The 68,806-nt window shown below is 50.7% G+C and overlaps 4 protein-coding genes across 6 annotated transcripts; 1 reads left to right on the forward strand and 3 right to left on the reverse strand.

Annotated features, from left to right (window-relative positions):
- Positions 1–4,574: 4,574 nt before the first annotated feature.
- LOC141749811 (LON peptidase N-terminal domain and RING finger protein 1-like) lies at positions 4,575–20,437 on the reverse strand. Its single transcript, XM_074603939.1, has 12 exons — positions 19,874–20,437; positions 16,141–16,259; positions 15,200–15,322; positions 14,333–14,464; positions 13,466–13,601; positions 12,578–12,671; positions 10,819–10,933; positions 10,077–10,198; positions 9,512–9,670; positions 8,440–8,602; positions 8,205–8,351; positions 4,575–6,960 (listed from the first exon to the last, which is right to left on the reverse strand). The coding sequence occupies exons 1-12, from the start codon at positions 20,262–20,264 to the stop codon at positions 6,763–6,765; spliced, it is 1,899 nt and encodes a 632-aa protein (XP_074460040.1). The 5' UTR covers positions 20,265–20,437; the 3' UTR covers positions 4,575–6,762.
- A 9,649-nt stretch (positions 20,438–30,086) lies between these two features.
- Positions 30,087–32,634, reverse strand: LOC141749647 (uncharacterized). 2 transcript variants are annotated; one of them, XM_074603484.1, is made up of 4 exons: positions 31,583–32,634; positions 31,348–31,487; positions 30,433–30,483; positions 30,087–30,251 (listed from the first exon to the last, which is right to left on the reverse strand). In XM_074603484.1, the coding sequence occupies exons 1-4, from the start codon at positions 31,953–31,955 to the stop codon at positions 30,210–30,212; spliced, it is 606 nt and encodes a 201-aa protein (XP_074459585.1). In that variant the 5' UTR covers positions 31,956–32,634; the 3' UTR covers positions 30,087–30,209. The 2 variants fall into 2 exon arrangements, with proteins under 2 accessions (XP_074459585.1, XP_074459584.1); XM_074603483.1 differs by lacking the exon at positions 31,583–32,634 and having other exon boundaries at positions 30,101–30,251; positions 31,348–31,541.
- Positions 32,635–37,552: 4,918 nt separating this feature from the next.
- FAM114A2 (family with sequence similarity 114 member A2) lies at positions 37,553–48,479 on the reverse strand. Its single transcript, XM_074603480.1, has 14 exons — positions 48,210–48,479; positions 46,493–46,704; positions 46,174–46,273; positions 45,610–45,705; positions 45,213–45,325; positions 44,116–44,250; positions 43,813–43,971; positions 43,074–43,197; positions 41,991–42,070; positions 41,153–41,281; positions 40,799–40,938; positions 39,941–40,013; positions 39,312–39,365; positions 37,553–38,591 (listed from the first exon to the last, which is right to left on the reverse strand). The coding sequence occupies exons 1-14, from the start codon at positions 48,217–48,219 to the stop codon at positions 38,490–38,492; spliced, it is 1,527 nt and encodes a 508-aa protein (XP_074459581.1). The 5' UTR covers positions 48,220–48,479; the 3' UTR covers positions 37,553–38,489.
- On the forward strand, positions 48,319–58,645 carry MFAP3 (microfibril associated protein 3). Of its 2 annotated transcripts, none has more exons than XM_074603481.1 (3): positions 48,319–48,416; positions 52,697–53,154; positions 54,551–58,645. In XM_074603481.1, the coding sequence occupies exons 2-3, from the start codon at positions 52,875–52,877 to the stop codon at positions 55,294–55,296; spliced, it is 1,026 nt and encodes a 341-aa protein (XP_074459582.1). In that variant the 5' UTR covers positions 48,319–48,416; positions 52,697–52,874; the 3' UTR covers positions 55,297–58,645. The 2 variants fall into 2 exon arrangements, with proteins under 2 accessions (XP_074459582.1, XP_074459583.1); XM_074603482.1 differs by having other exon boundaries at positions 48,341–48,654.
- Positions 58,646–68,806: the final 10,161 nt, after the last annotated feature.

The following is a 68,806-nucleotide window of genomic DNA, read 5'->3' on the forward strand; positions in this document are numbered from 1 at the left end:
CCTTAATACTTTCAAGGAGTGAAATTCCTGAGGCAGAGGAGATAAAATACCCATTGCTCGCCCAGCCTGTTTACCTTCTAATTGTCGCTGACGCCTGCCTTTTCACGTTCCTGGTGCTTGAGAAGGGAAGAACAGATCTAGGCAATGTAATTTAATACCCCAAACATACTGGCTTAATTGCAATCCCCATAAGCCAGCCACACAAAACTCTAAACAAATTCGATTAATTTATTTCAATTTGCACAAGTTTCCCTCTCAGACTGTAATTAATGGAGGGAAACAATTAAGGTAAACACAGCACAGCTGAGAGAGCTGTCCTTGCTAAAAGTCACATTTTATTTCAATAGGGCTGTATTTAAAGTTCCACGCTTTTAACAGGTTTCCCATTTTCTCCATGTTTAATCAGTCCTGTAAATATTTTGCCTGGGCTGAAACGGTTTTGTGAAATCAGAAATCAACGGGGAGGGCACGGGGCAGGGAGAGACCGAATCACCGCCGGGTGTCTGGGGGGACATGGGCTGTGGGCAGAGACTCAGGGGAGGGGCCAGTATATGTGTATGGATGTGTGTGTATATATATATATATAGAGAGAGAGAGATACATATATGGAGAGATACATATATATATGGCCCTGTATAATCTCCCTCTCTCCACAAGCTGGCATGCTCCAACCAAATATTGGCGATGGATTGCTTTGCTGAGGTTTGCTTTGGTTGGGTGGTGGTGCTCTACGCCGAGGGAGACCTCCTGGAGCGGGCAGTGCCCGTCGCTCCCACCCTCTGCAGAAAACATCTCCCCATTCCCAGCTGCCAGCTCCGGCTCTTACAGTCCTGCGCATCTGGAGTGACTCTAATTGGTGTTCACTAAGGCTTTGATAGCCCCCAAGAGAGCGGTTAGCATCACTGACAGCTCTCTGTGTTACTCTGCCATCCAGGGACATGGTCCTCCCTGGACCGTGGCATGGCAGGGGCTGGACAGAGCGGTGATGGGGCTAATCCTGCCCCCCCCCCGCCCCATGCTCAACCTCAGATGTGTCACTGTCGTGGGACTGGGGACAGTCACACACTGGGGGGCGTTAATTCCTCATCCAGACTCCCCCTGGGGGTCTGAAAGGTGGCCCTGAATCCGGCGGTGTGGGAGGGCTGGGAGGCAGCCCCATGCGGCTGCCCCAAATCCAGGGCTCCCCACCTGCAGGTTGGCAGTATTGCTGGTGTGATGGGCCCAAACGGGGCCTGTAGGAAAAGCCTGTCCCAGTAAATCTGCTTGCTAAAGGTGTGAATGACCCATGGTCACACTGAGACAGCTCCACCTGATGTATCTTCCCAGGTCTCCTGCTCCTGCTCGGATCAGGGCTTGGCTTTGCATGGCTCCTGTGTGCAGCACGGCATGGGGATGTGCCAGCAAGGCACCTCCAAAATGCCACCAAACAGGAGGCAAAGGCATTTGTTCAGCTGCCACTTGATCTCTGCTCCAGGTTGCCCTCAGCACATGCCCACAATCACCCTGCCCTTCTCCGTACAGGACAGACACTGATTTCACGCCAGGCACAGGCTGGATGGAGGAGGCGATGGAGACGTTTCTTCAGGGGGACAAGCAGGTCCCACTCCAACTGCTCCATCACTGGCTTTGAGTCGCTTTTTTCATCACTTGTCATTTTCCATCTTTGAATACATCCCGTGGGTGAGTTTTCTTGAAAGAGATGGCACATCTGTCTTCATTCCTTTCCTTTATGTTTTTTTGAAAAAGCAGGAACAATACGATCCATCTTTCATTGCACCAAATGGTGTTGCTAAAGGATGGGAAAAAATTAGGTGCTGGTTTTCTCCTTTTTCTTCCCACCTTCATTAACCTTAACATGTACCGTGCTCCTCTTCTAGCATGAGCCTGGCCTTGCTAGAGAAGAAGATCTTAGCTCAAACAATCTCGTGTTGATTTTCCGCTATCTCAAGTACCAGCTGGTCTAATTAGTTTGGAAATGCGCCATTTGTTAAAGAAAGACAAGGCGCAGCCTGACACCTGCTGTATTAATTACTTGCCTCTTTAGCTAATTGCTTGCCCACACTATTAGGTGAGGGAAGTTGTCACTAATGTCTTGAGCTGAAGGTGCCGAATGGGAAGGGAGGAAACGGTGCTGTTGGAGAGGTCAGGGACCTGGAGGATGAGTTTTGGGATGGCGGGGCCAATGCTAGTTCTGGTTTACGCCTCCCCAGGGATGTAAAATCCAGGTGCAGGATATGTCCCAGCATCCACAGAGGCGGGGGCTGGATGCGGTAGGAAGAGGGACCCATTTGGAGAGTAGTTCCCCTGACTGGCAGGGACCTTGTTGGGCGACCCTGGGCAACGTGCTGCCTCTTCCCACCCCCGGTTCCTGCCTGTAGAATCCAGAGACGGATTTCGTCTGGAAAGCGCTGATGACGAGTGTTATATAAAGGCCAGAAATCATTACTAGGTATTGTTGGGACGCGCTGGGGAGGAGCACACATGTAGATGGAAAAATACAAGGAGGAAACAAATCCAGGCAGCAGAAAGCAAAGCATGGTGGTGCAGGCGGGATGGAGCTCCTGTGCTGTGCGGTTGGGTGGCTCATCTGCCCTCGGACTCCAAGTGCCTCCGAGAAGCCTACGTCTGCATAGATGGACCCATCTCCCCACCGCTCTGGCTGCTGATTTGGGGGTGAAGCTTCTGCTACCACTGAGCGTGGGGCAGAGATGCTGGAGGTGCCCATAGCTGCCAGCCCCAGCTGTACCAGGCAGGGCCAGATCTGACCTCTCTATGGGCTCATGACAGAGGACAAGGTGAAGCAGGAGCCCTTGGAGCTGGGGAAGGAGCCTCTCCTGGCTCTCTGTGTCCCTGCAGACAGTCAGGCCATAGCAGCCTGGGTCCAAAAGCTGCCCAAAGTGGATCTTGAAGGGAGGAGCATCTCTGGAGGGGATGGTTTGGTGGGAGCCAGTAATAATCCCAACATGCACCCCACAGACCCACCTGATGGTAGGGATGCTGGGATTCCCTTGCCCAGGCAGACATTCGGAGTAGAGTTGGGAGAATGGCTGTGTGGAGGAGGCCAGGTCCCTCCCAGATGCCCCCATCCAGATACCAACTGCTCAGAGAAGAAACCCATCATCCCAGTGGGACTGCGAGGTGCCGGGTCTGCTTTTGCAGAGGGTTGTGGGACACTGTTATGTCCCAGTGGAGTGCTGGGACAAGAAGTTGCCTCATGTCCCACCTTTGAGCTGAGGCCATGACCAGCAGGGTGGTTTGAGGAGGATGGGGAGGAGGATACCCGCAACTGCTCCAGTCCCAAGAGGGCAAACAAGACCTTGCTGGCCAGAGCGGGGAAAGGATCTCCCAGGACAGACACTGCGTACCTGGGAAAGAGGAGGTGGCCTCAAGCGACGCACTCCAGCGGTCCCCAGCTTCACTTCTGTGCTGATGGAGAGCTCGGGGCAGTCCAGGACTAATCGCTGTGCGGGGCCAGGGCTGAGAGCGGGGCTGCTTTTGGGGCTGGGGGTGAGAAAAGCATGGCCAAGGCTCTGGCAGCGGCTTATGCTGCACAGCCCCTCCGCTGTGCCTTCCTCCTCGCCCGCACTCAGCCTCCTCCTGACACCTAGTGGGAGCAGGGCAACACGGCAAAGGGATCCAGTGCCAGCTCCAGGCTCCTGGACACTCAGACACACGCTGGCCACCAAGCTGGCCACAAGGCCTGGGCTGCTGAAGCCACCAAAGGGGCTGGCATCGGCCAAAGCGCACAGTTGGGCTTCACCAGGGCACGGCTGTTTCTGTAGAGAATTGCTGGGGGCGAAATTCAAGGTATAATTCCTCATGGAGCTAGTTATTAATGGCCTGGCAAAGGCCCTGGGGCATTTTTAGGGTTACCCACCATCTCAGACCACTTGAGCCCTCTCTCTCTCTTCCACAGTTGTTCCAGGTCCCAGGCAGGGTGCAAAGCAGGGCTGGGCAGAGCAAGTTCCCTTCTTGCCCTTGGTTTGGGATGGCACTTTTGGGAGGTAGAGGGAAGAGGTGAGGTGGGAAGTGAGTGCTGTCCCGGCAGGACATCCCCATGCTCAAGGTTGAGGACCGTCCCCTCTCCATCCAGGGCCACCCTCTCATTTTAGAGCCTGTGCACGTCTCCCTGGATTGTCACTTATCCCTAATGTCGGCTGCCAAAAGCAAACCTGCTCCCAGCTCACAGCCCTCTGCCCACGGCTGCAGAGGTGGGACAGAGACAGATGCTCACCCCAGCATCCGAGGGACAGACAGCCTCCAGGGTCATCCCACACTGGTCAGCACCTCTATCAGACCTGTCTCCCAGTTCCCATCCTTCCCCAAAGCCTTTTTAGCTGCAATGACTGGCAGGTGCCTGTCCCTCCTGCCTTGTTCCATGTGCTCACTTTCTGTGAGCAAACCCACTTTATTTTTTCCCTTGTTGCCACCTACCTCTGCTGGACTGTGTTCACTGTGTCTAACTTGCTGTCTGAAGGCCAGGGTCTCACCTCTCCATGCATCCCCACATCTCCCCGGTGATGCCCAAGCACTTTCATCAATAAGCAGCTAAAGGTTTAACACCAGCAACAAAACAACAACAAAAAAGCCCCGTCTTTATTTCAATGACCAGGAAGACAATTTAATTCAAACAGCAAACATAGTAATACAAACCCCAAAGGCGCTCCGAGCAAACCGGAGGGATTTGCACGAGTCCCTTCCCAAAGCAGCCAGGCAGATGTGTCTCTGGTCCCTGGCTCTCCCCCAGCGTGGACACGGTGTGGACACACGCTTCTCCCCTGCGTCCCCCCATGCCTCCCCCTTGCTGGAGGGACCCACGGTGGCCCAGGGAGCTCCCACACCCGAGGAACAGGCAGCTCGGGGGGTAGGTGAGGGGCTCGGGGTGGAGGGGTCACTGGGTGAGCTCATATTGACCCTGCAGAAAAGAAAGGCACTTCCCAGACTTCACTGGCATCACTCCACCTGCACGCACCTGCGAGGTGTCCCTCCATCACCTACCCCTGCCCAACCCGATCCGACATTCCGGGGATATAGCCCCCTGGGGGACGACCAGGCTTCCCAGGAGGGAGCTTTGCTCCAAGGAGCAAATCCAGCTTTGAGTTGTCCTCAGCTGCCCTGCGCTCACTCCGGTCCCTGGGGAGCAAGCCCTCCCCTCCGACTGTCGCTCCAGGGAGGCACTTTGCTGGAGAGGAGGGACTGAGATCTCTCACTCCCGGAGAGAGCAGGACAGGGAAAGGTGGTGGCTCTGGGCAGGGACCTCTTGGAAGCTGTGTCCGGAGCCTCCTGCCCCGGGCTCAGCCCAGCAACCTGTGCAGAAAATCAGCCCCAGCCTGATTTTCTCCCCCACACACAGCCCACCGACCCCCCAGATGGGATGCGAAGCCTTTGAGAAAAGCAGGAACAAAACTCTGGAAGCAATGTTAATCCACCGACTAAATGGACGTCACTCCCAAAACTCAACCCTGGGTTGATGTGAGACAAAAATCCCAAACCTTCAGGATTTCCATGGAGGAGAGCCTGGTTTGTCCAAGGGGGACAGTCTTTTCCCCGTGTTTAGAGACCAGCAGCAGCCAGGCACTTGCAGACAGGCACTTGCTCCCCTGACAGGGGGCTCACAGCCTCGGTCACCGGTCCTACCCCCTCCCCGCCTCTCCAGAGGCTCAGCTCCCTCTGACTTTACTCTGTGCTCTTTTGGGGGATCCTGAACTGTTCTGGGTTCCAAGTGCAAGGATCTGGCCTCAGCTTAGATCCTGCTTTTATCCTGAGGAGGCAGAAAGTTCACAAAAAACCACTGAACACAGGAAAATTGCACTAGCCAAGGAGCAGAAAGTCTCACAAAACCACTTTCCTCGTGCCATCGGCTCCTTCCAGCCCCCAGGTCCGACTCTGCAACCTGAACCCAGCCAGGCTCAGGAACAGCAGCCTTTGGGTAGGGGGAAAAACACCAACGATGCCAAATCCCTCCCCACTTCCCACGGCACTTGAGGGCAGTGGATCCGGCAGCTGGGAAGCGTCTGGCAGCCTCCAGCCCGGCTCCAGCCCGGGGAAGTGGCCGATGAGCTCGGCACAGCAAACATGGCAGAGAACTGAGCAGAGCGGTGGGAAGGGGACGGCCAGACCCGGGCACATTGGGAGAGAATCATCTCCTCGTCATGTGGTCACGGAGGTGGTCAGGAGCAGGACCATGAGTTTCAGATTGTTTAATTTAACTTTTCTTCTTGTTTGAATAGAAATTAAGTCAAAGTCGTAAGAGGAGGCAGAGCCATCAGCTCCCAAGTCTGGGATAAGCCATCAGAACCTCTCTGCCTCCTGGTGCCACCTCTCCCAAGCCTCTAAATCTGCTGCACGGAGCAGGACCATGTACCAAAATCCCCTAGTTTGTCCTTCAAAGTGGAAAAGCCAAAACCAAGGCTCTCGGCCCTCTGCCCTAAGGAGAATCCTCCTCAGCACTGAAGCAGCTCAGCAAGTAACTTTGGTTCCTGAGACACAACCCAGTTTTCTATCCCGGTCCCCTCTGTGGTGGCATGGCATGGCACGGCCATGTCACCGAGCAGCTCCCAGAGGTGGCGTGGACGGTGTAGTGTGTGTAGTGTCACTGCTGGTGCGGTACCGGCCCCACCGAGCCAGGCAGAGGGTGCCCAGCTCATCACTGAGGTCACTTTTGGGGGAGAGGGGGGCTCAAACCACACGCAAACCCATGAAGCAACACGTAGAGAAACCCAAGGGGGTGGGGGTCTCCCCCTGCGGAGAGGCCGGGGGGGCTCAGACGCGGCCCCGGGGGCTGCGCTCGGGCAGCGGGTGGCCGGCGGGGGGCTGCTGCAGCAGGGCAGCGAGGATGCGCTGCAGCTGGGTGAGGCGGGCACGCAGGGAGGTGGTGGAGAAGAGGTTCAGCTGGTAGGACGGGTCAAGAGGCAGGATGGAGATGAGCCACCAGCACCACATCGGACCATCTGCTGAAGCCTGGAGGGGAGAGAGGGAGAGACCCCTAAGTCAGGAACTGCAAGGTGAACACGTGGCCTTTGGGCGGCATCACTGATGGGAAACAGTTGCTTTGGTCAGGACGGCAATGCCAGCTTTGGCTAAAGTATTCCTCTGAATGGCCCTTTTGTCTGTCCAGGCTCAAAATTGCTGGATAAACCAATTTAATTCCCAGACAAGCATCCCCCAGGGAGTCTCCAGACATTGATGTAACCAGGAAAAGGACTATACTAAAGAGACAAAGCAATATCTTGTGCGTTTCCTTGTTTAAGGCAATGCTTTTTGTAAACGTAAGCCAAATCCTGCAAGGCCGGTGTCTTTCGGGGCATTTGCCTCATCATCACTCCAAGAGGCGAGCTGCAGGCCAGGAAGGCACAACCGCTGGGCAGCGCTTTTGTAAACCGGCTTTTTTAAAAGCCGAGCCAAACTAAGAGGGAAATGCACAATTCAGCTGAAGAAGGGTGAATCGCTGTGTAATTCTGAGTGTTGATGCGGCTGCTGGCCAGGACAGCCTTAGCCTGGCAAGAGCGTCTTTGTAACAGTCCAGGCAGGAAACACTTTCTTAAAGGAGTGAAAACTAAATTTGGGGATTTTTGTTTCTATCCAGAATCTGAATTTGTCAGAGCAATTTAATAAGCAAACTGGATCCTGCCCTCTTAGCTCCTCTCCTCTGGCCAGCTATGGCTGTCTCAGAGGAACACCGCGAGTAAGGAGACCACACACTCGCTGAGCTGTGGGGTTCGTTTATTTGCCTATTTGTGTTTCTTTCCCAAGTGTTTTCCAACCCAGGCAGTTCAGTTTCTCAGTTGTCATTTAGCAAAAGACTGCAGGAAAACTTTTAAAACTCAGTGCTTAGTTTCCAAGAACCGTTTAAAACCATAAAGAGATGTTAAAACGGTTCTAAGAAATAAGCTCTACCATCTCTCTGAGTGAGAGATGCCATAACTGGAAACAGGAGTGAAAACAGGGTTTGTTTTGCTCATCCTGGGGCAGGGAGCCGAGCAGGGAAGCAGGATGGTCAAGGCCAGGCTTGATGAGGCTCTGAGCAACCTGATCTAGTTGAAGATGTCCCTGCTCACTGCAGGGGGGTTGGACTAGATGACCTTTAAGGGTCCCTTCCAACCCAACACACTCTATGATTCTATGGTCAGTGCAGGAACGGTGCTGCTTCAGAGGCCCTCTTGGTACCCTGTCTATTTAGAGCATCCCTTCCCACAGGGCATTACCTGGATGTCCTCTTCCTTCTCCGGCAGCGGTCCATGCTGCATCAAAATGTGCCTGGAGGCAAGGTCGCCGTGCTCACAGAAGCGCTGAGCCAAGCGGTAGGTGTTTTCGTGCAGGCACTGCAGCTCCTGCAGCTCCTCCCCGGCCACCTGCGTGGAGGGAAGAGGAATGCAGAAGGTGTCCATGGGGAAGCTTTGTCCCACCACAGTGGGGGCTGATGCCCTGCCCCTGTCTCACCTTCCTGTCCTCCAGGTACTCGATGTCGGCAGTGTTGTAGCCGTCCCTGTGTCCCCGGCTCAGCACCCGGAACCGCCGCCTGCCAATGGTGTCCACCAAGGACCTCCCGTCCGCCAGCAGCTCAATCTGCCGAATCTCCAGCATGCAGCCATAGTCAGCAAAACTGGAGGGAGCCAGGGAGAGAAAAGAAGGGCTGAGCTGGGATACCAGTGCTGGGAGAGCTGCTTCTCCTGAAGACACCACCTCCAAAGGAAGAAAAGGACCAGGAACAAGCTGGCTGGAAGGGAGCAAATTCGGAGGTTCACTCAACTCCGTTGCGTTACTTGCTGCTAAGAGGGCAGGGAACAGCGAGCACGCTTCTTGCACTCCTTTGGATTTGCCATATACCAAAAGGACTTAGGTCCCCACGCTGCCCTGATGTCCAGTGGTCCTGCAGACACCATCCCTTGCAGAGCCATCCTCCCAAAGGCCAGAAAATGTTATTTACCATTTCACTTGAACAAGACTGGAGCACAGGGGGGATATGTCATGTAAATACAGGTATTTAACAGAGTACTTGGGTTAGGAGCCTGGAGACTGAGCCCACCCAAGATCTGGAGGTGCCACCAGGAACATAAGGATGGCCACGCTGTACCAAACAAAAACCCATTTAGCCCAGTGTCCTCTCACAGCTTGTTAAGGACAGAGTATGAGAAATACAGCAGTTTTAAAGTGCTCACTAAGAGGAGCTGGAGGACACGGCCAGGGAACGATGCAGCTCAGAGATGTCCTGAGCCAGAAGCTGTTCCCAGACCATCGTATTTAACAGCCACTGCTGGCTCTGCCCAGCTCCAGCGCTGGCCCCATTCCTTGCCTGGCCGGTGGTGATGCCGGGAGGCAGCAAGATCCCGTTTCACTCTGCTGTGGGGAACACGCCACCTCCCTGCTGGTTTTATCTGCAGGGTGCGGTGGGATAGAAAATTGCATCTGGTTCCTTCTCTCTGAACTACTCTGGATTTTAGCCATTTGGCGCTGGGGCAGAGAGGGGCACATCAGCCGGGACAGAGGGAAGCTGCCTTGCCCAGGAGCTCACCTTTTCCCATTCTCATATATACACATGCCGAACCTCCTCGTGCCCGTCTCCTGGCACCGCCGGATCATGAGGCGGTAGCGAGGCTCAAAGACGTGCAGAGGGCAGGGAATGCCTGGGAAGGACATCGTGCAAACGAAGATGGGGATGTTCTTGGTCAGGCTGAGGGACAGGAAGAAAGACCACAATGAAACGCCTCAGAGCAAATCCCATCCCAAAGGCTCTGCATCAGCTGCTCCCCCAAACCAGATGTGCCCTTTACCCCAAGAAGTGATGCTCCGATGCAGAGCAAGACCAAAGCTTCCACTAGGCCCACCAAGAGCTCAAGGACAGACTCTATCCACAAAGCAGCTTCTTGCAGAGATGCCCCCTCATCCCCAGGTGCCCCATGGGGCACGTCCGCACCCATCCAGCACTGCTGTAACATGGCCCTTGAAGTGGGACAGACATCACTTGAGCAGAACCAAGCCAGGGCAACGGTGTGTGGAGTGGACAGGCCCCTTGGAGACCCGCCCAGCCCCCATGTACACATACACACACACACACACTGGAGCAGGTCCGGGCTTACTTGGAGAGCTCTGCCATCTCAGCCCGGTGCAGCTCCCGGCGCTCGGCCAGCTGTGCGGGGAAGGTGGCCAGCATGATGTCCTGCAGCAGCACGGTGGGGCTGTAGCTTCCAGCCTTCAGGTACTAAAAGAAATTAGACCCAGAAATAGGTTGGAGAAGAGCCGGGGGGGAGCCCTGAGGCCCTGCCGGACTCTGAATCATGCTCACTTTTATTGGAGCTGAGGGTAATTTTAGATCAGAGAAAGTCAGGGATGAAATCTATTGAGTGATGTTGAGCCATCTAGCAGGATGGGATGTCAGCTCCACCGAGACCTCCAGACGCGGCTCAGACCCAGGGCCCGTCCAGCGCTGCGTCCTATCTCTGACAGTGATGCAGTCCTTGTATGACAACCTAATTTCCCTGACGGTCTCATCCGAATCCCTTTTCATTAAAGATTAAATCAAATCTCCAGGCTAGCAGGTTTTCCATCCATTTCCATTTTTAAAAGTAATTAGCATTCGCTTCTTTCTTTCTCTCTCTCTCTCTATCTCTCAGTCCTGTTTACAATCTCACTAAACCACCGTGGCATCTTGTAGAAATGAATCTCTTGGTCTTAATTATCAACTGTCTGGTCATTCCCACGTGAGTGGAGCTGACACTTCCATGCTAGGGAGCTGCTAACGTAAGAGCATCGCACCTTCCCACCCCAGCCCTGGGCACGCTCCATCCCTTGGGCTCCATCCCGCGGGACACATGCCCTCACCTCTCTCAGGCTCTGCTTGCAGAGGGGGCAGTTGGGCCGGTGGTCCAGGCAGCGTTCGAGGCACTCCTTGCAGAAGGTGTGCCCGCACGGCGTCGTCACTGGCTCGAAGAACATCCTGCAAAGGGACCAAAGTTAACAGACTGGGGAGAGTACCATGGGGGAAGAAGCACAGCTAAGCCCAGCGGAGGGACTTCAGAGAGCCTCTGTCACGGGGCTGGATACCCTCAAAGCTGGTGTTCCCCAGGCCTAGCTCAGCACCCTGCTTTGGAAACCGCGGCTGGTCTCAGCCCCACAGTGCTGGGGTCCCAGAAAGCGCTCAGGGACTTGCAGAGGCCCAGGCTGGTGCTGCAAGGGTCGAGCAGGTCAGGGTGGGCAAAGCCACGGGTGCAGCTTCTGGCTATCCCCAGCCTTGTACCTGCACCTTCCTTGAATCCCCTTGCTGAGAACAAGAGCTTTTGCTTCCAGCAGGTACAAGACATTTCCCATGTCCCCTCCTACCATTTCACGGGAAATCTGCTGCCTTCCCCAGCCTTCTGCACTGAAGACAGCGATGCTGCAGGAATGCAATGCCGTGGAAAGCTATCTCACTCTGTGTCTTCCAAGCCCTGGTAGCCCATGGCTATGAATGAAACTCACCTTCACTAAAGCTGCATTGGCTTAGCTTTGCTCGTAACTCCTGTTAATTAAGTATAACTCCTAACTGGACTATTCCTTTAATTAGAAGTCTGGGCTCAGACTGTTGGACTTGCACAATGATGTAAGAAGAGAACTGCCCCGGACCTGAGCACTGCTCCCCGTCCCTGCAGGGTCCTCATGGATACCATCAGTACACACATGGCAACTCTTGGTCCTAGCAGGGCTGCGGTTCCCCAGACACCCACAGTGGTGTGTAGCCCAAAAGGTGTCAATGGGAAAGTGCCGCCTTCTCCTGGGCTCCAAGGGCAGAGCCAGCAGCAAGCACTTGGGTTGCTCACAGGGAGCTCCAGGATCAGAAATGAAATGAAGCTCCCAGGAAAGCCCTGCTCAGCACTAAGCCCTGGCTCCTCCTAAACATTATGTTTCCCTGATCTCAGAAGAGACCTTAATTCACATAATGCAGATCTTGACATCTCTCCCCACTTTGCCATTCTCCTGTGCCATGCCCAGACCTGGACAAAGCCATGACACAAGAGACTTCGACCATCTTGCGGGTCCAGCGGTGCAACACCTCTGCCAGCAGCCAGCTGCACAACTGCTCGAGGTCCTGGGACACACCAGAAACAACAGCCTGGTTTCAGCACGCCCTGTGGCAGCACCCAGCCCTTCCCCAGCAGATAGACACGGGCTCTACCCTGTCCCCCTTTCCGCCTCCAGCAGGCACAGAGCTCGGAAACGCTCCCCTCTGGGTTTGCAACATCCCCATCAGGGATGGTATGTACCTGGGGCAACACCTTTCCATTCCAGCCTGCAGGTACACAGGGCAAACATCGCTTTCAGTCTTTGACCCCGCTGGACATCCCCACCTCCACACCGACGTCCCCATCGATACAGACCTAAGGATGCTGCACCCTGAGACAGGGCAATCTGAGCTCTTACAGCCTGGCAGGGCAAAGCACGCCCCTGTCTTCCCCTCTCATCTCTTATCTCTGCTGAAACCTGCGCGTCAGCAGTATCGGGGACTGAGTTTGCTATTAAGATGTGAGGAAAGATCCACACCAGGAAAGAAAGCCCAGCAGGTGCTAATACTTCATCCTAAAAGCTCTCCCGCTGGAGAACTCACCGTATGCAGAGGGAGCACTCCAAGTCAGACACGCTCAGCAGCTCCTCCACGCATGGCTGGGTGCACTTTGCTGCTGCTGTGTCCTCTTCATTATCTAGCGGCAACAGAGAAGGAAAGAGAAGATGACCCCCCATTTCAATACTCAAAATTAATCTTTGCTTTCTGACCTTGTTCTGAGGTGTAAGTAGTTAATTGCTACACGAAGTGCTTTGAAAGTTAAAAACAAAACTGCTAGGAAATGCGACATAAACCCCTCTATTAACCTGTCCCTCTTCATCCATAGCTTTTACATCAGTGGGACTCATGGTGCTTGGCAGAGGAAGGTGGTATCCCCCTACCTCCTTCTGCAGGCAGGGAAACTGAGGCACTGGGAGATGAAGTGACATAAGAAGCTCCCAGACGGAGGTGTCTGGAGACCAGCCAAAAAGCACCATCACTGCTTTATGCAAATCCACGTACAAAGAAGCCATCTGACCGGACACTGTTGGCAAGTTAATGCCAACGGAGGTGTCACTTCTCCCAACACATGACATGCTGCGTGCATCGCAAGGGAATTTAAATTCTGAGCTAAAACCCATGGGAACCAAAGGAAGCCTCTCCCTGGCTCCACACAGGGAAAAATGGATGTCTGGCTTCAGCAAGAACCTTTCATGAAGTGAGACCCAAAGGTTTGGTGTACGTTCACCAGCTCAGCACAGGAAGACCGGATCCTCCTCACATGCGTGAGGAGCGGCAAATGTGCTGGCCAGAGCTGCCCTGAGGGGTGTCCCTGGGGTGTCTGCTCGCTGAGCTGGCACACAACCCCAGCACTAAGTTTTCAGTGCCAAAGCAGATTTTAAACAGGTATTTTGCATGAGATGAGATGTTAGTACCTCTGAGGACACTCACCTACCAACTGCCAGTCCTGCCTCTCTGACGAAGTCTCCGGTTCCTGCCGTCGCCCCAGCTGGGAAAGGGTGGTTGTTCCCCGGCCATGCTCAGGCCCAGTGTCCCCTCTGCCATCTGCTGGCTCTCCCTCCTGATCCTAGACACAGCAAAGATGAAATCGACCCCAAAACCTCTTCTCCCTTTGAATACGCTGCCCCACGCGCCCCGCCGAGCCCGATGGCACCGGGAGTTTTTCTGGTGTATTGCTGCATATTATCATCTGGCATCAAAGGGACAACGGGGCAGTGTGGCCTTCAGACATCCCACCTCATGGTTAAAACATGGCTTTAGTCTGTCCAGATGTTCCACACGGTATTTGGGTGTATCTGAGAGCATTTTCTCTGATTTCCCCCTCTCTCCAAACCTGCCAAATTCCCCTATAGAAGGCAAGGAGCAAAAGTGAGCTTCCCTGACTAGCTGCTAATGGTCTGAACTGTTCTCAAATGTGGGGTCTGGACGGAAAAAAAAAAACCACATTAAAGCTGACTTTTTTTTTTCTGAATGATATGTCACTTGAGTGTTTTAAAAATAATGAGTCTAAAATCTTACCAGAAGTATTGCAGAATAAAACTGGGACAGGAGGAGACAGGAAGAGCCTCCTCTCCTTCCCCAGTCCCCCCGGCATCAGCTCCAATGGCGTCTTTGCTCTCCCACCCTCCGCTACCTGCAGCTTCTCATCCCAGCACACAACCACACACACATGGCTATGGTCCTGCACAACCTTCCCTTATCACGCCTCCATTCCCATCACTGGAAAAACCCAATTTGGGATGTCCCAGAGGGACATTAAGTCCCATCACAGTCTCAGATGGTTGCAGGCTCTCTTACCTGAGCTCCTGGGGAGGAGGATGGGAGCGCAGGGCTCCCTCCATCCACCTGGGCACCAGTCGAGCCCCGGTGAGCATCGCCCTGGCGTACAGCAGCCGTGCGTGGCCGAGGAGCTTCCTCTCGCATGAGGATCTGCAAGGAGAAAGTGGGGCTCAGGGGGTGCTGGGAGAAGGAGGAAGGGATGTGGGTGGGCTGCCAGGCTCCCTCTTTCCCCAGAGCAGTCTCCTGCTCACCACAGGGCACGTCAGGGTTACTTGTTTCAGCGCTGACTGAGCTCTCTGTCAAACAAATACCTTAGCATTGCATAAGGAAGGAAGCAGCACAAGGCAGTGAAAAAAATGCTGTATTTTAAGGGCTGAGACCCGTGTTCTCCATCACCTACAAAGAGCAGGAAGGAAGTGAGCTGTGCAGGGTACAAGGTCATTGCCTATTCCCCTGCCCTTTCGCTCCTGGGGGGCAAGTGACCGCTCAAGGCATGAAGTCCCCATGCCAGGGACACTGCTGGAGGCCCTACCAGTGATTTTGCTCCACGAGCGGGTGCTGGCTTGAAATCATGTGCAGAAAAGACACTGGCTGTCCAGTGGCAGCTTTCGGCTGGCTACTTTACCTTGGGTGACTACGCCTCCAAGCCCACCTTGCGCCATGTCAGCATCTATACCCTGCAAAACTTGAGACTCAAAGACATATACTGAGGAAGGGGAGTTTTCTGCACGGGTGAACCTGTATCGGAGTAACAGGAAGGCTCTTGGACCAGGACAAGACTTCCCTCAATCCCAGTGCTGGCCAGAGCAGCATGACCATGATGGATGCGAGTCCTTCAGAGGACAAGGCCATCATGTGGATGCTGCCGCGGTACGGCCCACGCACCTTCTCCATCTCTCTCCGAGCAGGATGGAAATGGGGACTGAGCGTCAGGCAGTGCTCCCACGCCAGCAGGGCTTCGGCTCTCTGTCCCAGCTCCAGAAGCACCTTGCCTTTCCTGAAGAAGCCCTGCAGAGCAGAAAAACCTGTCGTGACTCCAGAGACAGTGACCAGCTGAGCACATGCCCCTTCAGCTCCCATGTGAGCCTCCAGCCTCCTGCCTGCTCCCGTCCCAACCCAAAGGACCCGGACACGGTGCTGCTCCCATGCTCAGATGTCTAAAACAGACAGGTCCACCCACAGCCAGGTACCCATAAAACAGGACTCTCCCAAAATACAGCAGTTGCAAAAGCCAAGCAACCAAACCCTATAGAGACCTAGAGAAGGAGTCAAGGGCTTCTGCCTTTGAAGCCATGGAACTATTGCCAATGAGTGTTTTTGAGGGTAACAGAGCACTGGAACAGGCTGCCCAGAGAGGTGGTGGAGTCTCCTTCTCTGGAGATACTCAAAACCCTCCTGGATGCATTCCTGGAACCTGCTCTAGGTGAACCTGCTTTGGCAGGGGGGTTGGACTAGATGATCTCCGAAGGTCCCTTCCAACTCCTACGACTCTGTGAGTGCTTCACAGATCAGCAAGCGAGCTCCCAGGGCTGATTTCTCCAAGGGCAGCTCAGCCCCTGGTCAACCCTTCCCCGAGTCCCCAGGTCCGATCCTGCACACCAGCACGGCTACGTGCCCTCACCACCTGCGCGCGAGCAAGGAGGGATGTGGTGCCAGACCTCTCCGTCAGTGCAACGCAGAGCTTGCAGCCTGGACTTGCAACTTAATGGGTTTGGCAAGTGTATTTCTGAGCAGGATGAATCCAATGGCTAGGAGAATTAAGGAAAGGGGGAAACTCCTCCCGTACAGTGAGATTTGGCTCCGAGCACAGCCTGCCCTCTGCTCACCTCGTGCTCTCCAGGCTCAGCCCTGCACGCAGCGTCCAAGTCCTCCAGCGCCCGCGAGTGCTGCCCCAGCGCCACCAACACCTCTGCCCGGCACAGCCGCAGGGAGCTGGCGTCCGGGGCTGGAAAGAGAAATGTTGTCACCCATGTGATGAGTCCATCCGCAGTGAGGCAGAGGGGCTGGATGAGGCCAGGGAGATGCCACCACGATGCCTCACACTGAGCACCGCCAGCTGCTGCGCTCCTCTTCGGCAGGAATCACTGCCCTCATAAGCCTCAGCAAGGAAGTTATTTCCCCTAAGTATCTACTTTTAAACTCTTTGAGGACGTTTCCTTCATTTTCCCCCATCTCTTTCGAACACCCTCAGCTAAGGGGCCCCACCACTGCTTTGGGGCTCAGCCACACGGGCATCTGGGCTCTCGTCCATCCTTTTGGGATGCACCAAAAAAGGCTGTACTATGCACATAGTCCCTATGGAGGCTGTTGCCACAGGAGGCTCTGCGATGTGATTCACCCACGGAGTCACAATAACACGTTACCAAACAAGCCTGCAGCTGCAGAGACCTGAGATCCCAAAACACCAGGGAGCCTCCCCGACCCACCTGGCTGCCACCGGGGGCAGAGGGGAAACCAGGGAGGGGTGCAAGGATCTGCCCCCATCACGTGACTCGGGGTTTCCAATTATGAGAAAAGGCTGAGATTTCCCAAAAAGGAGGTAGGGAACTGAGCATCCCGTTCCTCGTCAGTGAGATGTCACTGATGGGATCTCAGTGGCCTGGGGGCATGGAGGGGGGCACCGCTCCTGCAGGTGCTGCTGGCCATGACACCCCAAGTGTCTTGCTGCTGGGCACCCCACATGCTCCTGCCTGCTCCTAAATAACAGGCAGTGAGACCCTCTTCTCTCCTGCCTCAGGGAAACCCCATAAAGACCTTCCTTCCTACCAGCACCGCCAGCAGGGGAATCAAGGTGGGGATGTCGGGGAGTATGAGCAAGCAGCACCCCGAAAGCCCACACACTGGCTCATGGAGTAACCAGGTGTGGTTACATTTGTGGGTCTGAACTGCGGAGCATTCCCAGACCCACCCCGTTATATCACAGCTTGCTGCGGAGGCGACCTACATCCATCGCACTGCTGCTCTTCCGGTGAAGGCAACGGGTCCATGCACCCGTCCCCGTGTCATCGAATCACACCATCACCAGCAGGATGCTGGCTCTGAGGACAGACCTGCATCATAAATTAAGCACCATTTGCAGGCACTGGTGCTGCATTTACTGTGCCAAAGCGGGGCTGGCAGCACCTCCTTGCTGAAGGGCCAGCAGCTCCTACTGGGGTGAGCCGAGTCCGGGGGGAGCTGGGCAGCAGCCGAGCAGCGATCATGGGGAGACGTCGTTGCTGGTGATGTCTCCTGCACTCCCAACCCCGGCAGCCTTTCCTCCTGCCCTGTCTCAAACACGGCGCTGATGCAGCTCTGCCAGGGAACTGCAGGTCCGGAGTAGCAGCCCCACGACAGCAGGGTGCGGGAAGCCGGCGTCTGGCGCACCCCTGCCTGCCTCCGCTGTCACCGTGCCCAGGTGCCCATCATGTCTTATCACGGAGCAGGAAGTTCGGCCATGGCTATCGCCTCCTTTTGTCCCCGTGCCCAGCGCAGCGCACAGGCAGGCCTTGCTTTCTGCCTGGGGTTCAAGGTGCCACCGCAACTCGGAGAGCAGCAGATAGCCCGGCCACAGACGCTCCTGCACCGAAGTACCCTGGCCATGTTGTGCAGCAGAGCAACACCTGATCCCTCAGAGCTTATTTTCATTCATAAAGTTAGCTTGAACTTTGGGGGTCAAGTCAGGAAACATGGGAACTTGCTGCTCGGTACCCTGCCCCACAAGCACGCATCCAACGATGAAATATTCCAGCCCCTAACGGCAGGTAGAGCCGACCAAATGGGTACAAAGTCTAGAGGCTTATCTTCCATGTGGGCAAACGCATTCAAACATTTGCACAGCCCGGCAATAAAGCGACCGATTCGGTAAAAACAAGATGTGTAAAATGGGGCTATGAATTCTGCATTTCTCTTCTGCTGCAGCTATTTTTGATCTATGATATCATTAGACATCAGGGACGTCAGCCAGCTGGCGGCCCCGGCAGCTGATGAATGACTGATAGCGCTCCCCAGCCTCCCGGCTCCAGGCGTGTTGGGAGGTCTCCTGTGTTACGCATTACAGTGCATTTTTTAGAAAAACAGAAGATTAAAAGTTGACAATCGATTTTCTCCCAAGTGAAGAGCACTGCTCTGCAGGCTGCGCTGAGCCGGGGCACTGCAAACTGCTGCACTGTGCGATGCTGAACAAAAAAAAAAACCCCATTGTCGTGGGTTGAACATTTATCAGTGGTTATGTTTGAAAGCGAAGGGGAGCCCGTAAGAAGTTGTGTAGCCTGAAAGCAGTCTGCAGGCTGCTGGAGTGGTAAAACGCGTCCCGAACGGTGCCCGAGCAGCACCAGCAAGGGCAGGTTTACGGGAGCTGGGGCTGTGATTGCAATTTCCTTATTGCCCTGAGCCAGACTTCCCCTGTCCTTCAGGGAATGGAGCACACAGGGAAGTCTGAGGACAGAGCTGGCAACTTCTCCTCTTTATACTCACAGAGGCTTTTTAAAAAAAGGTAAATAATTGCACGCCCCAATCAAAGTCTGGCAGTAAGGCAAACAGTACTAGAGAACTGTGCACGTGCGTTTGTGTCGGAGGACGGGTGCGCAAGGCATGAGACAGACGCCTCGGGAGGTTGCATAAAGGGACCTGCTCTCTGCTGCCAACACCGGCATCGGCCAAGCCCGCTCAGCCCTTCGATTCCAGGCAAACTCTGAACCTCCAGCACTTGTCTCGCAGCGGGCGATGAATAAGTGTCTGCGCTGCAGGAGGAGAGCTGACTGCTGTCATAGAAACACTGGTGGAGAAAGGACCTTCTGCCTCCGTCGCCCCAATCTCCTGCTCCAGACGCCTTGTATAACCCCTTTTATTTAAGCATTACTTTCCAAGAAATCCACTTACAGCCACACATTAAAGCAGATCAACCCCCCGTGGGCCCAATCTTGACCCTGCAGGCAAATGTCTCGCCAGAGACGGTGTCAGAAGGGGGACGGGGGGGAAAGGGGGGTTGTGCCTTGCACCATGGGGCTGGTACAGGAGCTCAGCCAAGGCTGTGTCCTTGCCAGGCTCTGGGGGCAAGGACACGTCTGTCCCGGACTGGAAAAGTCCCAAACACTTTACGTAATGGCCACCCCCCCAGGCAGAGCTCTTCCTCTGACCCTGAAATACTGCCGGGCGGCAAGATGCAAGAAGCTGTTTGCTGCTATTTCCTCTCCGGAAAGAAGCATGTGTCCGATGGGACACGGGCTGTGCACCCTGTCCTGCTCGCAGCCCCGGACCCTGGGATGAGCAGCAGGGCTTCTCCAGCCACCCGTCCCCTCCCATCACCCTGAGACACTGGGAGAAATGCCCAGCAGCTGGATCTCCCCTCCCCATCCCCACCAGACCTGCCTTTCCAATATTTCCAGCTTCCCGGGTCTCCCACCTGTGGACTGTGCAAGCTCAGAAGGCAACCGCGGTGCTGGGATAAAGTGACTCCCATTGGTACCCTCCTGCCCCAGAGGCACAGCCGGAGCATCCCCATCTCGGCTGGAAGGGCCGGCCCCTCGCACCCAGCATCCGCAACCCCCAACCCAACCCCTCGGGCCCGGTGGTGCTTACCCAGCTCGACCCCTTTCTGGGCCATCCTCAGTGCCTCCCGTGTGTCCCCACGGGTGAGATGGTCCCGGACGCGGGCCACCAGCCAGGCCAGCCGGCTCTCCCGCTCCACGCATTTCTCCAGGAGGCCGCAGAGCACCACGTTGCACCTCGCCGCCCCGACGCCCAGCAGCTTCAGCCTCTCCTGGCACAGGGGGCAGCGGGAGGGCACGGCCCCGCCCAGGCACGGCTTGCAGAAAGAGTGACCGCACGACACGGTCACCGGCTCCCAGAGGAGGAGGAGGCAGGAGGGGCAGCGCAGCAGGTCCAAGCCCCCCCGCCCGGGGCCGAGGGGCTGCCGGACGGGGCTCCCCCCCCGGGGTGGGGAGGACGGGCTGGGGGGGCCGCGGCTCATGGCAGCGGCTGCAGCCGAGCTGCCCTTAGGGCCAGCGGTGCCCGCACGCCCCGGCCACCGGCGGGACCCCGCGCATTGCCCCGCTCCGCTCCGCCCGGCTCAGCCCATCCTTCCCGGCGCGTCCCGTCCCGCCGGGGCACGACACCCGTCGTCGTCGTCCCCCCCCGCCCAACGGAGCCGACCCAGCGGGGGACGCCGGTGGCGGAGCTGCCGGGGACGCCATTGGCTGCGGCCGCCGCCGCGCTGCGCCGCCCCGCCCCGCCCCGGCCGCGTTTCGTAACGGAGCCGGCGGGAGCGGGGGCGCCGCCGAGCGGGCTCGGGGCGGGAGCGGCAGCGGGCGGGATGCGGGGCCGCGGGGGAAGGGGGTACCCCGGCGTGGGGTCGGGCACGGGCTGCTGAGCAGCGCCGCGGGGGTGCAGGGGGGCTCCGGTGCCGATCCCCCGGAGCCAGGACTGTGGGCCACTGGGGTGTTTTAGGGAGCCGGGACGCCGGGGTGTTGGGGGGCTCCAGTGCCGATCCCCCGGAGCCAGAACTGCGGGACGCCGGTATATTGGGGGGCTCCAGTGCCAATCCCCAGAGCCGGACACTGGGGGGCTGCTTGGAGCCAGATGCCAGGGTGCTGGGGGTGTTCGGGGCTCTGGTGCCAATCCCCTGGAGCTGGGACGCCGGGGTGTTGGCCGTGTTGGGGGGCTCTGGTGCTGGTCCCCTGGAGCCGGAATGCCAGGGTGCTGGGGGTGTTAGGGGGCTCTGGTGCCAGTCCCCTGGAGCCAGGACGCGGGAGTGTTGGGGGGGTCTGGAGCAGCCGGGGTGCAGGTACAAGTCAGGGTACTCGAGTGTGAAGCCACGCGGAGCGTGCTGGAGGGCTCTCTGGACCAGCTGGGGCACGAAGTCCCCAGGGGCTGGAATCTGGGGCGCTCTGAAGAAGGACCAGGGTGCAAACTGCTGGGAGATGTTTTGGGGTGCCCCAGAGCAGAGCACCTTGGAGCCAGCCCATGGTGCAGGCTGCCTGGGGTGTCTGGGGTGCTGTGGAACAAGTCCTGGGGGGCATAGGGAGCTCTAGCCAGGAGGATGGGGGGCTCCAGCGTGGCTGGGGCACAGGATGCTCATGGTGTTTGGAGTGCTCGGGAGCAGCGCAGGGTGCCTGAGCTAGCTGAGGCTCTCCAGAGCAGGACTGGGGTGCAGGGTGTTGCGGTGCCCCAGAGCAGCCAGGGCTGGCGAGGCTGGGGTGCATCAAAGGCCCCTTCTCACACCCCACTGGGCAGACCTGTCATGGAAGGATGTTTCTGGGGAAAAGGGGTGTCCCTCCAGTGTAGATGGGAAGCTGCATCTTCCCTAGATGCTCTGCTTATCCAGAACTGAACCAGTTCAGACCCTGTTTTGGGAAGATCTCCTCACTCACAGACCTCCAGGGTGGGCTCTGTGTCCCAAGGGCGATACATCCCCTCACCACACAGCTGCACAGCGAGGAGCCAGCAAGTCTTGCATAGCAGGTGCTGGGGAAAACAGGTGAAATCTGTCAACTTTGGAGCTTAGTAGATCGGACTTTATGTAAGGATGATGCACATTCCCCAAGGGTTTGCGTGTCCCCAAAAACAAACCGAACCCATGCACGCACTGGAAGGGATGCCCAGGGAGGGAGATCACCAGTAGGACAAGAGTGCTGGTGAAACCCATGCCCCGCTACGGGAGTGGCTGGCAGAGGTTTGGGCTGTGGAGCAGGTTTTGTTTCAAAACCTACTGTGATTACATTAAACAGCTCATGAGTGGTTTCAAAAGCTCGACAACTAAGTATTTTCTGTGGGCTTGGAAGGCTTCGCTGCTTGTTCCATTATCTTTTTCAGTGGTCCCTTCAGACTGGGGAAGTCTCAGGCCCTGTTCAGCAGCACAGCCCCGAACACCTCCTGAGCGCAGCATTAGGGACAACGGCTGCCCCAGGAGCGTCGCGGGGCTGTCACAGACTCTGCCCCATGGGAGACATTTTCCATGTTCCCCATCCACAGGATCAGCTTCTGCTTGTCTTCCCAGAGGGACTTGCCACATCAATTCCCCCAGCAGTTCTCCCGTGGGCATTTCTCAGATGGTCAAGGCTCATTCACACCACTCTCCTCCCTTGATTTAGTTCTCGCCATGGCTAGTTTTTCCACCAAAACCTGACAATTCACTTAAACAAAAGGTTGCCACCAGGGGGTTCTCACCAGTCTTACCTCCAGGTTACCCCTCAAGGACACATTTATGGCTCTTGAGCCGTGAAATGAGGGTGATTTTAGCCATCGTGGCCAGCTTTGCAGCAATGTGCTTGAAGAGTGCTCCCATAACCTGTTCATGTGGCTCAGCTTGGGGGCAGCAGCCCTCCGCCACGGGCAGCAGGAGTCAAGAGAGGAGAGGAGCATCTTTCATTACGCCAGCCAGATTCTCCGAGAGACACCGGGCTGTTCCCTGGGACCTGCCTCGTTCTTTTCCTCACCTCCTGATTCACTCCACAAGTGTTCTCACGTGTGTGGGCTCTCCAGCGCCCTGTAAGCGGTGAGGACAGGACGTGCCGCTGCCTTTGCATAATGCACTTAAAAATCAATCAACCACGACACGCGAGTCCATTGGAAACCAGGCTTCATTAGCGCCAGTGCAAGAACAATTTGTTTTCTTCATTCCATCCAGAGCTGAGCTGGTTCTGAACTCCAAATGCTTTCGCTTTGCCACTGATGTGTTTGTGCTGACTCAGTATAACTATGAAAAAAAAAAAAAAAAGCTTTAAATGCTTAATGCTAACCATTCTGCTGGCCAGATGAGGACTTCACGTTTTGCATAACGCAGAACAGATCACACTGTGTTTAGGAACTATTTGCAAAGCACAATAGGATTTATTTTGTAATTTTTTTTTATTTTTTTTTCACTTTAAAGGTGGGAAAGAGCCCAGGGTCAGTGCAGGGTGAGGAGCTCCAGGTGTTGCTGCAGGAGAAACCAGCTCCTCCTCTGGCTCCCAGCCACATGCACCACTTGTGCTTCTGCTGGAGTAGAGCCTCCTTAAGGTGGTCCAGCTAGCTGACAGGGCAACATGGGGATCAGGGATTTCACACCAGCTGTGTTTCGTGCAAAAACATTTGTTGCAAACATTGACGTTTGATTTGGACACATTGGGGATTAAGGAGTGACTCAGAGTGACAGCACCTACCAAAGTGGTGCCTTTTTTTTGTGCAGTGAGGAGAGACCCGTGTGCTCCTTTGGGTGTCTTCAAAGGCACCATAATAAACACTTGCTAAACAGGAAAATGCACCTGCACCGGGAATGTCACGACCCCTTTTACACACGGCTGTCCCCGCTCTGCCCACCGAGCTCCTCCTGCTCGGACAAGGCTCTCACCATCAGACCTGAAAGACCCGTTGCACAGAAGTAAAACTAGTTTCCCCATTTCAAAAGCAGTGGAAGGAGGAACGTGTCGGCATTCCAGCTGAGGAGGAGAACGAGTAAGAGCCAGTGCAGCCTGCACAGGATCAGGCTCCAGTTGCTTTTTAGGGTTTTTTTCCTGCCTAGGTGACTAGGCAAAGAGCCAGGGCCAAATCCAGCCTCAGCATCTGTGCAGACCCACTCCTGACCTCACGGCTTACAGCACCCTTTCAGCAGCGCTGTGCCTGGATCCCGGCTTGTCTGCAAGCCTGAAGACTTGGTCTAAGGAATTATTTTTACACCTCAGTACGTGCAAATAACATGCAGGGAGTTATTTGCATCATACCCCTCCCAGCCTGTCAACAAACACATCAGCTTCCTGGAATTTTTGCTTTCTTTGCGTCACAATATTTCCAGATCCAGGACGTTATCCAACCAGCAGGTTTCTCCATTTGCCACACGCGGTTCAAAGCTGGTCCCGGTAAGTGAAGCAAAAGGAAGTGGAAGCAGGTGGCGTGGGAGACTCCTGGCTCCTCTTTTATAACAAGCACCTTTTCTTTCAGGTCTCTGTGTGCGGTAAGGGGAGCTGCTCCACGCCTGGCTTTCCCTCGGGCAGAGGCAAGCAGATTGCCACACCGGCTCCTTGGTGAGGTCCGCACTGTGCTGAGGAGGCGCTGGGCAGGGAGCAATCATCTAAATTACACCGTATTGTTCCCGTCCTGAAACTCTGCTGCTTGAGAGCTCAGAGAGGCCCTGACTCTGTCAGTAAGGAGGAGCAGATGTAAACAGGGTTGGGGAATTAAAGAAAACGTCAATATTTTCCTTTAAAGAAAACTTTAATATTTTCCCTTCTGAGTCATACAGGCTTTGCCTGAGGCATCGTCATTCCTAGAGGAGTGAGTTGACTATCACACGGATTGGCAGGACACGGAGCCGCGATGTAACGTTATCTCATTGCTTGTGTAACTGGGCTTATGCCTGAACTCCTGGAAACTGGAGAGCCACAGGGGGAGAGCCCAGATCCGTATCTGCCTCCTTTTACTCTCTTGGGCCAAACATCTTGGCAAAGAGGTTGGCAGAACATTATCACTCTGTCTTGGAAGCAAGTCCCACATAAAATGCATGGAGATGTCCTTTTCCATGGGCAGTCATGTACAAGCCACATACTCCTGAGAAGGCAGTACAGCTAAAAGCAAGGTCAGAAGTGTCCCCATTATCCGAGGGGAAGCCCTAGGATGAGCGATAAAACCACGGTCTGTGGTGCAGGGTGCTATAAGCTTGCCTTGATGCATTGCAATTGTTTCATTGGTGCTTCAAGGGCAGGTGAAGATCCTCCATCTGTAGGAGATCCCATGGAGAGGTCTAAAGTCAGTATGGCTCATTTAGCACCATCTAATCCTGGAGTGCATGAGGGCATGGATAACACAACCAAGCGATTAGAGCAGGAAAAGCCATACAGAACCCACTTTTTGAGGATATGAATCCACCTTTACGTTGCAGCAAGCTCCACCACTTCCAAAGGACTTGGTGTCCACAGGGAGCTCCATCCTAGCGGGCCAAACCCAGAGGTCACATCACCCACTTCATCTTCTGGATGGGGAGAGCTGATTTGTAATCAGTTGTAACTACAGGGTCAGAGAAAACTTACTGGCTTCACAAGCTGAGCTGGGACATGTGGCCAAGGGGTGACGCCGTGGTGGCGTCGCAGCTCGGGGACTCACCAGGCTGCCCTGCCCCGCTCATTCACCAGCCCGTGTGGCCTTGGCTCCTTGCCCCAGCAAGAAGGGAGTACGTGCCGCCTCTCTCATTTCTTCCCTTTTTCACTCTTCCTGTTTAGCTCCCACCCACCTGACAAAGATGCCAGCAGGGCTGGCGGGGACCCAGCGCTTCCTTTTCACTTTGCCAAAGGAGGCTGCAAGTGGCGGCGGGTGGGCTCTGCAGATGGCAGAGCCTGGTCTGCAGTGACGCCTCTATCCTGCCCGGGTCAGGTCAGGTCCAGGGTCCAGCTTGTCCCACTCATCCAGTGCCTCACTGGGGGACAGGGGGGTGCTAACTGGTGGAGGAGCCTGGCTCCCCTTCACCAGGGCACCCACTGGGAGTGAATCTGCTGGTGCTGGTGGGGTTGTCCGGGGCGAGCGTGGGTAAGCTGCAAGGTCCTGCAGCTGAGCATCCGTCCCCCCCATGAATACTCCTTCCCCAGCAGCCAAGAGCTGCCGGGTGGGTGCTCGCCCCGGCTGTGCTGCCCGGGGGGCTGCAGATCTTTCCCCCTCTCTCTGCTCTCGTTGTTGGTTCCTGTACAGACGTCTTTCCAGGTGAGCTTTTGAGTGTAGCTTCCTCATCCTCTGCCCTGGTCTTTATTCCTTCAGCTCCAGCATCTCCACTGCCACCAGCCTGATGGCAGGTGTCCTTTTTCATGAGGACAAAAGAGCTCTTGCAAAGCCAGGGGCTGGAATTCCATGTCTGAGCATGGAGGAGAACGAAGCACCTTGAAGACTGGGGGAGCAATGCAGGGGGCTGCTCAGGCTCTACCTGCAGCCCCTTTTCCCCACATCCAGCCGCTGCGAAGCCCTGGACACAGGCGCTGGGCTGGATTTCAGGCAGGATGAGCAGGGCTGTGTCTCTACCACAATTAGAAATAGCAGCTTGTGGGCTCCCTGGCTGGCTGCGGCGGTGGTGGCCTGGGCAGGGAGCAGACGAGTATTTCTGGCTGTGCCCATTTTTTTTTTTTATTTTTTTTTTCTTCCATGGGCTGTTTCGCCTCCACCTCTCGCTGCACTTCGGACGGCAGGTGAATCGTGTTTGGGTGGGTGAGTCACCCGCCCCGCCGCCAGCGCGCCCTTTCGTAACGCCCAGACCGCACGCCTTGTAAAGAGGTCAAGTTGTCAGGACTCAGCAGAAAGGTCTGTCACCCAGAAACCTGCCCTGGTGGATCTGCCGCGGCAAATTGCAGGTTTCCCTTCTCAAGAAGCCTGGCTCTGTTTCTGTGTGGATTTTATGAATGTTATTGCGGTGAGGTTTGGGGAGTAAAGAGCCCGCTCTGCTCTTCTGAAAGAGCAAAGGCAGGAGTCCTAGAGAGGTTTGCAGGAGAGAGAAGGGCGCTGTGAAAGTTGTGTATCCTTAGAGTCCCTTTCACGAACATGAATCCCAAGCAGTTCGGTGAATAAAGCTCTGCTATAACTTTCAACTGCTAATTAACCTAGCGAAAAGTCTTCATTTACAGATTTTCAGAATGAAGGGACAAGCTGCAGAAGGACGCAGCCCGGAGAGGAGCGAGTGTGAGTGCTCTGCAGGGAGCGGGGGCAGAAGCGGGGACTTGACCTTCCAAAACACCCTTCGCTTGCAAAACTCGGGTTCTGTTTGGGTTTTGCTTTTCTTATTAGTCAGGGCGAAAAATAGAAGAGTCGTTTCACAGGAAACCTCTGCCGGGCTCTCTGTAGAGATTAGCAGATCATAAGCAGGGCTGCAGGAATCAGCTTTTCTGGGAAAGTCAGGATTTCTAACTGTTTCCATTTTTCAGTGGAATGAAAAAGCAGCTTGAATTTTCCCATGAAGAAGGTCACTTGGGAATAGAGGAAAGATTTCTTTTTGATCTCTACCTTAGAGAGGCTCGTTTCCCTAATGGGACGCTTTCTATACTAAAGCCCCTAGATGTAAGATGAAAAACTTCACTGCAACATAAAGGTCTAACCTTTCTGTTCTGAAATTGTTGGCATCTATAGAAAAAGGCCGTCATCTGGCGGCACCTCTGCCTGAAATGGTATGGAAATCAGTTCTTTCTCCATGCCTAAGCTCTCTTGGCACCTCTGCTGCTACGAGGGCCTGGACGGCCAGGTGCCATGTGGGGTCCCTGCGGGTACCCCCAGATGTTGTGAGCAGGGGCAGCACAACCCCTCCTGCTCCCCGAGAACCAGCCGAGGTTATTATATAAAGGGGAGCAAATGCGTGTAAACAAGACTTGCTTAAGTAACTCCACGGCTGCCAGTTTCTCTCGCTGGTCTTCTTTTCCTACTCCACCCCTCCGCGAGCCTGACGTGATGGGTGTCCGCGCTCCTCTCCCGGCCGGCTGAAGGCACATCAGCTCCAAGCAGCCCCAAGTTGAAGCTCGCAGATGCTTCTTCGAGCAAATGAGGTGGTTCAACACCCCGCTGAAGTCAGACCTCGTGCCCAGCAGCGCTTGGGAAGCTGCTGGCTGTCACGTCTGCGGGCAAGCACCCAGCTCGGCACACCGAGGTCACGCTGGGGGACGTGTCCCACAGGACAGCCACTGTCCCCCTGCCGCTAAGGGTCCTCAGCATCCCCCAAATGTTCCACCTGCTTTTTGCCTCCTCCACTAGCTGTTTTTAGAGCCCGTAGCCCCATGGCTGGCGTGAACGCTCGTGCTGCACGCCCGTTCACGTCGCCTGGCTTCAAGCCAGGGCTGAGATTCAACGAGGACTTGGGGACGCCAGGTAATTTGAAATGGGTTTCCACCCCTGCAACTTTCCAGGGAAACTTGACCGGTTCAAATCAAGGCAGCAGAGGGGAGCGAGCTACGTGCAGGACGAGGTGCCGGAGCCAGGATGGAGAACGCCTCAGCTGCCGGAGGAGACGCCTGGATGTTCGCACAGCCGATGCCAGGGTGTGTTTTGCTTTTTACTCTTGTGCCATGGGGATCTGGCTGCACATGTTACATTTGCACAGAGCTTAGCGGGGCGGCCTGAAGCAGGGACCGTAAAACACAAACAGTAAAACGGCCTGGCTCAGTGTTCACCATCACCCACCAGCTCAGGGTGCACCCATGCTGGCACCAAGGATATGAAGGTGCTGGGATTTGGGCACTGTGAGGACATGTTGGTGGGGTATCAGACAGCCGCTTGCGAGCTTCACCCACTTTGGGAGCTGAGGCCCAAGGTGCAGAGGACATTTTTAGGGCTTTTAGCTTGTCAGGTGAGATATCTGCCATCAGCTGAAAAGCGGAATCTCACGCCACTGAGATGCAACACACCTCTCGGCTCCAGCTGAGCATCTACAGGCACCCTTGACCTCAGAAAATGGCCTAGCACAGCACGCTTGAAAAGTTTCCAACCTTTAACTTAAAAAGCAAAGGCAGGGCCTCCCCTTTTCATATCCAGACGCAGAGAATTTATTCCAAGAGATTGCCGTGCTGCGGGAGTATGGCCTGAGGGGACTGTAAAATGCCGCAACTCCATATACCATTTGGAAGTAGGTCGTGTCTTGTGCAAGAGTACTGCATACTTGCATGGAGGGGAAAGTAAAATATGTAAAATAACCCCCCCCACAGGGTTATTTTACATTAAAGCGCCCTTGTTCACACAGCAATAAGGCACTTTGGCTCGGTCTTTCCCTGCTGAAGCCAAACCAGCGCGTTGAAAACCAGTTTAGCTTTTGGGGTTGGTTGTTTTTCCCGTCTTCATGTTGTCTCTTTAATCTTTGTGCTGGATAATTAAGACAACATTCCTCACCATCTTTCCTGCTGTTTGGTGTGATTATACAAGAGACGGCTGCATTTGTTCCATGAAAACAAGATCTAAAAGCCACATTCTGTGGTTTCAAGTAAAATCCTCCGTGGTGCTGACTCTTAAACTCGAGTTCGGCTGAGATCTGCCTTACTCAGGAAAATGCCCTTAAAAATAGACTCCTTCAGGAAAACAAATCCAGGCAGCGACACGGCGGGGTGAGCTTGGGCTCAAGTTTGCACTGAAGTTGTCATTGATGGTGGGACTCCTGGGCTCGGCCTGATACCGCCGGCAGCAGCGGTGGGTCGGGGTGCTGGCACCGCTCGGAGGGGCACAACGGCCTCCTCCGATGTCCCTTGTCGCCGCAGGGGACGGTGCGCTCCCCGCCCCCGGCGGCGCTGCGGGAGCCTTACAAAACAGCCGAGCGGTTACGAAACCCCGGGCCCCGCCGCCACTCGTCCCCTCCCCGGTAGATGGCGGTGCCAGCTCATTTTTCCCAATATTTCCCTGGTTTGGTGTTTTGTTTTGTTTTTTTTTTTTTCTTTCCCACCCTCCCCCCCACCCCTGGCGCTGCTCCCGGTTCCAGCCCCGCGCTCCGCACACGCTCAGCCCCCGCGCTGGGGCAGCTCTGCAGGAGGGGGAGGTTGTGTTGGGGTTCCCCCCCCCCCCCCCCCCTTTCTAACTGCTTTTCGTATATTTTGGGTAAATTTGAAATCACAGCTCAGCACAGCCCCAGGCACCTGTCCCGGCTCAGGCTGCTCCATCCCACAGCAAGGGGCACAGAGGGGACAAGGAGGATAGAGGAGAGCCTGGTTTTGGAGGCCTGTGGAGAGCCAGAGGCCTGGGGATGTCTCTCCAGAGTCTTTCACGGATTTTTAAACCCGTCTGTGCTCACCCAGATCCCAGCTCCCTGCCCATTGCCTTTCCTTGGCCTTTTCCTTCTCGGGAGGCAGTGTGACTAGATGAATAAATAGCATTTCTCTTTGGAGGCCACAAACACCTTTATTTGGCTAGAAGTGGCCAAGGTCCCCTCCAGCACGCGCTGCCATTTGTATCCCCACCTCCTCGGTGTGCCCAGGGCATACGCTGCTGCTCCGGCATGGAAATACTAATCTTTGTCTTCCTTCTCATCCTTGTCACTGCCGTGGTCCTGGGGCAGGAAAAAAAAAGAAAAGGGACAGTATGTGAGGGAGGTGCTGGGTGTTTTGTTTTCCGTCCCCCAGTATCTGTAGCTATGCAATAGCACCCGCAGCCAGCGCCCACGCGGGGGTTTGCAGGTGCAAATCCCTTGGGCCATCCAAGCCCCAGCACGGAGCTGTTGGTGTGGTTACCTCCGAGTCGCTGTCGGAGCTGCTGCTGCTCCTGTCCTCTTCCCCGTCTCCCTGCAGGTGCAAAGAGAGAAGGACAAGCATCACCGGGGACCCTGACACCCCGTTCGCTGCTCCAGCTAGACCCTCGAGTCAGAGAGGTGTCTGGTCCTGTGGGTATCTCGAGCCAGGCTTTGCACCGCTGGTGCTGCTGTGGACCCACGTGTGCCCATGGCCCCACAGAGACCTCCAGAGCCAAGCGCAAGGATTTAGCAAGGATTCGGTGCAGACAGCATCGCTGTCCACAGCAGCATCTCGTCTGGCTTGAAATAGGAGGAAAAGGAAGGAGAACTAACGAGGAATATTAGGAGCAAAGAGAGGGAGCTGTCTCTCAATGGAAAAGCCACAGGCGCAGAGTGATTTCTAGGCTGTGGATGGCACAGCTCCATCTGCCAGAGGTGTGGGGGTGCCACGGGTCAGACGCCGCTTCCCTTGGCGGCCGGGATGTAAATCATTTGGTGCTTTCTAACACCCCACAAACCCCGGCTGCCTCCCGTGCCTGCCTGTGCCAAGCATCCTCTCCCCAGGGCTCGGTGGTAACCTGGGGGCTCTGCATCACTCACGTCCCCGCTGCGCCGTGCTCACCTGCAGAGGTGGCCCGACTCTGTAGCTGCCTGCATCCCCCGGGACACCGACCGTCCTCGCAGGAGCTGGCCCCATCCCGTCGCACGCTGGGCAGGGTGGTCAGGGTGCCCCACAGACACCACACAGCCAGTGGGACAGCTGGTCCGGGGGGGGTCCCAGCACGGCCCCCCCGGCATCAGATGGTTTGGGAGGTGCTGGGCACACCCTGAGCACCGCGCTGGGGACTTTGGGGCTGGAAACCCTCCGGCAAATGGTTCAGCAGCTGATCTGCAGAAAACTCCATCATTCCCCTACCTTGTCCTCTTCCTCCTTTTTCTTCCTCTTCTTTTTGTCCTTCTCTTTTTCTCCCTCAGCCTTTTCCTTTTCTTCTTTCTCTTCTTCCTTGTCCTTTTCCTTGTCCTTGTCCTCTTTCTCCTTATCTTCCCGTCCAAACCCTACGACAGGGCACAGAGGAAGGTTCATTGCCAGCGTGCAGCATCCAGCGCAGACGAACCCAGCAAGTCCCCCTGGGTTCACACCAAACACTCACATTTCAGGATTGTCGACATTTCAGCGAAGCCAAAGGGGCCTGGGGCACAAGACCGTCCCACCTGCGGCACAGAGAGGACCTGAAAGAGTAACTGGAGAGCGGAGTAACCTGAGCTTTTCAGGGATGAAAACACCTCCCTGGACCCCACCACTTTGTTTTCTTTTCTCCACGAGAGAAGAGGCATTTCCTCAAAATCGCAGGGAAAAGGGTAAAGGCCACAGACTTGTGGCCTCCAGAAAAACAGACCAGACCTTGCGCCCACACAGGCAGCACCCACTGCCCTCTGCCTGGGGAAGCAGCAAGGAGAGAGTGATGGAGCCAGAGAGAGAAATCGCACAGCAAATGCACAGGGAAGTGCCTTAAACTCCCTCATGAGCAGGTGCAAATTGCAGAAATATTTAAAATTAAATGAGGATGACTCAATACAGAGCAGGTTTGGGGCTCCCAGGAGGTCTTGGCAGAAAGGAGATCTCCCCTGGGACAGGGCGAGGGCAGGGAGGGAGATGGAGGCAGCAGCAAGCAGAAGAGAAACGGAGAGCAGCGGCAAGAAAACTCCAAGCACCGATTAGGTGCCTGAAAGGTGGCAGATGAAAAGAAAAGAAAGAAGACAGCTTGCTTTAAAAACAGCAGGACCAAAGTCCATGAGAAAGGGGCAGAGGGAAGGCAGCAGGGTCAAGGGATCGGGTCCCTTCTGCTTGCAGGGAAAAACAGGGTCACTGCTGCAGCAGGTAATTAGGAAACAGTTTCTCTTCCAGCCACTGATGGGGGGAAGCAGGATATTAATGCTTTCTTGTAATTATTTTTTTTTTTTATCCACAAAATTACATCATCTGGTTGGTATTTGGGCTTTTAAAAGAGCAGTTTCTGAGCCGATAACATTGATTTGTATTTTCTAGACAGGTTTTAAAACCCCTGGGATGCTGCAGGGCAGCGGGAAGCAGCGGGGTTTGGGGCAGCGGCAGGTTGGACGGGGAGGGCAGGAGCGTGGGAAGTGGCTGATAAAAGGCGTAATCAGCGCAAAGTTAAAATCTAATTAATAATGAATAGTAATCTAATTCATCTCTATAATTAACAAGTGCAACTACTAATTGAAAATAATTACATTTTAATCTAAAATCATTAAAAATAATCAAATGTTAACAAAAGAAAAGGCAGCCCCTGGGAAGACACAGGAGAAGACGTAGCTGATGCCCTGACCCCAGGTCCTATCGCACCAAAGCTGCTCAGCAGCTCCCAGGCGTGTGCCCAGCCCCAAATCCACGCGGGATGCTCCTGCCTGGTGCCTTCCCTGCCGGGGGCAGGGGGGGGTGAGCAGATAGGAAAGGCACAAGGTACACAGAGGTGGACCTCAAGCTTTGCACTATGAGATGGGCAACCAGACCAAGGCCCAGCAGACAGGGCTGGGAAGGGGTAATGCTGCCCCAACGCATGCTAAGAAATGACACCAATGTGGGGGGGGTGTTTTACAACCCTTTAATTCCTCACCGCACCGATAATCCTGTCCCTGGGGACCAACCCAGCTGGTTTCCAAGAGATGGGGTGGGCTCCCCCATCCCAGGCTCTGCCGGGGTCCTGTACAGGGGGTGCCACCCAGCACCCTGTGCAGCCCCCACCGCGGGTGGTGGCTCAGATGACGGCTGCCAACGCTCAGCTCTTTTTCCCATCCCAGACCAGCAGATCCAGTTCCGCCTGTTCCTCAGGAGCCTTGGCCACCGCATTTTGGGCAGGCAGGTCTCCCTGCCCCAGATGAGCTGGTTTCCGAAAGCCCAGGCAGGCAGGCAGACCAGCAACACCCAGTGACCGGCTCAAAGGTCCCCACTGACAAGCTGCAATTGTTCTCCATGGCCAAGCAAAGCACGAGGCACGTGTGGATCAGATCTCTGGCTAATGAAGCAAACGAGCCTATTCGTACCCCACCGGCTGCAATAGCCCGGGTGGCCTTACCCCCAGGCACAACGGGCTCACTGCTCCCACTGTCTGTGCCCGCTCCCGTCTCACTCAGAGGACTGAAGTGCTTCCCGCGAGGCTCAGGCACGTTGCCCGATTCCCATCCCCAAGACCACAGGGAATGCAAGTCGTCCCAGGGATGCTCCTGCGGCACCCTCTGCTGCAGCCTGCCCTCCCGCTCTGCTTCTCCAGCCCGTCTAATTGACAAGCGACTCTGTAAACCCCTCTGTAAATGACATGAGGGAGACAGGAAAGTGCCTTACCTGGAGCTGGGAAAGGCAAGTGGCCTCCTCAATGCGCTGCTGGCAGCTACCAGGGATCTGGGTATTTGAGTGTTGCGGTCTCCTCCCCAGTCCCACTTTCAGAGCAGAAAAACTGGCTCTGCCGCCCGCCACGGGCAGCGCATGACACTGGGAACATGACCAGTCCCATTCGTGTCCGTGTCCGCAAGAGCCTCACTGACATTGCCTCTGGCGCAGGCAGGAGCAGAAAGACCTCCTGACCCTTTGCAAGCAAGCCAGGGCAGATCTGGAGGCTGCAGACATCCATGGGGACCAGCCCTGGGATGAGGGTGGGCACTGGGGACTCAATCCAGGAATGTGCTATGGTCAGGACCCTGTTTGAAGAAGAAAAGAGGGGATTTGGGGGTGTCCTTGAGACCAAGGTAGGTGGAACCTCCAGCATGTCCTTGCTCCCCGCTTGGTGGGAGGTATCAGGCTGCTCCAGGAGGTCCAGGCAAGGCCAGACCAGGCAGAGCTCAGCACTCCCAGCTCCCTGCGATGCTTGTCCTTGCTGCTGGCTTTCACTCCAACATATCATTAAGCAAATGCCTGTCAGCAGAGAGCAGTTACGAGCAGGTCTAAACGCTTGCATAATGTGCTTCCCCCTCTAAAGCAATGCCCTCGTTTCCACTAGCACCAATATGGGATAATAACAGTAACAATAAGTCAAGAAGGGCTTGTGTACCTGAAAGCTAATTTGTTTTCTCTACCTAATAAAAGGCATTACCTCTCCCGCAAGATTTGCCCCATTTAAAGCCTTCAACTCTACAACAAAGTTGCTCCCATAGTCATTTTACTTTAATTTACAGCATGCGTGGAGCCCCCTCCCACCGAGCGAGACCGGGTAACTCACGCGGGGGGCAGGCAGCTGTACAGAAGTCACTGGTCCCAAAAACCTGGCCACGTCTGCCCCAGGCCTCCTCCACCAGAGCCTGCACCAGCCCCAGCTGTAGAGCAAGGGTCCCCTCCGCAGGTTTAGATCAGAAATAAGGGATGGGTTTTAAGGGCAAAGGTGGAAAAAACCTGGAAGAGCTCAGCCAAAATGTCGGCAGAGTCCCCGTTGCTGCCAATTTTACCATCGATGGCAGTGGTGCTTTCTAGCAGAGATGCTTCAGCTCATACACAAATCATTCGGGGAACTCCCGGTGGCCAGAGCTCAGTCTGGGGGTAAACGATGGCAGCGATGCTGCCCGATCCCGGGGTGACACAGACGGGGAACTCAAGAGGCACAGGAGGTCAGTGGAGACAGGATGGGGCCCTGGGCTGGATCCAGGGAGGCTGTTTGGTGTCAGGACCAGCTGGCATCCACTCCCACTCCTCTGAGCAGCTCCTGCCACCACCTTAGGAAGATCCTCCCCCACAAACACCACGCTCAACCTCATTTTTAACTGGTGACCTCATTGCTCGCTCCCTGCCAGCCCCAGCCGGGCTCTCAGTACTCTGATGCGAGGAACCTAAGCCTGCAGCATCCTCCAGTTAGAGCAGCCCAGGGGACAGCCCTGCCATCGCTCCCTGGACACAGGGACACAAAGCATCACCCCGAGGCACTGGCTCTCAGGGACCATTCCAGCCATCTGGCCAGGCTGTAGCCATCGGCATCTGACAGCAGAGGGGCGGCTGCCACCACCCACCCAGCAGGACAGCAGAGAGTGGCAGGTCCCAGCCCACAGACTGCACGGGCTCTGCTCTCTCCCTGCAGCAGGCACAAAGCTGCCCTTGAAGGAAGGAAAGGAACCTGCCAGCCAGACCCGAAACACCAGCACGGGGCCACCTCCAAGCTGCTGTCACAGTGCAGAGCTGCAAGGGACTAGCTACACTCCCCGAAAACATTAATTAGCACAGTACTGGGCACTTATGTCCTCCATTTCTGTGCCAAGAAGCCTTTGGCTACAGAAGATCAATCTCTCTGCTTAAATCATATCATCATAGACCGCTGTTTATTTAGGATCCAGCGTGCACACCTGGGAAGGAAATGCCAGAACTCTCCTCCTCCTCCTGTTCCTCCTCATCCTGCCTCTGAGTCAGACCATTTAATTTGTGCTGTGGGTGACCTGGGACAGCTGTCCCCTTGCTCGGGGCCACCAGTGACAACATAGCTGCTGCTTCTTCCAAACAAGGACAACTGCTCATCCCGCCCGTGTCAGAGGTTTTGCTGCTCCTGAACGTGCGTGTTTTAATAATGAAAAATGAGTTCCCGGGAAGCTGGTTGGGCAAGGGCTGGGAGCAAGTCCCGAAATCCATCGGGAGGACCGAGCCTTTATGGTTTAAACCTTTCCACAGCAGCTGCCAGGAAGCAGCTTTTACAGCTGCAAGTAACAGAATCTCTCCCAAGGAAAGAAAATAATTGTGGAAGGCTTTTTTTTTTTTCCTCTCTTCCCCTCCAAGTCACTGCCAGCATCTCGGCGAACTCTTATCTATTCTCAGCCACCTCTCACCTCCCCAAACACTACCAGAAGTGCTCAAATTACTGCCAGCTCTCATTAGGTTCATGCACAAGGCAAGGCCGAGCAATAAGACCTCCAGACAGTTGGATGCTGAATTCTGATGAATCCTTCGGGTAAGAAGATTTCAGCAGCTGTGGAACTGTTTCTGTTGGCGATCTCCTGCAGTCCTTGCGCGGGTACACAAGCAAAGCTGGTGCACATTTGGTTGTTGGCTGCTGTAATGAAATGTAGGTGGGCATATGACTGAAAGAATTACTGTCTGCATATTAAAAAAAAAAAATCACCTTATTTCCTTTAGTTATTAAACTACTCTGCACTAAAGCACTGCAGGTGAGTGGAATTTATCTGCAAGAGCAGCAGCTGCTGCTTCATAAAACCCTGTTATCTTTATTTCATCTCTTCCGACATCTCTGTAGATTTTGGCTTTGCGGTAGGAGCAAAGCTGCCATTTTGCACTGATGCGGGAATTGGGAGCTCTCACCCCCCAGCCGGGGTTCAGAGCCCTTTTTCCCATGGGACGGTACCCTGTCCTGAGAACAGCCCCAGCCGTCCCGGCCCCAGGGCAGCACCCAGCCCTGCCCCGCAAACCACAGTCAGGGCTGAGAAGAAAAAGACCAAAACCACGGTTAGTTCTTCTCATTTCATTCACGCCCATTGCTACCTTGATAGCTTTTATCTGAAATCATTGTCAAAATAAGTATTTTCTTTAATAATGCTATCAACCTAAAGAAGAAAAAAAAACAGTTTATTGTACTGCAAATTTTTTTTTTTTTTTACCCCAGACACACTCCTTTCAAGTCTAGTTTTCTTTAAGATGCAAAAGAAGGCTCTCCCTTTAGAGATCTGATCAGTCTAACCAGGACTAAGGCAAGGCTTTTTCCATATATATAAAATCAGAGGAGCATTAGCCAAAAGGTATTCTAATAATAAAAAGACTTCTCTGCTGCACAAATAGAGCAGAAGAATGTTAAGCCTTCAGAACAGCAGAAATGTGCAAGACCTGCTAAAACCCGGAGGATTTTCAAAAGGGGGATTTGAGCATCATTGTTACCAATGAGCGAGCACAGAGGCAGGTGTGACACTCGGTCACCTCTGGTTAGCTGTTCCTGAAGTTCCATTTTAGCTGTGCATTTCTGCTCTTGTGATTCCAACGGAGGCTGCTCCCTCCCAATGGGCAGGCTCAAAAGATAAAAATTGCAAAAAGGAACAAAGCAGGGAACTTTCACAGCACAAAGAAACAGATACCATATGTGGAGCAGCTTCTGAGACAAATTAGGACTCCCGCCAACAGAACCAAATTGCTTCCTCTCCCCCTACTTTAATATACCTTCCAAGAAGAAGGAGCATGGCATTAGAGTGTTTTTACACAGAAACGCGAGAAAAGCAGTATCCGAGTTTGTGAACAGTCTGTGGCTGACATGTCAAGCTGCACGGAAAAAGGGGAGTCCTCCTGCTAAATTCTCTCATTAAATCTTCCAAACACAAATCAATCCCTTTTAGCCAGTTCTCATTTATTGCTATAAAGCAAAGTACCCACATTCTTAGGGCCAGATCAGCATTTTCCCAGCTCGTGCTGAAGCAAGCACTCTGCAAGAGAATGAGAAACAGCACCCTAGTGAGAGTCCCTGTCCCACATCCCTGAGTCATTAACAGACATCTTCAGGAAGCCAGGGCTTCGCTTCACAAACAGCAGCTTGATAAGGAATCCCCTCTGCTGTATTCTTTCCAGCCTAGAAACCGCAAGGTTCATAATCATAAATATTTGCCTTTTCTTGCACCTCCTACGCAATATTCATTTCAAGACCAATGCAGAGCTATCAGGAACCCAATTATGTCCCTCCGACTTAAAAATCACACCATGATTTTAGCTAACTCTTTAACTAGCCAGCTGCTACTCTTTTCTCCGGCACTGTCTTCACAGTCCAGAGAGCTTCTCCAAAGAGCTTGTTAACGCATATAGCAGAGGGATTTCAGTGAAAAGATACAGACAGTCCATGAAAACAGAGAAGCAATCTGCACTTTAGGTCTGTCACGCTGTCCACCAGCCTGGACTAAGCTAATCACATCTCACAATGTGCTGCAAGAGCTGTCATTGCCAGACTGCATTTAATCACTGTTCTTGCAGCAGCAGCGATCAGAGTTAATCTTTTTCCCTTTAATAAGAGCCATTACATCATTCTCCAGCATGGAAACTATGAAGTGGGAAGGTCAAAAAGTTCTTAATTAGAAGGATTTTTATTGCTGTGGTAGTTCCGTTCTAGCCTCAATAAGAGAGATCTGCAGTACAGGCAGCAAGAGCTGGAAGGCATCTTGGATATACGAAGCACTGTTTGAAGCCTATGAAAACAAAAATCAAAATATACGCATGAATAATTATGCTACCAATCAGCTTTACTAACTACATACTCATTTCAAACAGCATTGATTAATGCACATAAGAAACAGAAGCCTAGCGCTTGTCAGATTTTTAAGGCTTCATTCTAGAAATCAGTTTATGTTTTTGAGGGGCTTTATGCCACTAGGCAAAAAAGCAACTGGCTTAAAAACTGCCAAACAAGATTAGGTACAATCCAAATATAGGATTCTGTTTTTGATAACAGTTGAGAAGAGTTTATTTCAAAGTGAAACATACCCATGCTGCGGTAGGAAGGAAGAACACACCAACAGGAAACACCCGTTTCCTACCACACCTCAGAAGTTTACAAGCATTGAGAACCAACTTAACAGCTGGGAAGCGTTGGGACTCTCGCATGCTAATTTATGAGCTTGTCTAAGGTTTGACTTTGGACGTTTAAATTCTAGAAATACAAACTGATGAATTTAATGTGTGTCTTCTGTGTCAGCTGAGACCACATAAGGCTCACCCTTCACTTAGTCAGTCCTCTCTTGCGCAAATCTACAGACATTTATTAAAAGTTTTAAGTTATTAGATAGGTAAGCAGAATCTTAGCCCATGGGTTAGAGAACTTGACAGGCATAAGGATACTGAAATGGAAAAAAAACAGCATATCTATTTTTTAAGTATTAGCTTAAAGTTTTAACTTCAGCATAACTGACCTCTAAAAACACTCCAGTGATTAAGGGATTAAGCACATCTGCTTTCTCTTTGACCTGCAGAGATCAGACATATATTATCCTGATTGAAAATTTGATCACATTTCTTCAAGCAAGATAAAGCTAAATCCTCAGTAAGTTTAAAATCACCATTGCTCCCTCGACTACAGGAAAGCTAAGTCACAAACTGCAGAGCACCTGCCCTGTAGCATGCAAATAAGAACAGAGGAACCCACATACGCCCAACACAAGTTGGACATGAATACACACATTACATCTTCAAATGAACTCTGGAGAATTTAGAGATAATGATGTTATCTTCGGTAACACCTGAGTGTTTTGGAAAATCCGCAACAGGATCACAAATCTAATTTTCTTCTCTCTCCTTAGTACTCTCAGCACCAATTCCCACCCCCGCTCTGCGCCAGGCTGAATGCAGCAGGAGGCATTCAAAAGCTCAGCATACACTCAGCTGCCACAATTTGGGGAACGCTGGCCTAGAAGATCAGTTGACAGGGCAAAAAACTGCATATATAAGTGTGCAAACACAAAAAGCACTTTGTGGTGAAGATCCCAAGGCTGTAATCAACCAAGCACATCTTATTCCTAAGAACTATGGTGTTAACTCTTACCCCTGCAGTCGTTAAGCACGTAGTAAATTCTTTAGAGAAAGTTGACAGTTCTCTACACAGCACAATTGTCATTCTGTGGAAGAAGAGTAGGAAAACCATCTGGTAATTACAGTTTACAAGAATAACTTTCTTTTAGCATTCCTCTAAAACACAAATACCTTGCTTCCGTGCACATAAAGCTAAATTAAACCAAAATCGATACAGAGCATATAAACAGCGTCTGAAGATCCAGAAGTTCCCCAAATAAATTAGGGAGGAGAAACATGGAAAAATAAATAATTCAAGCTGAAGATAGGAAACAGCACTCAGGGGACAGACACATTCATTCAAGAAGGAACAGTACTAACTTGTGGGGTTTTTTTACTGACAACTGTCATTTTCTGACTATTTTCTTACTTAGAAAGTACTGCGTATTTCGTATACTTGCCAGGTATCTCCTGACAGAAAAGAAAAATCTTGTGTTATTCATTATTTGTAAGACCAGTCTACTAATTAGTTGCAGAAATTTTACAATATCACGTACCTAACATACTAAATGATTAACAAAGAGGTAATTAAGAATCACTTCTATACAACTGCTTTGTCATATTTTAAATATCTGTCTAATAACTAGCACAAGCTTAGGGCAAACATTCTTCTTGGCTATATAAAAGCTTTCAAGTAGTTTCCTCTTTCCTATCAAGAAATGTTTTTAAGCTGGAAAAAGAAAGAGACAGCTGAATTCTGCTGGAAGATAGTGATGCAACTTTGAACACATATGCAGAATTCAAAAAGCCCTGAACCCCATGGATTTATTAGACAGTTTAATCAGTATGTTGAGTAATTATATGCTACACATTTACTATGAGATGAACTTACTGTGAAAGGGACTTGGCTCTGTCTGTGGCTGTCACCTCTTGTTTCTGACCATGTAGAAATAAAGCTGCAGTTTTGTGAAACATTTCGATGGAGCATGCTGTCAGTTCAGCCAGACTTCTTATAGCAAACGCATGAATATCCTGCAAGAGTTAAAAAGATTCCCCCCATAGCATACAAAACCCAGCAGTTTTTATTATTTAAAACAAGTGATTCACACAACATACTATCACTACACCACCCTTTCAGAATCTGCACAGAAATAGAAACCCATAAACTCTGGGAATCACAGCTGTAACTTAGCCACCAGATAAACACTCTGCGGTCAGATATTCTCTTCCTTCATTACTGAGTTACCTCTACTGAATTTTTAGCATCACGGTCACCATCTCCGGATTCCACTTCTTGGTTTTCTTCACTCCCTTTTTCTTCTTTAGGAAGGCTACTGTTGAATCGTGCTATCCATTCATGAGCAGATGTCCTCACCTGTATGAAGATGTGCCATAGTACTTAATGACTGGAATGAAGCCCCCCTGCACACCACAAAACATGGAGTATTGGACCTCTCTAGAGGAAGGAAACAGCTACGACTCCTGAGCTAGCGAGGAGAACCAGGACAAATGATCCTAGCACCTTCAGGACTTTGTAGAGTGTCAGATGCACTGATGTAGTCGAGGGCAGTCATTTCTCTAGCACTGGGTGCTGGAGTTTACCAGCAAGACCACAAGTAAGAGGTGCTTTAAAAACATGTCTGCAGAATGCTGCTGCCACTTGGTGGATCTGAAGGGTAGTGAAATAAAGGCAAGAAAGGCAATTCTACCGCAAACCAACTTCTGAACGTAGTAAAACCAGCTGCTTTGTACCAAGAGGAGGGCTTCAATTCATGACCGTAGGTTGATTTCATTGTGGTGGCTGAAGGCTTACTGCTCCCGGCTATCTTTGCCACCACTGATTACTGACCAGTGACAGGGCAAAGACACACTAGTGTCTACTGATACAGAGCCAAAGACATGACAGAATATGATTTTGCCCCATAAAGCCAAAGGAAAAGGCCCATCTCTTTTGCCTACTATTGTCAAAGGATCTAAAACACAGCTTGGTTTCATGCCTTTGATATTTCCACAGGCAAAGCAGGACTGGGAAGCAGTTCCTGTGAGGAATCCCTCCAACTTTTAGAAGATGGAAAATAACTCACCATGATCAGTTTGTCTGGCTTTGAGCAGATACGCAATTCAGAAAACAACTCTGTTACTTCTTTTGTGAATTCCTCATCTCCTAAAGGACAGGAAAGGTTGAAGAATCCACATAAAGGACAGATACGGGAATAAGCAGCTCTTCAATGCACAACTGGTTCTGCACAAGTCTTTCAACTGTTTCCTTTATTTCTCTTTGAATCATCACCTCAGGCAAGAATGCATCAAACCTGCTCTTTTTAAATACAATTTATAAGGGAAGTTCTGAAAAGGTGGAGACATCAGTGCCCAAAGGTTAGCTTTTGCTTTTTCAATCCTGGTTTTGCAGATAAGGTAATTCTATTTTTTTTAAATTATTATTATTATTTTTCAGGCAGCATTTTACAATGCATTAACTTGCGCATCACCTTGGGGAATGTGAAATATCACTTAAAGTCTATGGTTCTATTATATACGGCAGGGCAGATGTTAACAGTGGGGGGAAGGCTGTGAGATCCATCATGTGCAAATATAAAAGGTACATTAAATGTTAAATGGTAGCAAATGCAGGTGTGTAAGCCCTCCCTGATGAGCCATTTAGGTAAAAGCAATGCAAGAAATTTACATTTAAAGCTGTGTAATCCTCAAGAATCAGATGGCTCTTGTGTACGGAGGCACCTCTGAGCCTTTTGGTCTGTGTGGCTAACTCATTTAAAAAAAAAAAATTAAATAAAAAGGCTTTTTACTTTCCCACAGGTTGTAAACTCTATTCACAGTCTTTCCCTCACGGTCAGGGGAACCCAGCATCTCTTTGAATTTGCATCTTGGCTCAATGTCTGTTGTATGTATTGCCTAGGAGTCAAGCAACTTTAATCCTGCTCTGGCAAGAAATCGTTCCTGCTACAGAATTAATGCACAGCAGCTTTCCAGAGATGAAGACTATAGTTACCTGTCATGCTCCTGGCCACAGACAGCTTTAGGATTAAGCATCCACCTAAAGAATAACTTAACTTTGGCACCATGCCCATTGCTGGTGATCTCAGGGCTGGCTGGTTCTACACTGAGAATTTCATTGAGAACCACCTTCTCTTCCCACAACCTCTTACCCTTCTTTTCTTCCTCTTCTTCTTCAAAGAATTCAGGTAAAGAAAACGCTTCTTTGAGTTGCTCCATTTCATCCTTGAGTGTGTCCAACTCTTCTCCAGAGAGAGCATTTAGAACTGATTTCACCTAGTTAGGGGCAGCACAGCCACAAAGAGAATCATAAACTCAACAAGAAAAAGAAACAGGGTGGAAGATGCAGCACTGGTTTACACTGCATGTAAAAACACCACAGATTGATATTAATGAGAAAGCCATATTTTACTACGGTAAGGAGGAAAAGGAAAGACCTATTTCTGAAGTCTCGTTAGATAATAATGGATTCTTAAGGAATTATTAAAATACTTTCTTTCGTAAAAAAGTGAATGAATTCTCAAATTGCATGCTGATCTGCCCTCCTCCATACCCCAAGGTAGAGAGGACAATCTCTGCTGAGCTTAAAGTACTCTCTGCTTCTCCAGACCAAGGCAGCAAGCAAGTGGGTATGACGAGAGAGTAACTTGTAAAAAATTGCTGAAGGTACGAAGGAACTGAGGCTAGCTAGATAAAGAGAACAGCTCTAGGAGCTGACGACAGGCCATAATGCTCCCAAGGTAAACACCAGATCAAAGTGAAGTTGTGTAATCAATCATTTTATAGCAAGTTTGGAGCACTTGATTTTACATGTATATACATATATTTCTCATTTTTTTTGCCCTGCTCAGCTGAACTTAAAATAGAAGGCAAATTGCTCAAGGCCATTACCTTTGATTCACTCTCTCTGGAAAGCATCTCTAAGGCCTCCAGATGTGAAAGACCCTGAAACTCATCAAACAGTAACCCATAATGGGCTTTCTTCTCTGTAGCCATGGTAACCTCAGTAGCTGTCTGCTGCTCTTCTTTCTCCTTTGCCTCTCTTAAGACCTGAAAAAGAAAAGCAGAGAACTCAGGTCAGTGCCAGAAGATACAGAGGAGAAGGCTTTTGGTTCAATAGTAAATGGTTGCTTAAAGACAGGACCACAAAAGAAGGGAGAAGAAAAGAGAAGAGCTGATGTGGAACTGCCATACCTGTGATAACGTAGAGGTTCTGTTCATTAAGCCCTTTGTTTTTTTGAAACCAGGGTCTCCCTCAGCTATTACATCCATTGTCTTTTTCCCGATGAATTCCAAGGCATCCAGACCTCCACTAATAACACTTTTGCCCTAGGAATCAGATTTGGATATACACATCGCATAAAAGTCACAGAAGACTATGCAATTGAAGACACTGAATCGGGGAATTTATACAGCAACGATACTCCAGACACTCACATGCAAGCCAAACTGGTCCTTGTCATCCTAAAATTCAACCCTAATTGCCACAAAGATAGCAGGACGACATGGAAAGAGACACAACATGCTATCATCCAACAGTTTAATATAGCACTCAGACAGCTGCAGCAATCTGATGGGAAATACATTTTTATTTTGTGAACAAGCTGGTTCTCGCCACATTAAAGTATTTAGTTCTTGTCCTTCCAATCACAAAACACTAGACCAGTGGGCTGCTAACTCTTGTTCAAGCCTTAAAAGCAGAAGCAAGCTTTCCATCTGCAGCTCTTTCAAATTCACGGGCAAATTGACAAGACAGCAGATCACAAAAGCACATTTTCCAAGGGTAATGCGTTCCTTTGAAGTGCATTTCTCATGGTCACAGGAGCAAGCTCATTTCCAAGCAATTTGGGCTAGATTCACAAAAGTTTTTGAAGAGAATGGATTTCACCTCTAGACATTTCTGTGGAAATCAGTGGAAATATTCCAGGAATGAGTCTGACCCTGCATTTACCCAAATACTCTAAAGGAAAGGAGCAGAGATAGCAGAGTACAGAGGTGACATGCATAGGAACGCACACATGGGAATGCACACACCACACAGTCCACGTTTTCTTTTTTGTTACGTATCAACATTCAATACAGAAACTATCAAAATTCAAGGCAACTTACATGTTAAGTGCCAGTTACAAGCAAGGCACGGGATAAAGACTGTCTGAAGGTTGAAACAGTTTCTCACCATTCATCCCACAAAAGTCAAAATTAAAAGTCTCCTCTTACGATGTTTCAGATGAAAGGTAAAAACCCCAACGCTCTCTTAAACCCGTTGTGTCCTGCATTCCCAACTCACTCACTGTGCTTTGGACAGCAGTAGAGATGGTTGATAAAACTCCAAGGGCCCCAGCAATAGGAAAGGAACTGCCATCATCAACTGCATCTGTGTTGCTACCACCAGCATTCTCGCTTCCTGCATTAGAAGGCAGAAAATTAACTTCCTCACTTCCAAAAAAAGATCCCATCAGCTGCAGAGTGAAGAAAATTACAAACATCAAGTGTCAGCCAGGAGCAGGGCTAGAATTGGGATTATCTACCTACCTACTTTTCAGTGCTAATAGAAGTAACCAATAGAGTATTATTTTAGCATACAGATATCTACTTCAACATGCAAGATGCAGGGTAAGGTGATGTTATTTTGGGGCCGATTATGTTATGAGAAACATTTCAGTGTTGTTCTTACGCAGTAAAACTGACCTCTTGTAGCATCTCCAGTCTCTGAAGATATTTCACTAGGACTGGGGATCCCAAGGGTTGTTTCTGCTTTTTCTATGACATTTGAAATACCTTGACCTAGAGAAGACAGCAGCATTACTTTAACCATGAGATACAACAGAAATCAGAACAGAAACAGGATTAGGGCTACATATTGTTTTTTATCATTCTACATTCCTCCAGTTTGTGACAGTTCACCCAGTACTAAAACCTACTATCCAGCTTGCTTGCCAGTGTAATGAACTCAGGTTTCCTCTCAGCTTTTAAATAAAGTTGTAAATACCAGCTGAATATCAGTTTAAAGTACCACCTGAAAATTATGCTAACACCTTAAAAACTTGAAAGTAATTTTGGCTGTGCATATCTCCTTAATCTCACTGTACCTTTTGGTACAAGTTTTCCCCATTACTTGAATGATTCTCTTGACGTTTTTCCAATAATTGCTTCTATAACAGAATTTCCTTTCTCTAGAAACAAGCTCAAAAGCACTAGCTTGAGACATGAAGTATGGTTAAAATATTTACCAAATACTAGAAAGAGCCTTACCTACTGTGGCTACAGTAGCAGACGCAGTTGACAGAAGAGACTTCCCCCAGCTTCCCCAGTACCCCCATCCTGTCTGAACTGCGGTAGGAGAATCGGAGACCTTTAATGAAGAAAAGCAGAAAAGAGTGACGCAGGTATTATGGTGAGGAGAGGAACACCAGCAGTCTGTGATGTGTAACTTTTGTGCAGCTTTTTCTTTTCAGATAAACAGCAATGTGAATTTTCAATAAAGCAGTGAGGCTTATGGTCAAAATTCTTCTGTGCATAAAGCCATGAAAACCATGAAGTCACATTATTCAGAACCAGCATAGGAACACACCTTGAGGGTTTCAGCTGCAGGCTTTCCTGTGGCAGCAGGCTGGCTTGGGGGTTTGGGTTCAGGTCTTTTCCGAGTCATAGGCACAGGTTCAAGCTCTTGCTCTCTCTCTTCATTGCTCTCAGCACAGCCAAGTTCCTCTGCTTTCTGTTCATTTTCTTCTTCGTAAGAGGCTTCTTCTTTCAGACTTTCACTACTGTCTTTCTCAGACATGACTATGAACATCCGTAGTAAAATAATCACTCCCTTGTACACTTTGACATTAGTTCAAAAGCATCACATTTGTGTTTTAAATAATTAAACACAACTAAGATAGAAATTCCTTTATGTTGCCACTCGTACCCGCACAAACAGATTATGTTTTTAAGGGAATGTGTACAATGAGTTACATCTGACTAGAAGAAATGTCACACTTGGAAGTTTAAAGTCCCACAGAAACATCCCACAGAAACACGTGGCTTTATCTAACAGACACACCCTCTCCGCAGGAAAGGAACAGGTTGCTAACTCTGAAAAGCAAATGCAAGGTACAAAAGATCCTCAGATAATTAAATCCATGACTTGCTTCACCAAAAAAAAGCCGAAACAAATTGCTTGGGACAGCTGCTTTGAAGGGTTTCAGATACGAATGAGGATAGTTGTCAGAATGCCAAGCAGGTAGGGAGGCAGTGACTGGTTCGCTTTTGTATTTAGGGCTCAGCTTCGCCAGGGTGTTAATGCCACCCAGGATTTGAAATGTGCTCCAGCTGCCACAAACACCAGCCCTGACATCGCCCGTTGGGGATGACAGTACCCACGCACAGGGCTGCCATGCTGCAGCCTGCTCACGGGGCAGGGGGTTCTCCCTCCCGGCAGCGGCACTTCACCAGCTCCGGGGCAGTAACGTGAAGGCAGCAGCAGGCAAGGACAGGCAGGGCATCCCCCAGCCCCCCGCCATTGAGCAGCATCCCCAGAGAGGCGACCTCTGATGCAGTCGGGGGAGTTACCCCCAGGAACGTGATTTTCTTGGCTTTAAGTGAAGGAATAGGGCAGCAGCCGCGATGGAAAGGGCAGTTCTGGGTGACAGACAGGGGACCCCCACCCTGTTTCCCCGGGACCCCCCCGCAGCACCCCCAAACCTGCCTGGCCATCGCCAGCTCCCCCGGCCCCCCACCGGGCCTGTCCTCACCCGGGGCTCCCCCTGCACCCCTCAGCCCTGGGGGTCTCCCTGTGCCTCCGCTTCCCTGGCAGACCCCCAGGGCCCCACAACCTCCATATGGGACTGTCTGCCCCACAGGGGACCCCCGAGTGCCCACAACCTGCCCACGGGACTCCCCTGCCCCACAGGGGACGCCGGGTGCTCCAAACCGCGTCCCCGCCAGGATTCCTTGCCCCACAGCGGACCCACAGCTGCCCACAACCCTCCCACTCACACACACACACACACACACACACACACACACACACACAAACATACATACGGGACACCCTGCCCTACAGCGCACCTCCGTGTACCCACAACCCCCTCATGGGGCTCCCTGCTCCACAAGGGACCCCCATATGCCCCAAAGTCCACCCCCCCGCCCAGGGCTCCATGCCCCACAGGGGACCCACAGGTGCCCCAAAGCCCCCTCCCCTTGGGGGCTCCTCGTCCCACAGAAGGCCCCTTCAAGCCCCTTGTGCCCCCGGCCCTCCGAAGACCCGCTCCGCTGTCCCATCCCCGGTCTCGGTGCCGCCTCACCCGCCAGCATGGACCAGGCCGGGCCGCCAGCTCCGCGCTGCCCCCGCCAGGCGGACCTTAACCATCGAGATCAGGCGCAGAGCGGCACTGGCCGGCTGACCCCGGAAGTGCGGCCCAGCCCGGAAGGGCGCGTGGGGAAGCAGTTCCGTGGCGGCGGGGCCGGTGGCGGCGGAGTGCGGTGGGACGGGTCCGGCCACTCTCTTCCCGGTGAGAGCCGCGTACCCCTACCTCACCGCGTCACTGTGACGTCAGGTGTTACCTGGCGACGTCAGAGTTGGGGGGGAGCGACGCGCAGGCCCTCCCCGCTGCTGCGGGAGGCGTCGGGGGCCCGTGTCTTAGGGGCTGTTTTGGCATGGAGGTGCGGACGGGGAGGGGTAAAGCGGTATTCTGGTGTGATGTCAGACCCGTGTGACGTCAGGCCCATGAGGCCTGCGTTACCTCAGAGGTACGTCGTGTTTTCCTGAGCAGCTCGGCTTGAGCGGGGTATTTCCACGAGGGAACCCAGGCGTGTGTGGGGCCGGGGCTGCTGGGGACAAGGTTTCTGTGCTGTGGAGTTTTGTCCCCTGTTTTTTTTTTTTATAGCCAATAATAGGGAAAAAAAAAAGATTGTTTTGGCGGTCAGGCCATCCCGTGTCCTTCGTTCATTACCCGGTGACATGCCAGGCAGCCACAGGACCACACACAGGGCAGAACACTGTGTCCCCTAAGGCAGTGCCCGCGGACGAGGTCGGCCCAGGTCTCATGGAGGTTTGCTCCCCACGTCGGTGCTTGGACTGTGGGTGCAGCTGCTCCCTGCAGAGCCTTCGCTGGTGCCAGCAGAGGGTGAACCCTCCCTGCTGCCTCTCCTGCTCTGGGAATGCATCTCTTGTCAAGCCTACAACATCTGTTTTCGTAAGCTCTCTAGGAGTCTTCAGGGCTTGGCCACACGTGGCTCTCTGATTTGAAAGAAGGTCAGAGGGGCCTCACAAGGTTGTCACAGCAGCCTTATCGCTGCAAGACATCACACTGCTAGTAGGAAGGCGTGCTCTGTGCAAGAGTGATCCATTTAGATCTATTTAGTGCACGTTATTATCCATTAGCGTGTTGGAGATGCCAGAAAACATTTCCACGTCATGTGCCAGAAGTGGCAGTTGGGTAGAACAGTCTGTGGTCTGTCTGGTGTGTCTCTGTTTATTGCTTCGCTTTTCTCCAGGTATGAAATGATGTTATAAGCAGTGAATGTGAAGCCATATGACCTGCAACCTCTTGGGCCTCAATTTTGCAGTGCCTTATAAATATGTGTACTTTTAAGTACTATCAGTACTTCCATGGACCTCAGTGGGACTACTTATAGTGCTTTAAGTTAAACACAGATACACTTTTTCAGGATAAGAGCCAAAGATGACTCATACAAGTGTATGCATCACGGATTTTTATCTTTCCACCACTATTTGTTGTTACAACTTATGGTTCAATAAAGGTTAAATATGTAGAGCTCAACTTCAGGTTCAGTTGTAAAATAGCCAGTTTATATTCCTCACATTTCATCTTGCTTGGGCTTAATGCTTTCTTGAAGAATTGTGGTGTTGGCACTGCTCACGCTTTATCCTTTTTCAGTCCTTTATCAGCTCCAGCAGCTGTTTTGCATAAGTGTGATGGTTGAAGAATGTGGATTTCGCAGATCGTTTTATTTTTCTGAGCACTCGTCAGTGAGAGATCATTGTCTGCTTAGCAATAATGGCTTTTCCAAGAGCAAAATGTGACAAACAATTTCTAATAAATCAGCCCTCGAAGAGTTTAATAGTAAAATTCAATGACCCATCACCAATGTTTTATACATTATGCAAGCTCAGTGCAAATATAGTGGAGAGTATATGCAATTACTGAAGATAATTATCTTATTCTTATGAGGGGAAAATGTTGCTGACTATTTCTTGTGTTAAATAATTGACTGAGGTTCCTAATGTCATTTTAGGAGGAGTGTCACAGATGCTTGGAAATCTAACAATTTAAATTTAATAATTTAAGATGACAATAACTCAGGCAAAGTACAGGAGGTACTGGAATTATTCTCTAATAAATCTAAAACATTATTAGTTGGGAGGTTATTGTTTTGGAAGACAAAGTTATTCTGTGCGTTTGATTAGATACTGAAGATGAGGGTTTGACTTCACTGCAGAGCTATCATCAGTTGTAACTGCATCAAATGCTGTGAAGTCAAGTCCCAGTGCATGCAAAAGCCATTAAGTGCGGTGGCATTTTTAACTGAAGGCAGCTGGGTTGTGGAGCGATGTATGCTGAATATCTGCAACCACAGCACCTCACTTGCTAGCGCAAGCGGTGACAGACACTCAAATGGCAGCACTGGCAATCCAAATGTCAGTGGTCTACAAACTGCTAACGATCCACAGCCTGCCTTTAAGGTGACCCAAGTTGTCATCAGCCTTCTGAAGGCTCTGAAACCCTCAGAAAATACTAGGAATCTAAAAAAGGAAGGCTGAAACCACTCCTTCAAACAGAAGATTAGTTGTTGATCAACTAATCGGTACTGGGTTTTTTTCAGACCTGTGCAGTCAATGTGGCTGGGATATTCTTCTTCACAGGCAGCAGGACTCAGTAGCACTGAAGTGTGACTGTTGGAAAACAGGAATGAAAGAGGCCTTGGTATATTTTTAACTGTTTAGCTGTGGGAAAGTAGCTTCTTCAGCGGTATAATTGATTTCTGAGCGTTGGTCTCAAATAAGCGGACAAGAGGCATGATAGAAAAAAGAGTGGGGCCAACTAAAGAAACAAAACGAGGGCAGATGAAGGGATTGCTGTTTACAAGGAAACAAGTAGAGGGCCTGTTTTCCAGTTTCTCTTGCAGGATTCACTGGGTGAGTTGGTTAGTCAAGCTTGAAGGAGAGTTGGACGCAGCTGTCTTATTTGTTAAACTGATTTTGGCAATAGCTGCAACAGAAATGGGTCAGATACACGTTTCTCATCAGATGTCAAGTCTGGGATCTGGTTTGGCCTCTGGCAAATTATCTTTAACTGAAAAAAATTCCATCTGGGTAGTGTGCTATCAGCAAGTTTTCCTGTTCCTGAATAAGCTTAATTTTTCTCTGCTGAAAAGACAATTACTACAAATCACCTGTATTTATTTATATTATTTTTCATAAATTATAAGATTTCTATCTGCTTTAGGCAGTGATAACGAGAAGTGTCTGCATTATTTATTAAGAAAATGTATTCCTTTGTATTGTGTTATTTATGAAATTCAACTCCGCTAGCATTTGTTATTGGTAGAAGGCAAGATGATAGTTTGAAGTCACACAGTCAATGGGATGAAGTGAGATGTTCTTTAAGATAACATTTTGGCCTGGGGCTTCTGTACTTTGTAAATTGTTTTTTAGGGTTCTGGTGCAGTCTAGATGGAATCATAACTTCAGGGAATGCATATTGGATTAGAAATTTTCTTGAATGAGGCTTCCAGGAAAATTGATTGCAGATTTTCTCTTATTGGTGTCATCTCATTTTGTTAGAAGTTGGTTTTATTCTGGCTTTTAAAAAAGAAAAATCCTTGTGAGCAAAGAATATAAAATTAAAGGCTGTATCCTAATGTCTTAAAAATCTTTTGTGCACAATAATTTGAAGAGTGTGAAATCTGTCCCTAGACAAAAACAATTTTTCAAATTGCAGTGAAGTACGGGGCAGAATTTAGGTAGAAAAGATGATAAACAAGGTATAACCACTCAGATGCAGCAGCATAAAGAAAAAGATTTTCAATAGGAGCATATTGTAAAACAAACAAGAAAAAAAAGAGGCAGAGTTATAAAATGCAATATCAACAAGATAGATTGCAAAAAAGGAAGTATATTTAGACATCAGTGCCCTGATATTCAGAAAGGGACTTCCTCTCTGTTGCTCTAGATAACTAACACAAGAAACTAGAAGCGTATTATGTAGTACTTAGACATCTAACACTGACCGTGCCTCTAAAATCAAGTAAGTAGATGTATAAATGCTAAAAATCAGGTTTGTGAGTGCTTTGGTTTTTTCTAGATGCTAAATGAAAGACTGACTTTAGGAAATCAGGGCTTAAAAGCACTGATATTGATGGGGAGGGAGGCAGAAATTATGTCCTTTTTCTTGCTTTTCTTCCTGTATTAAGTGAAGCACTTTTTCTCTGTTAATAAATGCAGAATCCACTTTCTGACCCTAAAGATAGTTATGCATTTTAAGTAGTCTGAACGATTTGTTCTTTTTTAAAAACGTTTTTCCCCTTAATGATTATTGTTTCTGAGATTATTTATTTGGATGGGAAGATGAACAGCTGGAGGACCGAAGGTTGTGCTAGTGCCCCCTTACCCGTGTTTCATTACTGTGTTCTGAGCAAAGCTCTGATTTGGAATCTCTCGGCTGACAGTTTATATTATGCTAATCGAAATCTGTTTACTGGAAATGAAATTTGAATATGCTGTAAGCTTGCTGTCAATAAACTTAATTCTTTTTCTTTTTTTTTCCAGTTGGATTTCCAGTTTCCATTTCTGATATTGATGGTCTTGAAAGTGCATTTGGATCCAAGACGTTTTCTATCGCTGAATCAAGAGCCTTCTCTCTTATCTCAGAGCAATACAGACAGCCTAATATCATATGACCTCATTTCTCCAAATTAAATGAAAAAGGAATTTTCTGTAGCTTTCCATGAAGCTCAGCTATTGCCTGTTAATTTTGACTGTTAGTGCTGATCTTGTAATCGGATATACACTGGAAAATGTAGCTTCAAATGGGACTGTCGCTTTTGGGTCTTTCAATACATCACTTCATGCAGTGTCTCAAGCTTTAGTAAGTTCTCCAGCACACCATGATATCATAGCCAAAGAGGGGACCAGTATTTTAATTGAATGTAAACTGAACATCAGCCAGTATGAATATATTCTTTGGTATAACTCCAGAGGACACCTGCTTCAACAGAAAGATGAAGGTGAGCTTTCCTGCTGTGTTCTATCCTTCAGTATTCCCCTTTTATACAGTATCTGAAAACCTCTGGGACTTTATTATCATTTTCTGTTTTCGTCCTCCCATTTTTACAGTAGGCAGATAAGGAGAGAGCAAGAAAAAGCCCTTTGCCCTGTGGCGTGTGCCATGAGAATTATACCTGAGTTCTTCTGTCCTAGCCCATCCATCCTGCTGTGGTGCCCCACAGAATCAATTCAGTCAAGAGGTATCACAGTATTCAATACAGGAGAAATGAGTCTGTATCCTACCAGATACTAACTGATGTTTTTATTTATTATTACTCTGGTTTATATTATATTTTTCCAAACACATAAATTAAACAAAATTCTCTGCAACTTCTGACTTTTTCCAGCCGGCAATCAATGTTTTAATTTTGTTACAGGATTTTTTAAAGCATGGGGTAACTTACTACCTTTATTTTCTCACGTATGCACCAGTGAGACTGTGGAAACTAACACAATTTGTAATGGTCAATGATGAAATACGTGCTATTTAACCCTCTTGTACAAAGGGAGAAGATAGATTCCTAGCCATTGGCTCTTATAGTTCTGTCGCAGTAGTTTTTAATTTTCAAAAAATAATGTCTTTTAGAGATGCATGTGGTTTTTCGCTACTCTATTAGTATTAATGAAGGTCATCGAGCTAATTGATAGGATCTTCTCAGAGGCCATCTTTCTGCCTTAAGTATTCAGTAACCTCTTTGTAGTTAGAATGCCATCTGGAGATTAGCTCAAAGTAGAGTAATTAGAAGAATGAGTTATGAAAACAGTTTTCCCCCTAAGTTATAAATGCGTAGGAAATACTGTATAAAGCTAGCTTCTTTTATTGATTTCTTTTTACATTGGTTTTGTATATTAGCACTGCATGCTCAGCAGAAAACTCAAGAAAATCCCAGGTTCTTTTGCCAGCGGAGCCATTTACTGACTCTGATCTTTTTCATGGGTCACTTGACTTTTGATTCCGAACATACGGAAAATTAGACTTTATAGAGGACAGTCTTTCAACGTAGTGTTACACAGTGGGCGAGAAGCACTGGTTAAGAATTAGGTTCCCTGTCAGAAAGAGCTGGCAGTCCAAAAGCACACAAGAAACTGCAGATGAGAGAAAGCAGCAGAACCAGAGAAGCAGGCATGCACAATAATTTACCATTAAGCAGTAAGGTTGGTACCTGGTTTGTGGCCTTCTATATCAGAAGCACGAAAAGGAAATTTCCGTCCTTGGTGTACTGTTTGTATTATTATGCCAGAAATGGACTGCTTACTTCCAAGCTCCGTCTCCTGTTGATGGAGCAAACAACATGTGTTTAGTTTACCAAGTGATTTTTATTTCATTAGCTCAGTTTATTTCTTTTGAATCTCCAGGTGGACGGTGGAGGATTGCTGATAACTCCCTTAACATCACAAAGGTCAACTTTGCTGACCGGGGGCGATACACGTGTGCAGCTGTTAATCGCAATGACACTTCATATTACACAGTCACCCTGAGGGTTACCTTCACCTCAGGAGACATGAGTATCTACTACATGATTGTGTGCCTCGTTGCCTTTGCTATCACCCTCATTTTAAACATAACCCGTCTGTGCATGATGAGCAGTCACCTCCGCAAAACAGAGAAGGCTATCAATGAGTTCTTCAGAACGGAAGGGGCTGAGAAGCTTCAGAAGGCTTTTGAGATAGCCAAGCGTATCCCTATCATTACATCTGCCAAAACACTAGAGCTGGCCAAAGTCACTCAGTTTAAGACCATGGAGTTTGCTAGATACATTGAAGAGCTTGCCAGAAGCATTCCCCTTCCACCACTGATCCTTAACTGCAGGGCGTTCATGGAGGAGATCTTTGAGGCTGTGCGAGTTGACGACCCTGATGAAGTTGGTGAGGAGGAAAAACAGACCCAAGGCTGCGGTACCCAAGCTGCGATATACCCCATCAACCCAGAGATCAAGCGCAGCGATTCACCAGCCGGGGATTCAGACGATGGGTCCATGAATGAGCAAGGTCAAGAGATAGCCGTCCAGGTGTCCATTCACCCGCAGTCAGAAGTGCAGAGCATTGACACTGTTTCTCACGACAGCTGCCAGTTTCCACCTTCTGAGGAAGGCACCTGCTGAGTCCAGCGCTACGCTGTTGTGAAGGGACCAGAGTTGACCCAAGGATACTGCGAGAAAGGGGTCTGCAAACAAGCTGCCTCAGTCCCATATGCACAAGAGTTATCCAAATTGCAAAGTGCCAGAACTGCTACTGAAATCTGTATTTTCTGTCAGTGTTGATCTAACGATTTCAAGTCTGTTAGAGAAAGCCATTTGGAATATTGTGCAGTGGCTTTTTTTTTTAAAGCGAGCTTGCTATACTTAAAATATTTACAAAACAGGAATTCTTTGTCCTTTACTCCTTGGTAGCTTCTGATACTTCTAATCTGTATTAGAAGCGGCCAAGCTGAGCAGTACAATTTGCAATAAGATCTTTTCCACAAAGTGGAGCCGGAATTCCTTTGAGTCAATGGTGTTGTCCTGATGAATTGAGTTGTGTGCTCTTTTTGAATTGCCTCTTGGTGCGTGTAGCCCATCAGAACCATGGTGAGCTTGAACAAATCTGTTTTGTGTCGTGTGCTTCTATGTTGCTATCAAAATGTACTGTACTTAGGAAAAAGAATAGTACCAGGATCTGCTGCTGGATTAAACAAATTGTTGCAGTTTCAAAGCAGCTTAGAGAACAACCAGGGGGTCTCAGTTTTCCATGCATCTGCAGAAAACTTGTGTGTACTCTAGTGTGCAGAGGGCGAATTGTTGTTACAAAGCTTGTCACGTAAACTCGGTGCTGATTGCCAAAGCGCCTTACCCTGGTTCTGTCTTCGAGAACGGAGCAGTAACAGCACTGCTGGCACTCTCTTTCTTTCGACTTTGCTGATTTCACTTACTATAGAAAATCCAAAGTTTTATATTGCATTTGACATTATTGTGAGAAAAGAATGGCAGTAATATGTAGTGGCATAATTTATAAATTAATTCATCTACAGAACAGATGTCTCAGGCACTTCTCTCTGAACAACATTATAATAAAGGAGAGGAAAAGTAGTGACACTCACTTTGCTCTGTCTAGTGCTTTCAGAAAGCAGTTGAAGTGGTTAGCGGAGGGGCTGGCTGAGCTGTTTGCCAGCCACTGTTTGCAGGAGCGGAGTAACTCACGGACCGTGCTCTGTCTCATCTGCTGAAGAGGGGTGGCAGAAGGGAGAGGCGCAGGTGCTGACGTAGGTACACACATAAGTACTTCACCAAGGATATCTCGCATGGCTTCCTGAGCTGTAGAGATCCAGCCTCAAGGAATCAGAGTGCAGACAAGAATGTAATTTCTTCTTTCACTCTTTGGTGCTGTTTTTTTTTCTCCTTAACATTTGTAAGTTGTATCACTTAAATAGCATTTTATATCCTGTTGAGATTTAGTAGATGTAAGGCTTGTAAGCACTCCACAAATTAATTTCTTACAACTACTGGAAGCATATTGCCATATAATTTTAACAACTTGGCAACAGGAGCACCATTTAATTTCCCACAACTCTTTTTTCTTTCCTTATTATTACAGAAATGTCAGTTGAACAAGTGATTTTGGACGGCTGCTCAGGATTCTTAAGAGGATTTGACATTACATTTACATGAGTAGAGATGGAAAACAAGCAGGCACGGTGGTAATAGCGGGGTGGGGCTGTCTGTTGTAATGCATGCTCGTAACAAAGGGTCTGAACAAATTATATTTATCGTATCATGTCAGAGAATGGGAAACTGAAGCATCTCTTAACATTTTAAACTACCTTCTGGGGAAAGTTCTGCAGTCAGCCACCAATAAACGCAGCCTAGTTGGCTTTGGTTTGTCAGATAAGTGGTGTTTGTCAGGAAGGAAGAAAATGGCTAGCCTTGGTTATAGCAGTGTTCCCGCCAGCTTGATACCTTTTCCAAGATTGTAGCAAACTTTATCTGCTTCAGGAGAATAAAGCCTTCTCTAGACACTTCCAGTAGCTACTGCCCTCAACAGTAACTTCTTTTTTGCTTCCATAGTTTGGTGGCACTTTATGTCCAGGTGAAAAGTTTGTATAGTTTTGTGTAACCTGTCTGGTTTCTTTTAAGTTTCTTGAGGTCATCGGTGTTAAAAGATACTCTTGTGGATAAATGCCTAGTTCTCTTAGAAGCCCTGCTAAGATGCTGCTGGCTTCACTTCTGTACTACGACGAGCTCTGCAGCTTTCTTGCACGTGCATGAGTGGAGATTTGGGGGTTTGCACTGATTTGGATGTCCTAGTTGGAAGAGGTGAAGGCTACAAGAGAGAGTGATAGGTTTTAATCTCCTTTGGCTCTCCTGATGGCTCTCCACGAGCCATCAGGATTTTACCTGCACCTGCCTTTTTTCCCCATAAATAGCTCTCCTTACTTCTGTGAAACTCTTGCGTTATATGCAGCAGTAGCATCTTGGCCATTTTCCCCCTAACTACGTATGCAGTGTAGAGATGCAGCTACAAAATCAAAGCTGCAGTTAATCGCTTCCTAAGAAGCAGTTGTGCAGTCGTGATTGACAGATGTCTCATTGGAAGCGGCAGTTTACAGGTGGCAGAATGACACTGGAGGTGTGTCAGATGGGTGTCAGGAGAGCAGTTTCTAGATTAATTCAATCTGTTTGTTGATTTTTACACTTTATTTACATAGCTCCAAGTTCTTACTAAGCACAGTTACTCGGTGTCTTCGTGTGTCCTGTTGCTGGTGGAGAGGAAAGAATGGTCATGCATAAAGGTCCTCAAAAATGCAGTTTCAGTGTCAATTGCTGGATAGTAAAGCTAAGAGTTTTGCTGAATTATTACAGTATTTTGTTCGGTAAATTAATTTCATTCCTGGGAAGGAGGCAGTTTTTGTAAGGATTTCAGTAAATCAGGAGTACTTATTAAATGATCCTACTCCCACTGAATTCAATTAGAGCAGATTTGAAGCTCTAGTATATTTTACAAACGATATTACAGGATTTTTATGCATCTGAAAGCAAGGATGGTGGGGATGTTATACTATAAATGTGATTTCCAGAGAATGAAATCTGACACTGGTTTGCAAACAACGTGTGAACTATTCTTGTTATCCTGACTAGATGTATGCACTTAAATTTGTTTGATGCGACTAATTGACTATTAACATTGAAAGATGATGTAAACATCAGTGTTTCTCTCTTAATTTTTTGTAGGACAAGGAGAGTCTACAGTGGTTTCCTTGCTTTAAACTAAATTCTTTGACAATCACAAGGCTATTTTTCTCTTCTTTGTGACTTACTTTAAATAATGTTAAATCTACTTGTTATCCAAGAGTACCTAAGACTAACTTTGTAGTGGTTATTTGTATTACCTGTAATGTAACTGTTTAATGTAACCACATAGGATTTCATACTTTCATAAAATGAATTGGTAGATTTGCAAAATAAATTAAAAACGGAAGCCTCGTTTTGTTAGGGTTTTCTTTTTTGTCAGTGAGGGGCGATGAGTGCCTGTCTGTCCGAGGTTAAATAGCAGCGGTATGCAACTAAGCAAAGGTGGTTAGCCAGCCTGACGAAGGTCGGCGGGGTATTCAGTTATCTGATAGCAGTTCCTGCTATGACGTCTTTGGGTCTGTCGTTTTTCTATGTCTCAAAGTCCCCAGCAGCATCTGTAATAATTGTTACAGCTACATAAACAAATGGTAACGGACATGAAATGGTCTCAGGAAGGCCCGTGCGTTCTCCTTGATTTCACTTTTGCAAGGTAAAAGGGCGATGGTGAAGTGCAGTGACCGTCAGCTGTATTTTCTGTTCTTACCTTTTTCACGGGATTGTACTATTCTATGTTGTAATCACATCTTTTTTTTTTTTTTTTTTTTTAAGTTCTGCTCAAAACCCAGTATATTTGGACACAACTTATCTCCTAAAAGGCAACGCAGCACAAATGTGGAGTATCTAAAGCTTTTGAGTGACCAGGTCCGTGTCGCTGTTTTTCCAGTGAGTTGCTGAGATGGCATAAAGAAATTTCCACTCCTGCGCCAAGGGAAGGATGTGGGCTGCTCTCACTCTGCATCCCTAGAGCTGGAGGAGACGTAGGTCTGACTTTACCCTTGCCCTTTGCTAGCCAGCAGTTTATTACATTACACGGGGAGGGAGTAACATCCCCTGGAGTCCTGTGCTGGGCACACTGAGAATGGAAAGGAGGGGACCAGGCTTGGGTTCCTGATCCCTTTGCAATCAATTCAGAGTATTAAACTCTGCCAGGGGATGATCCCAAGCCCCTAAGCGAGGCGTTTACTTATCCCCACCGGTTACACGGGGAAGCTGTATTTCCCATGTGGGCATCCGACACTGCGTGATAATGGATGTCTCGTGTACGGGCACATCATGCAGCTCTGGGTGCCAGCCTGGAGCACAGAGTAAAAGCGCCCCTAGTTAAGTTTAAACTGCAATCCCCCCCCACCCCAAACACCAAAAATCCATCTTGCTGAGAAGCCCTCTGTAATGTAGTCAGTGGGGTTGTGCAAGAGTGAATGAAAGCAGACTTCACCACATTGCTTTTAAAAGAATGGTCTCTGGTTGCCAGTCTCTGCACAAGGCAGATAATAGAATTAAAGCTGAATCTTGGGGATTTTCTCATGAGAATCAGCTGCTTAAAGGAGGAATTATTGGACCCATACCGCTCAGGCTAGGTTAATGTTCAATCAGCATCTGCTTTCTATCTCCACGTTACGAGATATGCATGAATGATAACGGTTCAGTTTCTTAAAACTCCTGTAACCTGACTCTTCATGATCCCATCCACAGTGAACAAATTCATCAGCATAAATTCAAAGCGCTTTTCCAGTTGGATAACAACTAGAAATTGTTTATTGAACATTGTTGATCACTGTAAAGGGAGCTGCATTAAGGATGATTGTACTTTAATTTTAGGTGTTCTCCTTAAAAAATACATTTTTTTCTTAATGTTGCACGTGTGGAGACACCACCATGTCGTTCAATTCAGGCAAGTTACAGCTTTATCGACTTCCATTCAGCCAGGTCATTTCACACCAGCTGGGTCTCTCTCTGTTTTTTTTTTTATTGTATAGCGGCTCATTCAGATGTCTCCAAACACTGCCAGCTTTTTTGCATGTGGAAAGGAGAATTACACCATCACTCCAAAAAAATAAAATATTGTTTTGCTAGATGTTCAAATATCAAAAAAGCCCAAAAAGCTGGGAAGTTACGCTTTATCCCTGGGAAGGCAGTGCCTATTCTTTGGTCACGCCTGGCTGCCAATGATCATCGTAATACTGAGCAATTAGGCCTTTCATTTTCATTAGGCTAATTAATTGTTTTCACAGTGCCCTGAATATAGAATCATTTGCCTTTGGAAAGAATCAAAGGATTGGAATGGCTTCATCCCAAGATGCTCAGAATGTATTTTATTTATTTTATGGGCGAAAAATTCTCTCGCGCCCCCAGTGCAAACCATATACTTGAGCACTAATGCCTGCGCTGGGACGCTCGCATCGGCAGAGATGCACATGGATTATACATATGTCCATCCATCTGCCTCCACATTCCATATGGTATCCAAGGTTTCTGCTGCTGCATGTCGATGAGTCGGGCAAAGAGGCTGGTGTCGTCGTGGCGCGTGTGTGTGTGCTGCCGGGTTTTGCGCGTCGGCCGCTGTCAGGGGCTGGAAGAGTGATGAACATGTCTGATCTCCGACGGAGATCGGCTGTCCCCGGCACAGACGTTGCTGACGGCAGCACCACTGGGACTGTGAGTGCTGTATCGTGATAGCCCTCGGGAGGGCAGAGCACTGGGGTGGATAAATGCACTGAAGACTGTCTCAAGAGGTTTATACTTCAAGTAAATCAAAGGCAAATGAAACCTGGGCGAGGATTTTATGAAGGGCGCACAGTGGATTCAATATTGCAGAGGCTATTGCTAGCTCTTTTTTATGTTCAGTGCCTCTTTGTGCTACCATGTTATTAAATATATATAATTTCATATTAAATCGTTCCAAGCAAATACAAGCTTGCAGAAAGCCATTGCAGTGGAAAGTGAGGGGACGTATTCAGCTTTAAATTTAAGGGGGAGGCTGCCATCACACGAACTTCAGTAAGTAGTTGGAGATAGCTGGCTGGAGTTCCCCTTCCCATTCCTTCTCTCTGCCTCTGGTATAAGGCCTCTTACGGGCCGTCTGCAGGACCTGAAAATGAAAATTGTGTCCCGTGCTACTTTCTGTTCCTGTGAAGGTCGGGGCACTGAGAACAGCCCTGGGTTAGAAGCGAGCATGGGAACCCACCCAGGACGTGCTCTCAGCCACGGACGTCCGTCCTGTCTTAGAAACAGCCACTGGCAGAGATGTCGCATCTCCCAGGCAGTCTGTTCCCCTGCTAACCTATCCCGACTGCTGGAAAGTTTTCCCTGATACCTGTCCCCAGGCATCTCTAAATTCCTCACCTTTCTCATCCTGTCTGTGTCTACTGCTGCTACGTCTCAGCCCAAATCAGGGCCACCCCGAACACGCAGGAGAGGAACTGGGTGGGGACATCAAGCAGGGCCGTGCTTGGCTTCATGTGCCTGCCAGGTCTGAAGAGGCTGTTCAATGTTCAGACAAAACCTGCAGAATTTAACTGAAAGTTGAACTCCTTTTGTTTATTCAATGCCTGGATGTCTGGGTGTCGCTTCCCTTCAGGAAGGGCTTTGGACCTTCCTGCTGTCTAACTGTGCTGGGTCATGCGAATGTCCCTGACATTAGCACTGGCAGGCAACGGTCCCTGCCCCTGTTCATGTCAAACGAGTAAATCCAGTATTTTGGGTGCAGCGTTCTTGCGATAGCTTCATACAAGTATGTGGTAGAGAATGGAAAGCAGCCACTGCACAGAATATGAGCACATCCCACCATTATCTCAAGAGCTTTTCAGCATTTCACTTACTTTCCCCCCTCGGTGCCTTCTCTTTACTTTCCTTCGCAGTAAATACACTATGTTGCCTGGTCAGTGGGGGAATCCCAAGTTTTCATTTTTCTTTCTTTTTTTTTTTTTTTATTTTGTGACTTTTCCTCAAGCTCAACTCTCCTAAATAATGACTAGGGAGGAGGAGAAGAACAGATATGAAGGAGTTTGGACAACTGTCCTGAATTAGAGGATGGGTTTGCTTTGGAAACCCTAACTGCATCACGCTCTGTTACAGAGAGTTGGCCTTAACAGCACATCTCCTGCAGCAGGGTGTCACTTCGCTTCCATACATTACTTGAAATGCCTTATTAATTTGATGACCTCGTAGGCTCTCAGAAAAAGCCATTTATCAGTGTTTTGAGGAAAGAGAACTCCTATGAGCTAAAGGGACTGTTCTGTTGCTCAGATTTATTGCTTGGCTGACTTAATTCACCATTCAGACATGATGATTTTTGGCTGCTGGGCAGTGGCCCTTTCAATGTTGAAACTAATTAACTGCTAGAACTTTTTTAGTAAGGCTGTTTTCTTACTGTTGGGCTTTTTTTTTTCCTTTTTTTTTAAATCCACGGAAATAAAACAAACACGATCCTTGAAACACAGGTTGCATGGATACGGTATCAGTGCAGACGCAGCACCCCGTTGAATGACTTTGTGTTACAAAGAAAGTACGGCTGCCGGCTGTCCCTGCTGTCCACATGACGCTATACAAAGGTAAGATGAGAAAAGAGACAACATCTGAAGAGGGAAGAAAGGAGGGATGCCAGAATCATGACAAAGTGAGAGCTCGGAGAATAGCAAGAGAGGGCTCCGGTGTACAGGAAGGGATCCACAGCCATCCAAGACCTGAGCTGTGGACTCGTTGGCAGGTGAAGGTCAACGGCTACGCAGCTGGGGAGTCCTTGCACCTCCCTCCCCTTCCTTCATCCCTGCCGCTGCTCTTGCCGCCTGTACTTTGGAAAGAACCGTGTACTTCATAGCTCGGACAGATCATAAGGACTGCGGTGCCTGCTGTCAGGACTTCGTCTAAACCTTGCACGGGAGGAGAAGGAAGGGAAAGAGGGGTCGCTGGTTGTCAGGATGCATCCGGCTGCGGGAAGTTAAGCCACTGGTTGTTAACTCATGAGGGAATTCTGCTGATCAAAGTATTTTCTGGGAAAAGTTAATAACCCCTGCGATATTTCACGGTGATGTCTAAAGAAGGCATAAACAGATCTAGAAGCTCAAGCTTCTAGATAAATTCAGTGTCGGTTGTGCTCCTCCCTGCAGTGTTTTTGTAAAGCACTGCTGCCCTGCTCCTTGCTCCGAGTTCGTAGGTGCGAATGAAATATAAATAACAGCTGTTAACTGAAAGCAGGGAATCCCTCGCTGGCTCCAGCGAGCTCCCCATCTGTCTTTGTTCCTGACAGTTTGATTACCTTTATCATCATCTTTAAATGCAGAGCCACAAATACCATTAGTGGTCATAAAGAACGGCAGTTCTTCCTGACATGCTTCAACCACAATGTCCTCCTCGACTGGCGGCAAGGAGCACGGGCCAGACGTCTTTCTCCTGTGAGTTTGGGCTTGGAGTCTCAGCCCTGGCTTTCAATTCACCTCCATCTGATTGTCTTCTTTCCTGCATTTCATTTCAGATGTCTCCAGGATTTCCAGCCTTCTTCTGAAGCTTCACGGTCTAGTTGCTCATCCCTGGCGCACAGGAGTAGAGAGGAGCACCCCTGCGGGTGTGATCAAGGAAATCTCCTGTCACTCGACTTGTTCTGGACAAAGGGGAAAGTGCAGAGGACCAACTGCATCTAGGAGAGGAGAGACCTCTGCTTGCCATGGATGCTGGTGGAGCTCACCTGGTCTTGGCCAACTCAGGGAGAGCTCCGAAAGGATCATGATGTTTTCTGTCTGCTAGTTCTCTAGGTGAAGTAAGAGGACCGTTGGTGGAGGTTTGTCATGGAGGGGGGGTTGAATAAAAGGAAACAGAATTTGGTGATCAGGAGAGTCCAAAATAGAGTCCAAAATAGCATCTTGGGATATGTTGTACCAATCAGCTGCCCCATCTCTTAACTCTCAGCCAGACCATGTTCTAGCATCCCCTGGCCTAGAAAGGTGCCCTTAGAGGTAGGACAGGACACAGTCAGGGTGTGAGGGGGACAGGGCTGAGGGCTGAGCGTGACAGGGCTGAGGGCTGAGCGTGACCTGGTACGCCATGCATACCAGGCATGGCGCCAATGGGGGAGACCGATTCTCTTTGGTCCCTGACACTTCTCTGTGCACCAGTGGGAGGAAGTGGTCTGGTCCAAGTGTCTTACCGTTTGCCAGCCATCCCTGCTGATCTCTCCTTGCCTGTGAGCACCCGCGCTTTGCTTCCCATCAAACAGTTCTTGAAGCGACACAGCAAAGCGCTGGGCGTATCTTTGCTGCCACTCTCATCTCAGCAGCCCCAGCTTTTGGTTTGTTTAGCTGAAAGGGAGCCTGGGTCAAGGTTTTTATGTGCCAAGCTTAATCCAAACAGCAAGAACGTGCAGGTGAGCTCCGAGCCAGGATCTGGGCTGACAGGAGCCTGGCAGGAGGGGCATGCCGGGGACCAGGGCAACGCGGGCAGTGAAGGGGGATGTTGGTGGTGGATGGGGTGGGAAGCCATGGGGTCCCTCTCGCGCCACCCCAGCCGGTTGTTGGGTGGCGGGGGCACATCGCAGCCAGGCAGCAGCCCCCAAGGCAGGGCTGGGAAGGAGCTCCTCGCCTGGAGCCCTGCACAAGCCCTGAGGCGTCTCCGGTACCGCTAGAGGCAGCTCTTGTTTTGAGCACGGAGAAAGCAGCCGGGCACCGGCAGGCACTGAGCTGCAGCCCAGGGATGGTGCTGCAGGCAGGAGGGACGGGGCTGCTCCTGCCTGCCCTGAGCGATGATGACCCCCAGCCCCTCGCCACAGCCCACCCAGGGTCCGACAGCCCATTCAGCAGCGGCTTTTCTCCATGGTGGCAAAGCCTGGGTGGGCAAGGGGACACCCAGCACCATGCCAGCCAGCCTGAGCCCAGGCAAGAAAAGGTTGTAGGGGACATGGGAGGCTCAGGGGGGCTGAAGCCTGGCACCTGGGAGCAGCAATGTCCGAGGGAGGATGCTGGAGTGAGACCCCCCCACCCCGTCCTGCCTGTAGCGAGAGCAATTCCCCACCACCAGCATCCTGCGGCAGGAGGGCGGGAGATAAAAGCCAATGAAGGAAGGATTTGGTTTGTCCTTCTTTCTTTGTAGATTAACAGATCCAGCTCTGACTGAGGGATTTAGTGATTACAGCGACTTAATTGCATGGGGGAAACATTTCCTAGCAATTATTTATGTGTCTGGCTTGGCTCGCTGGGTGTTTCCCTTCGCACCGGGAAGGGCAGGGACAGCCCTCGCATGGCACGCTGCCCCAGCGCTCGGGGACAAAGCCGTCCCCAGGGAAGGGTGGTCGCAGCCTGGGTGGCACACAGGGCTGCACCCGCACCCCGGCCAGGCCTTCAGGACAAGCCCTGCCAGATGGATGCTGCCTGCAGCTGTGCTCCTGCCTGCGGCGTGCCTTGGGGACCCCCGGAGAGGTCGGATCCACACGCCCACCCTCCCCTTGGCGCAGGCAGCGCAGGCAGCCAGGCAAATCCTCGGTGGCCGAGGAGGTCCTCGGCAGCCACCCACCCCTCTCTGCTGCGCCGGGGCTCAGCCTGGGTGATTTCCAGCATTGCTCTTTTCATTTCAGTGCAGTGGGAGAAGAGGCTTACGGTCGCCTTAAAGGAATAAACGATGCATAAAAATATTTGATCAATTAAGCCGAACGATTTGGCAAGCGCAGACTCCCGCTGTACCCATCCTCCTCACAATTGCCTCATTATCCGGCCCTAAATCAAGCTGTCACAGCTTTTTTCGGCTTGGCGGGGAGAGGGAGGGAGGAAAGGAGGGGGGAAAGGAGGGAGCTGCTTTCCAGCGTTCACCTCCAAAAGAGAAAACCCTCTCCCCAAGCGGGGAGCGGGGCAGTGAGTCACCGAGAGCATCCTCCCCCCCTGCCTTCCCCCGCCACCCCCTCGCCGCTCGCTCGCAGTCTGCCTGCGCTGCTGCTTCTCCTTAATTTGATGGTGGAGCAGGGAGCGGAGACGTGATCGCGGCGGCTGGAGCAAGGGCCGCATTAGCCGGCATGGGCTGGTGTGGAGGCTGCGGGGCCCCACTCCGGCTCTGCCTGACACCAGGGGTGCCTTTACGGTGCCGTCCCCAAAGCTGTTGCCTTGGTCACTTGCTGCTGTCCGGGAAACATCCCGGGAAGGGGACACGTGTCTCATCAGCAGCGCAGGCAGGTAGTCCGGGGAGGGGTGTCCACTCTCCTCGGGTGCCAAAATGAAGAGAGCTCAGATCCTGCTTGCTTCTGTCCATGCCACATACGATGAGCATCTGGAGATCCTCCTCTTGCCTTGGCTGTGACAAGGGGCCCCTGGAGCCCCATAGCAATGGGCCCACTGCGCTGTGGTGTCAGATCAGCCTCTTTTCACTAGGAAACCGTGAGGGGGTTGCACCAAAGAAGCTCTTGATAAGAGCAGGTCCCAGAGGGGATATGTGTGTGTGCGTTAGCCCCAGACACCAGACATGGAGTCTTTCCCTGTTCATCAGTCAAGAGAGAAGCAAAATCTGTCTCTCTGGGAGCCTCAGTGTTTCACAGGCCCTGGAAAAATCGCCTGAGGACATGTTTCTTGCATCCTCAGGACAACAGAGCATCCCTTGCCCTCCATGCAGGGAATCCCCTCTCAGGAAGGGTCCCCCTCACCTTCTGCCCTCCCTCGGCTGCGCCCTGGATGCTATGCCAGACCTGCCTGACTCTCCAAAGACCAAGTCTGCTAAATGAATTTGGAGCCAGACCCATCGATTCACTCTGCTGGGAGAGTGAAACAGCTGCAAAGTCATCTGTTCGTGGGAGCAGAGCCAGGCAGCCAGAGCATCCCCATTACGCTGGTCCCTTCTGCAGCAGAGACAGCCCCAATCAGACCCTTCCACCCCAGAAAACCTTCAACCCAAGAAGAAAAAAAGGGGACCGTGTGGTGTAACCACAAACACTTGCATACAAAATTGCTCCAGCTGGAGTTATCCAAATATGTGTGGTTTTCTCCTGCCGGCACGGCCCCAGCTGGCAGGGCAGGGATGCTGGCTCTGGCAGGCAGGCTGGGACTTTGCGGGTCCCCAGGACCTGCTGCGCTGCTGGGGCCACCAGCAGATCGGCTCGGCGCTGGGTCACTGATGCCGGAGCGACAGCTTGCATGGGTGGCATGTTCAATCCGCACTGTTTAGTTTCTGTGCCTTTTTAACGCTGTCAAAACATGAGACGCTCCTGCTGCTTTCTCAGCCTTGTTAATTGATTGCAAAGAGCAGATTTCTGTTCAAATTGCAGCTACTTTTGAACTTCGGACTTGCCTTTAAAATCCAATTCCTACGAGGTTTTCCTCCCCCCCATCTCTCCTTCCAAGCACGGCTCTGCTCTAGCTTGCAGAGCTGTGAAGCAGCACAAGCGCAACTCTCTCCCACGAACCCCCTTGGAGGACCGAGGGCAGGTCACACAATCCACAGGGATCCCACAAGGGGTTTTCTGCTCCTGTGCTGGTCTTCCCAGCTCCCCCAGCCTCTGGGACCTCTGGAAACAGAGGATTGCAGAGCCCATGCCAACCCATCACCTGGAGCCTGCAGGCGAGACCCTCTCTGGGGAGCATCTCTTAGGCTGAACCTCCAGCTGCGGTATTTCCAGCCTTTCCCACTCCGGCCTCGTTGTATTCCCTCCTCCCTACTCCAGTGACTGTTCATTCCCCCCAGTAAGCCTCATTGATCACATGGGTGCAGGATAACGCCGTGTGTTGGGTGCTGAGAGAAGCACCTGCGTGAGTCACAGCAATAGCTGCGCTCCCTGCCTGTCCTCCACCCACACCCCAGCTCAGTCACCTCGGCAGTTCGGGGGTTTTCAGTCTGTTTTCCAGCTCTGCCAAAGCCGGTAACAGTTTGAGCTGTACAGCGGGGCTGGAGCCTTCCTGACAGCGTGCCTGGCAGGCTCTGGGTTTCCTTAGATGAGGCCAAACAGGAGCTCTGGAAAAGCCCAACTGAATCCAGCAGCAGCTGGAGAAGGGCTGGTGAGCTGGGACACCTCCAGGCTCAAACTGTGATCCCCTCCAGGGAGACTGGGAAAACCACATCACAAGAATGGCCCAGGCCCAGGCCCTCGGCAGAAGTGATGCAAGGAGGAATGGGGGAGCTGGGCAAAGCCTCCCGACCCCTCTCTGGTCACCCCTGAGCCTGCACTAACGAAAACACGGGCGATGTCCACGGAGGATGAGCCCACAAGGATGGCGCCTGCACTAACACGCAGACGTCCAGCTGAAGCGCTTGCCAAGAACCTGCTGCTCCGGAAAACAGCCTGAGACTTGCAAGGAGCTACTTGCCAGAGCAGAAAAGGTTCCTCTCCAGCACATCCTTCTCTCAACAGATGTGTTTCAGGTCCTGCTAAGCTGTAAAGAGGCTGGCCAAGAGTCCCCGATGGGTGCAGGTGGGCTCAGCTCCATTAGCTGTCATTAACTAGTCAAAATGATTTTCATCAACTCAAGAAATCTGGATTTCAGACTCAAAGATGAGCGGTATGGGCACAAAAACCACCTAAACTCTTTCTTTACATCGCCTCTTGCAA

The sequence above is a fragment of the Larus michahellis genome, chromosome 11 (assembly GCF_964199755.1).
Source record: "Larus michahellis chromosome 11, bLarMic1.1, whole genome shotgun sequence".
Classification (NCBI taxonomy): domain Eukaryota; kingdom Metazoa; phylum Chordata; class Aves; order Charadriiformes; family Laridae; genus Larus; species Larus michahellis.

Coding starts and splice junctions, on each gene's coding strand:
- LOC141749647 (XM_074603484.1), bottom strand. CDS start 31,955: ATGAGGGAGTTTAAGGCACTTCCCTGTGCATTTGCTGTGCGATTTCTC. Junction 30,484..31,347: donor AAAAGGAGGAAGAGGACAAG/GTAGGGGAATGA, acceptor TTGCACCTGCAG/GGAGACGGGGAAGAGGACAG. Junction 30,252..30,432: donor GCTCCGACAGCGACTCGGAG/GTAACCACACCA, acceptor TTCCTGCCCCAG/GACCACGGCAGTGACAAGGA.
- FAM114A2 (XM_074603480.1), bottom strand. Junction 45,326..45,609: donor GACTGGAGATGCTACAAGAG/GTCAGTTTTACT, acceptor CTTCTAATGCAG/GAAGCGAGAATGCTGGTGGT. Junction 44,251..45,212: donor CTACTGCTGTCCAAAGCACA/GTGAGTGAGTTG, acceptor TCTGATTCCTAG/GGCAAAAGTGTTATTAGTGG.
- MFAP3 (XM_074603481.1), top strand. CDS start 52,875: ATGAAGCTCAGCTATTGCCTGTTAATTTTGACTGTTAGTGCTGATCTT. Junction 53,155..54,550: donor GCTTCAACAGAAAGATGAAG/GTGAGCTTTCCT, acceptor TTGAATCTCCAG/GTGGACGGTGGAGGATTGCT.
- LOC141749811 (XM_074603939.1), bottom strand. CDS start 20,264: ATGAGCCGCGGCCCCCCCAGCCCGTCCTCCCCACCCCGGGGGGGGAGC. Junction 16,260..19,873: donor CCAGAAAGGGGTCGAGCTGG/GTAAGCACCACC, acceptor TTCTCTTTCCAG/CCCCGGACGCCAGCTCCCTG. Junction 13,602..14,332: donor CCTCCTCCCCAGGAGCTCAG/GTAAGAGAGCCT, acceptor TGCTGTGTCTAG/GATCAGGAGGGAGAGCCAGC.